The sequence below is a fragment of the Physella acuta genome, unplaced genomic scaffold (assembly GCF_028476545.2).
Source record: "Physella acuta isolate Inbredline_101_S28 unplaced genomic scaffold, ASM2847654v3 ptg000703l, whole genome shotgun sequence".
In the NCBI taxonomy this organism is placed as follows: Eukaryota; Metazoa; Mollusca; class Gastropoda; family Physidae; genus Physella; species Physella acuta.
The window spans coordinates 230,689-297,760 of record NW_026732222.1 but is presented as its reverse complement, the minus strand read 5'-3'; the positions used below and the strand labels follow the sequence as shown (position 1 = coordinate 297,760).

General features: G+C 33.2%; 3 protein-coding genes across 3 annotated transcripts; 2 read left to right on the top strand and 1 right to left on the bottom strand.

Moving 5' to 3' along the window:
• Positions 1–11,853: 11,853 nt before the first annotated feature.
• LOC131949591 (uncharacterized) lies at positions 11,854–18,555 on the top strand. The gene is made up of 5 exons (XM_059311435.1): positions 11,854–11,929; positions 12,729–12,806; positions 13,595–13,668; positions 14,475–14,712; positions 15,206–18,555. The coding sequence occupies exons 1-5, from the start codon at positions 11,854–11,856 to the stop codon at positions 17,077–17,079; spliced, it is 2,340 nt and encodes a 779-aa protein (XP_059167418.1). The 3' UTR covers positions 17,080–18,555.
• A 2,112-nt stretch (positions 18,556–20,667) lies between these two features.
• LOC131949598 (zinc finger MYND domain-containing protein 12) lies at positions 20,668–26,569 on the bottom strand. The gene is made up of 8 exons (XM_059311442.1): positions 26,300–26,569; positions 25,511–25,652; positions 24,411–24,582; positions 24,081–24,250; positions 23,708–23,830; positions 22,193–22,325; positions 21,451–21,596; positions 20,668–21,309 (listed from the first exon to the last, which is right to left on the bottom strand). Exons 1-8 carry the CDS (start codon positions 26,404–26,406, stop codon positions 21,196–21,198), a joined length of 1,107 nt encoding a protein of 368 aa, XP_059167425.1. The 5' UTR covers positions 26,407–26,569; the 3' UTR covers positions 20,668–21,195.
• Positions 26,570–27,580: 1,011 nt separating this feature from the next.
• On the top strand, positions 27,581–61,492 carry LOC131949590 (myosin-6). The gene is made up of 36 exons (XM_059311434.1): positions 27,581–28,210; positions 29,386–29,505; positions 29,869–30,061; positions 30,605–30,819; positions 31,363–31,515; positions 32,593–32,828; positions 33,358–33,575; positions 34,368–34,528; positions 34,963–35,082; positions 35,383–35,793; positions 36,154–36,339; positions 36,900–37,013; positions 37,407–37,444; positions 39,458–39,620; positions 40,150–40,326; positions 40,676–40,963; positions 41,469–41,636; positions 41,964–42,119; positions 42,729–42,821; positions 43,418–43,525; positions 44,347–44,483; positions 45,283–45,389; positions 46,477–46,712; positions 47,138–47,207; positions 47,663–47,808; positions 48,248–48,400; positions 48,579–48,716; positions 48,951–49,034; positions 49,441–49,548; positions 50,815–50,829; positions 51,770–51,927; positions 52,785–52,914; positions 55,039–55,214; positions 56,083–56,247; positions 60,106–60,262; positions 61,112–61,492. Exons 1-36 carry the CDS (start codon positions 28,181–28,183, stop codon positions 61,427–61,429), a joined length of 5,646 nt encoding a protein of 1,881 aa, XP_059167417.1. The 5' UTR covers positions 27,581–28,180; the 3' UTR covers positions 61,430–61,492.
• Positions 61,493–67,072: the final 5,580 nt, after the last annotated feature.

Genomic DNA, 67,072 nt, shown 5'->3' with positions numbered 1-67,072 from the left:
AAGCGCTCTGAACCCACATTATGTAGAGCACTACTGTCAAATTCTAGCCGTAACGTTAGAATCGGGTAAATAGCTCTTCCATAACCTCGTAAACAGCACAGCGGGGCGTTGTTTCACTCAGTACTAGCAACGATTCCCGGGGCAGTCACGAGCAAGCCGTAAACGGGTCTAGCCCGTAGTGTCGAAACGAAAGTACAAAAATTTTAGTATTGTCCGTACTGTCGAAATTATTTTTTGCTATTTAAAATATTAGATGTTGATTATAGTTATAAACGTTTTTGATTTCTTCAAAATATATCACAAATACAATATGTAATTTTGTGTATTAAAAAAAAAATAATCGCAACGTAAATCGGTGTTACAAAATAATCGTACGTGTTAATACTCGATTATTATAAGGGAAAAAAATGTCTAAAACAAGAACCAAAACAAAAAATTACTGAAACAAATAAAATTTTATATTCCTTCGTTTTTGAATTTACAAAAACTGAAATCGTCATTTAAAAACTCAGTTAATGGCATTTTACAAGCTTTTATTTAACTTAATTCCTCGTGCTATTTCTCTCATGTCTGAGTCAGAGTTTCTTTCAGGCATCTCTTCTGGGGGGGGGGGGGGGGGGGGTAATGGATTTTATATAAAAAAAAAACATTCTTTTAACAGTGTCCGCTTCCCCCCCCCCCCCCCGGTGAAAAAAAGTCAAATTCAAATTTATTCAAATTTATTCAAACAACGGTTACAATTGTAGGCACAAAGGCCTTTTTTCACATTGGCCGTTTAAACAAATAAAACAATTCAATAACACATAGAAACACTGGCCTGGGTGGAAAATTTACTAACAAAAAACAAAATTATACCCGAACCGATGGGGTTAAACTTGAATGTCACTTAGGTTAGATCTGATAATGCAATGTGCCACGAACTTTGACATAATTAGAGGTGTTTCGTTCCTTTTTAAAATTAATTAAATATTTCTATGGCCTATAGTGCACACTAACTTATAATTTAAGGCCGATCTATATATATATAATAAATATAAGCCTTTTTAAAAAAAAGAAAAACGTAAATAGTAACAAAATATATGCGTGCACTATAAAGATGTCCACCCAACTCTGATGGGTACCTAACTCACGTTAGGGAAAGTAAAGGCGGCTGGGCATAGTGCTGACCACACTATCTCTTCATATGCCGAGGTCACAGAAACAAGATAACTCTACTCAGTGGCGTAGCGAGGTCGGGTGTCACCCGGTGCGGCACTTAATGGTGTCACCCAACCAGAGGCGTTGAGACCCTTCCCGGGGACAAACTTTCAAGTTTTCGATTTGCACCCCCCCCCTCCCCCCCTCAAACTTTTGATGTGCACCCCCCCTCAAGTTTTTCTCTATATATTTTTCTATTTTTTGCCTTGGTGTTACCCCCCTAAATGGTCTCACCCGGTGCGGTCCACACCCCCGCCCCCCCCCCCCCCTCGCTACGCCCCTGACTCTACTTCACTTGCCCCATAGACCGTCAGAAATGAAAGGGAAACTTTACTTTACTTACTAAAAAGATGTAGATCTAGAATCTAGAACTAAAACATAATGACAAAAAATTATTAGCTTTAAACATAATATTGCACCATATTTACATAACTGTTCGTGACTATATATACACCCTTCTCCCCATGCATAATATACAGCGATCCATGCTCTATTTATATTATATATATTTGGTTTATATAAAATGTGGTGCATTAATTATTGTGTTTAGGCCTAAAGATTGTCATTTTATTTTATTCTTTTTTTAAGACAGTTGTTATATTTTTTATCAGTATTATTCAACAAATTTAATTTATATCAGTCTCATTTTGTTGCGACCGGGCACCCAAAAACATTTCAAAGTGCAATATTTAACTTTAATTGTGTTTTTCAAGGTTTCTAATTCTAATCTAAATTTAGATGGGTTAGCTGAGCCTAGTTTGAAGTCTTGAGTAGCCTATATGTTAAATGGCCCACTCTCCTGTCACCTGTCTATATAAAAAGGTTGGTTATTGGGCGTTTGACTGCTATCCGTAGGTCTTGAGTTTAGATCCCAGAATCAAGTACTTAGGACGTATCTGAGTTGACTCAGATCTGATGGGTACCTGACTATGTTTAATAAAGGTCATAGAACCGACCACATTATTATTATCACTTCTTATGGGTCTCCAATGGTCACGGAAACAGGAAAACTCTTCTTTGAAGTATGCCCTACTTACTGTAAGGTCCGAAATGGTATTTCCACGTGCTTTATTTTTCTGTAAAATGATTATTATTGTAGTTCAAATTGGATTTCTCCGACGAAGTTTAAACTTAGAAATCTTTTTATTTTTTAATAAGGGGTCATCCATAAATGACCTCACGCTTCCCCTACCCTCCGTCACACATCGTCACAAAAATCAAGACCCTCCCCCCTAAATGACGTCACAACATCAGTCTAAACCCCCCCCCCCCCTTAAAATTGCTGTAGAATTTTTCTTATAACATCGATATTTTTCCAAAATCTTGTCAGAACTACTAGATGTATGTCAACATAGAGTATTTTGATCAATTCTACCACAATTTATAAAAAATCGTTTTGCAAAACGCGAAATAATGGCTAAAACTCGTTTTCTAACATAGCTTTTTTATAATGCAAAAGTGTGACGTCACGCCATCTGAACACCCCTCCTCCCCCTCATCACACACCGTCACAAAATTACTGCCCCTCCCCCCTACGTGACGTCATTTATGTATGACCCCTAAAATATAATTAGTAAAAGAAAAAGAATGGAAATCTGTAAGTGATTCTAAGTGATGTCGCACTTCGAGCGTGAGGGGTGGGGAAATCCTAATTTGAAGTTAGGTGACGATTTGTAAAATATTACAGTTAAAATCTCTGTTGGTGTTGTGTTATGGTTAGGGTTCGCTTAGAGTTACAATTAATCTAATCGTGTGTTAGAGGCAGTCTATACATTACTATAGATTACATATTCTAATTTAATTCAGTTAAATATTAGTTCAGTTTAGTTAAGTTTAGTTAATTTTTATGTTTATATTAGATGGTGATGATGTATATTAGATCTATGTTTATTATAATCATACGCGTTGATATATTAGCTTTGAGTTGTGTTAGATTATGCTTTGGGTAAATTTAAAGTATGGGTTGGTTTTGCTTTCAACGTTGTATAAGGGGGGTCGTCCATAAATGACGTCACACTCGTATGGGGGAGGGGGCCGTAATTTTGTGATGAGGGGAGGGGGGGGGTCAGATTGTGACGTCACCTTTTTGCATTATTAAAAAAAGCAATTTTAGAAAACGAGTTTTAGCCCATATTTCGTATTTTAGAAAACTTTTAATAAATTGTAATAGGAATTGATCAAAATACTCTATGTTGACAGAGTTCTGACAAGAATTTGGAAAAATATCGATGTTTTACGAAAAATTCAACAGCAATCATGAAGGGGGTTGTAGGCTGAGGAGTGACGTCATTTTAGGGGGTTGGAGGTCTGGCTTTTTGTGACGACGTGTGGTGGATGGGGGTGGGGGGGGGGGGGTAAAAATCGTCATAAAAAAGCGTGACGTTATTTATGGATGACCCCTAAGTCGTTTAGTTTCTGTTAGTTTCAGAAAACGATTGAGATAATTTAATTAATTGTTGTTTTTTTTCACGTTTATGCATGATTTGGCTTAGGTCAATATTTGGTCACAAAAGTAAGTGAACAACAAAATGTCTGTGTGTGTGTGTGGGGGGGGGGGTCCTTTATGCATTATTACACCTTTCATCCGATCGACATGAAATGAAAAACTATGTGAATTTGGAGCATACTCAATGGCAAGTTTCCCCGAAGAGCTACAAATTTAATCGCCTGCGGATCTCGTTTACCTTTAGCTTAAAGAGCGGGAAAAAGACTTTTTGCCAGTTGGGGGGACGACTACATTTTTCGGAGGGGGGGGGGGCGGACACTGGTAAAAGTATGTTTTCTATATAAATTCCGTTTCATTCGGGGGGGGGGGGGGGGGGGGGTAAGCGGTAGACTTTCTTCGGGGGGGGGGGGGAGATGCCTGGAAGCAGTGTTTCTTCCAGACTTTTTTTCCCGGGGTGCACTTGAATTTCTTGGGGGGGGGGGGGGGGGGCGGACAACAATTTCCGGGGGGGGGGGGGGCGGACACTGTCGAAAGTATATATTTTCTATATAAATTCCATTTTGTTCGGGGGGGGGGGGGCGGTGAAAGAGATGCCTAGAAGAAACTCTGCCTGGAAGAAACTTTGTTCTTGTATTTGTTCTCTCTGAAATTGATTAAACCATCATAAAGAAGTCGCATCCCACCTTGCCGAGCTTTGACTTACGTTGGTATTGTTTTCTGTACTATTGTCATCGTGGATTTTGGGGCAAATCGCTTAAAGTTTGTCAATATTAGTGAATGAGGCTGACCAGGCGAAATTTTGTTTTTCTCTGGGTCACGAGTAACTTTTCTTCGTCAGATTCTTGTATCTTACCTTGCACCTGAGTGGATGTACTTGAGAAAGTTGGCATTGGAGTAACTCAGTCTTTTAGAGCGGCATATAGATTGCGGGGGTGAACATGTACAACACTATTTTAGTTAACGAGTAATATACTTGACGTGTAACTAACTAGTATCTACTTATAAAGTTCATGAAGTCTAGATCGGTGTTAGAGCCAGAAAGTATTTTATTACCGGTTTACTAACAAACATTAGGGTACTCGTGTAAATTCCCTAAATCTGACATCCTCACCTACTTCTGTAATAAAGGTGATCCACCTCCTCCAAGCAAAAGTTTGAAATTAATCTGATTAATCCTGTCATAAATGAAGCTCTCGTTGTTCATGAAGCGCCGTAACTATCACCCCTTTCTGATATTAGACACTTGCCCTAACCCCCCCCCCCCCCCCATAAACCTCTCGTACATAAAAACCACACTGGTATATTAATCCTTTGCTTTTTATTAAGCACCTGTCAGTGTCATCAAGCCATACATATCTTGCAACATATTACAGCTCAATTAGCTGTACAAATCCATGTAGTACTTTCAAGCCTATTTACTAGTGATTGAGACATTGTCGCCTGTGCTGGTATCCTACATTTTGAAAAGCTTGTCAGTGGGATATATATACACTTTGCTACAGAGGCGTAGCAGCGAGGGCGTGGAGTGCGAACTAGCGACGTCACTGCTTTGCTATACTTTAATGTATGTGTTAACTATATATATGAAGATTGATAATGTGCATAATTATTATTTTTTTTAACCTTCCAATACAGATGCATAAAAATATGCAATTCTCTTGAATTACTTTTACTAATACTAGTGTAAATCATAGTAAATGCTAGACATGTTTACTTCACTGTGAGATGAATGCCCTTCCCCCCTCCCACTACAAGAAAATTACAGGTACACAAACTGGCTACTTAAATTTATACTGTAACATGACATTGAACTACACAAAAAAAAAACAACAAGAAGCGATAGTTTACTTGTTTAAAATTTTTATTCACATTAAAAGAATACTTTTGATGCTACAATTAAGTAATAGATCATATAGGTAACAAGTGGACAAGTAAGTAGATAGATAATAAATCAATATTATCAGATTTCAGTATGCTCAATAACTAGACAAAATGGAATCAATACATACAACCTCCACGATAAATAAAAATTTGATGGCAACAGACTATCTCTAATCCACATATTAATCTAACAAGTTTTTAATATTATATGACTGTGTGTAACTAGACCTTAGTTTCACACACAAACATAAATATATGTATATATATATATATATATATATATATATATATATATACATACACATGTTTATAAACAAATACTGCGTAGCAGAATATCTCTACATGAAAGCCAACCTAGTGAAAAAATTGAATCTGCACATTCAATCGCTAAGAAATTCAGCAATATTATCCAACACCTCTACAAAGACTCCAACTGCTAGATTATCCACAAGTTAACCAGCCCTTTTTCAGTGAGTACAGAAATGTTATACGCTTTTCACGTATAAAGTACATCAGACCAAAAGGTTGAAATACAGTGGACCCTCACTTAGCTGGAGGTCTAGATATTGAGGATGCTATACTCTCACATTGACAACAACATGCCCAATCCACGCTAAGCAAACTATGATGAACCTTCTTAATATAGGCTTAATGATCAACTGGAAAAAACAGAAGAGATAAGAATCAACAACAAACAGGAGTTCCACTTAGGATACAAGAAATGACTATTTGAGCAAGATCACTTTACACATCTAGGATCTGTTGTAAGATGATGGGGGAGCAGATGAGGACATCAAAAGACATATCAGCAAAGTATCCAACATCCTCCGCACAATATGGATGTCAAGAGCTGTCTACAGTTTTCCAAATATGACTGTTGAACAGCAATGTAAAATTTGTTCTCCTCTATGGTTCTGAGACTTTCAATAATGAATGGCTGTGTAGCAAACTGAACATCAGGTGGCCTGAAAAAATAACCAACTGTGATGTTCTAACATCCATCTTGAAGAGACGCCTTAACCCTCAGGCTGGTAAATCCTGGGAAACAAAAAATACACATTTTGTAAAAAAATAAAGACAACTGTTTAATCTTTAAAGAGACGCCCTCCACCAGTTGCTGTTATGGTGACATATTAAAACTGGAATATCTTGAGTGTGGAAATTGTACTAAAATAAAGATTGTCTACAAAGGTCTACCCTTTTATTTCAAACATTTGTTTGACAATGTGGCTTTGGCAAACATGCTGACTGATATAGCACAAATTTTGAATTAACAGTAAGATATCTGAGTTTTTTACATTTAGAATCAATAGTGCCCACATATTAGTTCATGTATGAAAATATCTTTTTTAGTTTAGTTCAACTCATATATAGCCCTACTAAATATTAAAATAAAATAGCATCAAAAATTTTTTTTAGTTACCAGTTATACTATGATAGCACCTTCCAGCAAGATTTGACTGTTTTATTAATCCAGGTTCGCTGCAGACAAACAAAATGTTTTGGTTAACAAATTGAAAATATCTGTATCACATCACTTAAGTTTATTTAGCCTGCCGGTCCATGGGGCAAGTGCAATAGAGATAAGCTGTTTCTGTGACTTCAGCATATGAAGGGATAGTGTGGTCAGCACCATGCCCAGTCTCCTTTACTTTTCCTAACGTGAGTTAGGTACCTATCAGAGCAGCTGGGTGGACTCAGGGAAGTTCTGCTGACTTGAATCCAGATTCAAACTTGAGACTTTGGGTTATACAGTCTTGCTCCATAGCTAAGCCACACCATCACCTTACATAATTTGCTTTAAATCAAATGTTTGCACCCCACTTCTCATTGGGAAGTACATTGCAGTACAGTTGGTGCTTGTTTAGTGTAACCTTAAATTCACAATGATAAATAAACAAATGATTTATAAAATATAACTATATACAAATAATACAGTGTATGTGAGTAGCAGAACATTGGAAAACTAACCTGATAGTCTCAAGTTCTAATAATGGGCTCTAGTAACTGGTTGGGAAAATAAAGGTGGCTGAGCATTGTATTGAACTTGACTACACTATCCCTTCCTATGCCAAAGTCAGATCTCTCCATCTGTCCCATGGACCTGAAAGGAAGCTTACATGTACAAATAAAAAAAAATTAACAAAATACAATCACAACAGTTCAGCTCTACATAATGGTTTTTAATTTATCATTCAGCTTTATTATTCAGTGTTACATTTTTTACTGTTATAATGCAATTAGTTTACCAACAAAAATCTGTACAATAAATTTCACCTTTAATTAAATCAGATTGGAAATTCTTTCATATTTACAATCATACCTGGTTTGTTTCAACCTATCACAGCACTTGGTTTTATTTTTTACTGTAATCATAAACCCATAAGCACAAAACACCTGCAAAAAAAATGACAAGATCAGTTTACTTTATTATACTACAGTATAAATGGTACTTAAAAGTGATACTAATAATATTACTAATATCTTAATTTAGTTTACACTCTTAAATGGAATACTTAATATTAAGAATGTAGCATAGTCCTCCACCCCACAGAAGTCATATAAAGGGATCTGAACAATTAACTCTTAAAGTAACATACATGGTAGTACTCTAGCCACTTGAATACAGAGGGTTGTAAATCAGTTGATTGCAGTGTTCTAGAACATTGTTGGTATCTTTGTCCCTGTGTCTGTCTTATTCCTGTCTCCATGTTGAGAGAACCTGAAGATTAAAGTTTTGAAATTAGTAAAAATTTAAATAAAGTGCTTACGTCTAAGGCCCAATGGCATAGCTAGATCGGGCGTCACCCAAGTAACGAGGTTTATCTTTAGTCTGTTAATAATACAGTTGGAACTTTACGACATGGTATCACCCCCACCCTCTGGTAATAATTGTCAATTTGTACTTAAAAGACTATTTAACTTTAATTAATCATTAATGGGACTGGCAAAACATTTTTCTTCTGTATATTTTGCAATTTTTTGCCTTGATGTCACCCCCTTAATTAAAAGGCTTAAATTGATAAATAATAGTGTCATCTGGTGCAGTCTGCACCCTCAACCCGTGCTATGCCAGCTAAGGCAAGGGTTATCAATAAAATGTTATAAATAAAAAAAAAATATTAATAAATTAATAATAAGCCTAATTAGGTAATTATTAGTAATTAATTATTAATAATGTAATATTAATTTTATAATTATTAATTAATAATTAATAATAAAATACGCTCAACTGGAGGTGAACGTGAAACGGGGAATAAAATACGTTAAAATAGAGTTTTACCCCTTATAGATGTAGATCTAATTATTGTGTAATTCACTAATCAGTGCCAAGATCTATTTTATTTTCTACAAAAAGATCTTGATATATTATTTCCCACCAAATCGATTAATTATGTTTTCTGTTGGATCTTGTTTCGGTATCGTAAATTATTTAAGTAAAATAAACAACGATCTTAGCTGTTCGATTACTTTAAAATATTTCAGCGGGATTTTCGACAGTACGGCCAAGTTTAAAATATCTGTACTTTCGTTTCGACACTACGGGCTAATCCCGCCGTAAACACCGGCACAGCATAGTGATGCAGTCCAACCCCTGACTGCTGACAGTTGAAGGGGAAATAACTCCGGTTGAGAGCGCTGCAAAAACGTGACGAAGAAGCCTAAAACGCTGGGGACATTTACAAGAGTTAGGGAGTGAGATATCTCAGATCAGCAGACGTTATGAAAGATAGTCAAGTGGGGATGTTGAGGTTTGCACTACCATGTCTTCACAGGAGCTGAATTTGTCGTATCTTTATATCTGGTGGAAGCAGTATCGTGGCCATGGATGGAATGGGGACGTGTGGACAGTCGGCTCTTTGGGACAATAGATGAAAGTATATAAAAGTATATCATGAAGTCATGCCATTTTGCATTATATATATATATATACACACAAACACACACACACACACACACACACATATATATATATATATATATATATATATATATATATATATATATATATATATATATATATATATATATACATGGTCATTCTGTTTACATGCTTTCTATCGACTGGGTTGTCCTTTTATTCAACAAAGCATATATGGGCACACATATTAGCGTCAGGGGCTATTTTCTTATGGTGCTGAAACGGAAATGTAAAATAATATAATCCTTCCACCCATTCACCGTTTTACACATTTTGAATTTAATCCTGATTGGGGTATAGTTACATGCTTTCAACACTCCCCCCCCCCCAACAACATATTCACCTTCACCCTAAGGCGCCAGGCTTCGCCTCTACTTCGCTATGTCAATAAATATTTCGAATAAGCACAAAAAAACATTTGACACAATACATCGCTTAGAATAATTTTGTAACGTTAACTGCATCGAGTTTTAACACAAAACGGTGTTGTTTCAATTTTTAAAATCTCGGTTTCCGGTACACAATGAATATCCTATTGCACGTTTCAGAAAATAAACGTACTCTTAAAGAAGTGCTCTTAAAAGCAAATGCACTTACACATAAAAAAAGTTTGTGTGTGTGTGTGGGGGGGGGGGGATAAAGACATCTTCTTAAATCTATGGTTTTATGTTGGGGTGGGGGGTGGGGTGAAAAAAAGGAGTGAAAAATAACGAAACGGGTGAGGGGGGGGAGCTGGGTTTGAGTGTGGGTTATAAAGAAATGTATTTTTCTCCAATCGAATTTCGTCTGCCGTGAATGTTTTATCAGGCGTCTGCGTTTTACATTTGGTGTTTAGCGCTGTTTGCGTTATGCCGGATAGGGACAGACAATTCTGGCATTATTTTATATTACACGATTTTAAGCCGTCAGCGCACGGCTTTGCAGCTCAGTACAGTTTCAAAGCAAGCTTTTTACTTTCGCCCCTACAAAATGTTTTTTTTTTACTGCGGTTGGCAGTGTGCGGTGCCAGAAGTGCATTGAGTTTTTTTTTTTAAATAAATAAATACGATTTTTTTTTCGTTTCTTTCATTTTATATTTACATGTTTTTCATAACATGAATTAAATAAACGCCCTTTGCAAGTCGTTATTGCGGGCTCCATCTACTGAAGTACAGTAGTAATTATACTGCGGGCTCCCAATAGAATTGAAGGAAGTGCAGTAGTTATACCGAGGGCTCACATCAACAGAAGTACAGCAGTTGTTATAATTCGGGCTCCCATCAAGTGGAATAGGTATATTGCGGGCTACCAATAAAATTAAAGGAAGTGCAGTAGTTATATTGCGGGCTCTCATCAACAGAAGGACAGCAGTTATTATACTGCGGGCTCACAGAGTTTCATCCTGGCATTTTCCAGGCGGAGCCCCCCCCCCCTCGGAAAATGTTTTCCGCCCCCCACCCCTGCCCCCCCCCCCCCACCAAGTGAAATATTATTAGTTATACTGTGGGCCCCATTACAATTAAAGGAAGTACTGGGGGTCCACATCAACGAAATACTAGAAGTTGTACTACAGGCTCCCATGTTAACCAGTGTTTCTTCCAGACTTTTTTCTCCGGGGGGCACTTGAAATTTTCGGGGGGGGGGGGGGGTGGTAAACCTTCTTCGGGGGGGGGGGGGGCGGATACTGTTTAAAAGTATATATTTTCTATATAAATTATATAAATTTCATTTCGTTCGGGTTCGGGGGGCGGTAAAAATTTTTCGGGGGGGCTGGAAGAAACTCTGATGTTAACATCCTTTACAGTGCCAGAGCCCATAAACGCACAAACAAATCTAAGTGTGAGCAAGATTCGCGTGTGGCACCTCCCCTCCTGGGAGCAGGGATGCGTGCAATGTTTTTACGGCAGATAATTAACTTACCATTTTGTTACCGGTATCGAATCCCCATCTCCGGGAAGTCGATTCCCGTTGTTGTTGTCTTCGCCAGGGGACTTCACTCTCGGCGTAAATTCATAGTTGTACAAAACTACCGATGAAATACATTTTTAAAAAAAAGGTACCCCATGAGAAATATGCATTACTCGTTGTTGTTATCGCCGGAAACGCCCACACCATACAGACATATTTCACAATACGCACAAAGATTGTTAAGCGCCAAGTGATTCGTCATTTCGAAATAACATTCACCGGATCCGTATCTTTTACCTGTTGTAAATTGCACTATGACTAAGATATAGTAAAAATCGTTTTTTTATCGATTAGTCAAAGGGGTTGTTCATAAATAATGACGTCACATGAAGGGGGTGGGGGAACTTCGGGGGGGGGGGGGGGGATAGTGGGGCTTAATACAAGTTAATAAAAGTGAGGTGGCATACATGTTGTAGGCCATTTTTTCTTAAAATAAAAATGCGTTAAATAGCTATTAATTATGCCACAATTTAGTGATAGGCTTATTTTGGAAAAGAGGGCGTTTGATGTCATTTGTGGAAAAACTCCGTTCCAATGTAGGTTTAGTCGTGATGGCAATACTCTAATGCACTTTAAGTTTATATTTTTGGCTAAGTATGAGGATAAGGTATCCTATGGAAAATTATTCTTCGTCCAATATTAAATTGAAAATTCTCCTTCATCCAATATCAATATACTTTTACGACACTTGACTCCAATTAAATAAAATGTTTTTCATTATTTATATATGCATTGTGGGCTGTTATCGTAACATTTGTTAAACCAATGTTTTGTTTCAAAATGTGACATTTTCTTGCACATTATTGTTATTAATATGTTAGTTTAAATTTTGTTTTGGCTTAAAATCTATACGAAATCTGGCAATATCCACAATTGTGTTAATGTTAAGATTTCGGGCCTAATAGGGTATCTTAATTTTTAACACCACAATAGTGACAATAACTCAAGCAAAATCTTTCATGTGGTGCGCAGAGTTTTTTCCAGGCATCTCTTCGGGGGGGCTTTGCCCCCCCGAAAAAAATTTACCGCCCCCCCCCCCCCGAACGAAATGAAATTTATATAATTTATATAGAAAATATATACTTTTAACAGTGTCCGCCCCCCCCCCCCGAAGAAAGTCTACCGCCCCCCCCCCCCCCGAAAATTTCAAGTGCCCCCCCCCCCGGAGAAAAAGTCTGGAAGAAACACTGGTGGTGCGGGGGACTAAGTTTAGTAAATCAAACTTTAAACATTTCGATTCATCGAATACAAATTTGATGTTCCTGTTTAACCTTCATGGATGGTTTGGTTAAGCCTATATTTAAATATTAATATATCTTGTTTTATTTTTCAAAGGTCTAGACTCTGCGGGAAAAACAACCATTTTGTATCGATTGAAATTGGACGATCTTGTGACCACGATTCCTACCATAGGTCAGTTACAACATGCAACTCTATCAATATTTAATATTTTTTATGTAACACTTTCAAAATTACATTATTCTTTTATTTTACTTTTACCTTGATTCACTTAAACTAATGTAAATTGTATGGTTAGCTTAGAGGTCATCCATAAATGACGTCACGCTTTTAAAACTATTTTTTACATCCGCCTCCCCTCCGTCACATATCGTCACAAAAAGCCAGACCCCCCCTAAAATGACGTCACACCTCAGCCTACAACCCCCCACCCCCTCAAAATTGCAGTTGAATGTTTCTTAAAAAATTCAATATTTTTCCAAAAAACTCTGTCAACATAGAGAATTTTAATCAATATCTATTACAATTTATTAAAACCCTTTTCTAACATTTCTTTTTTATAACTCAAAAGTGTGACGTCACCCCATCTAAACCCCACCTCCCCTTCCACTAATCACACACCGTCACAAAATTACGGACCCCCCTCCCCCTACGAGTGTGACGTCATTTATGGACAGCCCCTTACTGTGTTAAGTATGAATGAAACAGAAAAGTTTTAAGAAAAAAATCGAATTGATGTTTTTAACGATTTTAAACTCAAAAACGTGTTAATTTATCTGGTCAGGGAAAAACTGCACAATTTAATTAATATTCCTCGTTTATTAATTACAATACTTTGAAACTTAAAAATACAACAACATTCAAATTTTGATAGCAGTGTATGCCTATTTTCAAGAATAAAAATAATTTATAATTTAAGATATGAGCAATTTAAATAGAAAGTTGATATATTTTACCCATAGGTTTCAATGTGGAAAGTATTCAGTATAAAGATCTTCACCTCACAGCATGGGACATTGGCAGTCGAGACAAAATTGTAAGTATTGTATAGCTGGTATGTAGATCTACACAGAATGCTAACACACAGTTGCAAAACCGAATTGATGTGATAGGGGGGTTAAAATGATAATCCAAAATGACAGCTTTCTCATATTAGCTACAGCAATCAGAGAAGCCATGCTCCAGTTGTTTTGACATTCTGTAAATCATTGTTATAGGCCAGGGGTCGGCAACCTTTTGAAGCGGAAGAGCCAAAAGTTACAATTTTCAAAATTTTCCTTGTTTTAAAGAGCCAGTACATTTATTTTATTTCAAATATTTTATTTTTTTATTAAGATTATTAGTATTTGTTCAAGGAGCTGGAGAGCTGCATCTTGATATCAAAAGAGCCACATGTGGCTCGTGAGCCGCAGGTTGCCGACCCCTGTTATAGGCATATATATATATATTTATGTATATATATATATATATATATATATATATATATATATATATATATATATATATATAGCCTATATATATATATATATATATATATATATATATATATATATATATATATATATATATATATATATATATATATATATATATATACTACAACGAAACCCTTCCAATGCCAGTGGTAACATAGATATTGATCTAGAATCTAGATGCATTACATACAAATGCTTCTTCGATGTAAGATTGTTTATGGAATAATAGGTTGCATTACAATTGTAAAAAAATACATGCTGATAAATAATTCAAGGTAAAAATACCTATACTTTATGTTTTTACTCTGAAACTTGAATATTGTAATATCGGAACCAATTGTAACAAAATGAATTATTTGACCAACAGCGCCCCCTGTTCAGACACTATTATAAAGGAGCCGATGCTGTCGTGTTTGTGATTGACAGCCATGATCCAGAAAGATTAGACGAGCTCAATTATGATGTCATCAAGCCAGCAGTGAATGCAGAAGAATTGACCAGCGCTGTGTTCCTGTTCCTGGCCAACAAAATTGACTTGCCAGACACAATGTCTGTGGATGAGATTTCAGACAAACTTGGGCTGAAATGTCTCAAACATCCATGGGGTATGTTGTGGTACCTTAGATAACTATTACAACAACAGTTATTAAGTTAATAAGAATAATTTGAACATTGATGAGTATTAGTAAATAACACAGTAAATTTGCTACAAAGTTTAGTATTTAAAATAATGCTTTTTAAAAATATAGTAATTTGATCTATGTTCTACCTCAAAAATGACTGTCGAAACTTTTGTTAATTTTATATTTGTTTTTTACATTATGATATAGGCCTATCTAGTTAAAAAATACCATAGATTATATTCTAGTAATTATATTAGCACATTTATAAAATTAAAGTAAAAACCAGCCACAATATAACTATGGTACAATATTTTATGACTAAAAAGAACAGCTTTTAAATCATAATTTACATGTACAAATGAGTACACAGCTTTTTTTTTTAATTTTTATTTTTTTCTTAACATGATTATATTACTACTATTTTAGTCAATTTTAATATGAATGTAAATAAAAATTAACAATTTTTTTCTGGCAGGAATTATCCCAGTCAGCGCTGTGAGTGGAGAGGGCCTGCAAGATGCTCTACAGTGGCTGGCCGTCAGGCTAGGCTCAGCACAGGTCAAGCCAAGAAACTTTGCTGCAGCCCAGCCTCAACCACAACCAAAGCCAAAGTCTATAAAAGACTGCCGCACACAATCCTCATTGTCATCTGCCTCGTCCTCGGCTACATCCAAAACAGACAATTCCAAAGCCGGTTCCAAAGTCACGGCATCCGGAGCAAGTCCTCAAAAACCTGTCATTTTTGTGAACTCTAAGCTCTACATGGATAACAGACCAACTCATTCACAGTCTTTGAGCTCCACCGATAACGCATCGACTCCAATTTCAGTACCTCATTCCTCGCTCTCATCTCCATGCAGTAACTACAAGTACGCAGCATTTACACCTAGAAAAACCCCAGGGAGTGTTATGAATTCTTTTTCTTCCTACTCAATAGCACAGTCTATGAGCCAGGATATGACCAGGAGAAAATATAATGCCATTTCTAACAGTGATATCCGCAGACTGAGCTGTGCATCGTTAAACGACTCTCCGGGTGCTAGAAAATTAAGCGCTGCATCGTTGCTAGACTGTCCTAGTGCTAGGAAGATGAGCTCCGTGTCGTTGATGGAGTCTCCCTACCGGAGAAAAATGAGTACATCTTTTGTGATTGACCCACCCAATTACAGGAAGTTCAGCTCCGTCTCGTTAATGGACACACCCTCAGGAAGAAAATTAAGCGTGGCTTCCCTTGGAGATCCAAGGCTTACTGATACGCCATACGGGAGAAAGGTTGGTGACTCGGCACCAGGGGAGCAGCTCCTGTCTGATAGAAAGTTGAGTGCTGTTTCTCTGGGAGATTTTCAGTACGGTAGGAAACTCAGCAATGCCTCGGTTTCAGATTCCAAAGATGAAATCGAAAAACCCAAAATGTCATATTTGACGACAGCTCCAACATCACTGTCTACTCCACCGACTGCTAAACGTCGATCCGAAGATCTGTCTTTGCAAGGCTTTGGCAACTTTACACCAATAATGGCGGATTACATCCACAATGACAGAAAAGACAGCGACACTTCAGCTGATTCTCTCAACATTGTCTCCCCTTCAGAACATATCCAACCACACTTACGTCCCCTTGGCTTAAAGAAATCTCCCTTTTTATCAAATTCAGCAAAATACGTTGTCAATTCCATTGAAGCTGAGAAGGAAACACATTACGAAGAAATCCTTCGCCTTCTACCTGAAAGATATACAAACTTAAATTCATTCCAAGACTCACTATTGGCTGCAAACAGTCACATAGATAACACTGAAAAAATGCTTAACGCCCTGGATCAGACGAATGGGAATATTTCTAATATACCTAATCAAAATGATGTTCAGTTTAATAAAAATAAACATAATAGAAAGAATAATAAACCTGCTAGGCAGTCGAGCCAAGAATCTGACAGCTCAAACTCCAGCAATGAAAAACGTTCTAACCTAGACTTGTTCTGCACTCCTAGCAGGCGCTGGAACCTCCAATCTCGAAGAGCTCGGAATCAGTCTAATGACAAAAATATGCCAGTAATGTCTACAACCATGCGCGGAGCTTACTGCTCTAGGGCCTACAGTGCAATCAAGTGTTTATTCTTCAGGCCAACCAAAGCAGAAATGCAGCAGGAAACTAATAGTATCAGCAGCGATGATGAACAGGAGCCATGCTTGGATAATAATCCAGGGGATATAACTGCAATGTCACAGGATAAAATCAAAGAAAATAGAGAACCAGAGTTAAACATTATAGTTACAGCGCCGCATGAGGTAACAGTGGATATGAAGTTCGACGAATTTGAAGAATGTGATATAAGCCTAGATGAAACATGATTTTTTTTTGTGTGAGTCCCAACAACTAATTTATAAAAAATATATACAATGTTGTATTAATGTTTAAAGATGTAATACTGTTTTTTACTTAAAATTCAAATTTTCTTACCCGAGATGTATATTTTATATTACATTACAAATACACTATACCCTACCATGCAGAATGTGTGTTTAAAACCTTGTTTACAACTCATGTAAAACAAAAATCTGTCCACCAACTACTACTGCTACTTATCTATTTGTATCATTGATGAAGTTATTGAAAAATTATAGTTTTTTCCTTGTAATTTTTTTTTAAAAACCATTTTCAAAAAAGATGGGTGAAAGCTATTGAAAACTAATTATAATAATTTTTTAATTAAATATTTGATGATAAATACTAGTCTTACAGATAGTTACATATACAAAATTGATTGCAAGTTTAAAATAATTTATTCTTGTGTTTTTAAAAACATTCACTTGTTTTCACTTGTTTATTATTTTATGATTTGTTGTAAAATATTTGTTCAAGTTGTTAACTGTATTTGTGTTTTTATATTTAATTTAACCACAATCATGGGCTGACAAGATCCTTTCCCCAGCTGTTGTTGTGATACATACCATAACTTTAGGGTACAATTTTCATTTTATTTTTAGGCAAACTCTTTTTATTTAATTGTTTAATTACAATATTTTACGAAAAAGAATTTTAAACAATTTTATGCAGTTGTGTTTATTAAGTCTTCAATTACAATAAATGCAAGTAGTTTTTTCTGTATTTTCTAAATACAATTTGGCTTATTCAAAAGTGGAAATTAAAAGCAGATGAAAAATAAATAATTTTACAATTACCTAAATGTTGTATTTTAATTCCAACTCTTATTATATTTGAACAACACTTTGATATAATTTACAAGTTGTCATTTGATAAAACACATTTAAAATTATTTTGTTGTTAAAAACTCCCTTGTATGTTCTTATAGTATCAGATAAGTAAGATTTTTAAAAATGTTTAGATGCATACTAATAGATAAAGCAATGATTTGCAGCAATTTATTTCAAGTTTATTTTTTTTATTTTTTAATTATTTATACTACTGTTGTGATTTAATTTTAAATCATGTATTTTGTTTATTGTAAATATCTTTTTATTGAATCAGTTTTAACTGAGCATATGAAACTGTACCTACATTTTAGATATATTAGAAACATTGATTTTAAAGCTTACTTTTAAAATATTTCAAGTTCATTAGGTTCTTTAAGCAAAAAAAATAAGATGGCTATCATATTGATATCATTTTTTAATTTTCACTCTGTACATTACTAAAATGTTATGATCTAATACTTACTTCTCTATAGCAAGCAGGTATTAATTTCATCAAGACAACAAATATAACCTAACTGTAATGGTAAACTACTGTTGGGCTTTAATAGTTCTTTAAAACTGTGCTTTACATTTCATGGATGTTAAAAATAATTTAAAACACCTGAATTCTTAATCTCATTTTAAAAGAAACTAAATTTTCTTTATAATTATTAGATTGATCTAAATTTGTTTTGAAAATTTGAATTACGGTGAGCTAAATTTCTTCAAATAAGTATGTTGAAATTTTACCAAAAAAATTACTTTGAAGAAAGTATGGGACTGCTGACTTTTCATTGATATATAAATTATGAAATTTGTGTTTTACATAGGTAGTTTTTACACTATGAAATTGATGAGTAAAAAACAATTCAAAACATAAAAAAATACCATGCAACCTGCAACATAATATTTCAATATGAGCTTGTATAAATATGAATTATGCATGAAGTTTAAGTTCACCAATTTGATTTTCTTTTGACATAATTTAGATAAATCATATAGTTACAGTAATTAACAAGGTTGAATTTAATAAGATTTGTGAAACAGTAGAAATATTGTTGACATATGTACATTTATTAGTTGGTTGAACTCTATGTGCAATAACTTATTTATATTATCACTATATCTACATGTAGAAATAAGAATATTTATGGTTCATTAAAATTATTTCAATGTATGTTTAAAAGAAAGTCTTTTTGAAGACTTTATGTTTATAATGTAAGTCTGTTGAAGTACCATACTGCCAGATGTTCAATTGTTCACAAATCAATTTGGTATATTTTTACATTTTTTTTGTAAATTCTCATCAGCAATATTGAGTTTGTTGTCATCAAATTTAAAAATGCATTTTTTTAAATTATGATAAAAACAAGTTTTTCACTCTTAAAATCCTTTGTAATAATTATTACACTAACATTCTCTGTTTACCTACCATTTAATGTAATGTTTTAATAACCTTGCTTATTTTCCACTAATGTATATATTTTAAAAATAAACAATGCAATTATCTGGGAGTAAAGAAAATTGTTCTCTGGCTTACTCCCCAGTTTTTTTAATTGCTAATCTACCTGCTCAAAACATACAAACTTAATGTTGTGTAAAAAAAAATGAACACTTATTAGTTAAATGTAACATACATAATGTAGCCTACTAATTTATTCACATTTCTCACTTTCTTCAAGGAATTTAATTAGAAATAGAAATATTTAGCTAGTCATTACTGTAAGAAAAAACATTTTTCATGTTAGTTGCTTGAGCTACATATAGTTTAAAATTACTTAGAATAGGTAATGGACCTACTATGTTCAAATAATAACTTGTTATGCAATTTAAAAAGTAGATTAGAATAAAAATATGTTGATGAAAATATAAAATTACATCCCTGTTTCGTTATGAAATCATATTTTCTGGTTGCTCACAATTATTAATGCACTCAGTTCTTGTGTTATGAATAATTTTGTATTTGATTTTCAACTATCCATGAAGAAAAAAAAGCAGCTTATCTATTACTTTTTAACAAATCAGGTGCATATTTTAGGTGTTTAAAGGTCTTCCTTGATCGATATATTGATACATATTTTCTTATCTTAAACGTTGATTTTTGTTTCGTTAAAGAAATATTAGTCACCTAATTAATATAATTTCAAATTTATTCATAAAATGAATTATTATGTTGTTTTTATTATCAATTTTTTCTTTATATTGGTGAAAGATCATTTTAAGATTGGTCAGAAGATTTATATTTTTTACACATTTTAAATACTAATTGTGTTGACTATACTTTTTTTTAAAAATTGTGCTATTGTCAATTTGTTTGTTACTAATCCAATCCAACTTAAGTTAATTGTCAATTTTTTTTTCTGAAAAAAAAATTGTCCTATGTCTTCACCTTTCCTAGCTGCACAAGAACAAGCCTAACCTGTGCCTGTTTGCCCCTCAAATCCACTAGCTGTGCCTATACAACTTTTTTATTGCCCCTTTATATTTTGTTGTGCCTGATATCTTTGTAAAAAGCCCAAAAGCGGTTGTATCATTGGTAAAATGATTAAGTTAGTTAATAATATATTTTTTAAAATCTCGTTCAGTCACTGTTTTACATTTTTTTAAAATTAAATAAAATTCTATACCTAACCTGTTCAAGAATCTAACTTTGTAAAAATTGTTTTTTAAACAGAGTTTTTTTTAGTATTCTATTTTTTTAAAATTCCGAAAACATCAATCAAGTTAAAACAAAAATCGAATTGCTAAAGTTGAACGCATTTTATTTTAAGACAATACTGTAAACTGCTTAACAATAGCAAGTGTTTTTGTTTTTAGAGAAGACATATCAGGTAGTTATTATGCATATACAGCTCCAAAATTAAAAAAAAAATGTGTAAATTGATCTATTAAACAAAATGCTAATAAAACATTATTGCAACTGTTTATGATGTTTTTGTTATTTGTTTGAAATTCTAAACATTATTTGTTAGTCTTTTCACTAGAAAAGCTATATATTTAAGTCAAGTTACTAAAATTAACAATTTAACATGAATATTTACAAAAACTTTTTTATAATATGTTTACAAAAGCTCCAACAAACTGATTTGCGAAACTTGAATAAAATATAAAGTGAAACTCTTCTACTTGGAAACAAAATATACTATTGTAATTGTAAATTCATGATCATATTTCATTTACACCCAAAGCACATTAAAATTTTGAAAAAAATGTTTTGTGTAAATTCAGAGTTATTAGAAAAAAAATGTATGTGATAACAATGCTTTATTGCTACTATAAAGTGCTTTGCTTTTCACAAAACTTCATGAATTCAACCAGCGATTTTGAGAAATTATCATCTTTGACTTGGTCACTGGCTACAATTGCTTTTCTTCCAAACTCTTTAGCCTAAAATAGATTAAAAATTAAAATAAATAATTACCAAAACAAGCAATAATATGCACTTAATTTTTTTCAATTTAAAAATGAAAACGCTGGAATTAAAATAATTTTAAAAGTAAAGTTGTCCACAAATAACATGTTCCTCACCTTTTTGATGTCACCTAACACAAAATACAACATGGCCAGGGCATGGCAAGTCTGAGCCAAGTCCTGGGCTTGCCTGTTGGTCTGGTGTTCTCTGATGTCATAGATAGAGGTCAAGATTTGCACAGCTTCAGCATCTTGAGCAGCATCTGTTCATTTAAAAATAATGTTTCAATGACTATTTTTTATTACGATTTATTGTTATTTTTTAGTAGACTAATATTTTTGTGAAGCTTATTTCTTTCTATTTATAAACAAAAACATTCATGTGAAAAAAATCATATCACCCTAAACACATTTGGATAGGGGGTAGGGAGAATAAAAGATCAAGATAGTAAATAAAATAAAATAAAAAATAATTATAATTTGATGTATATATTACGGTGTACAGTCTGCTTTGTTCACAGAAATAAATTTTTAAATAATAACCAAAATGGCAATGAGAAATTATTAAGCTGATTGTAGTGTAATCATGTATGGAGGTAGACTGCATGACTGCTAGCCCAAACATAAATATTGGATCCCAGGATCAAATCCATAGTACATCCCTAAGTCTACCCAGCATTGATTGGTACCTGACTTATGTTAGGGAAAGTAAAGGGGCTGGGAACAGAACTAACCAAACTATACTTTTATAGGCAGAGGTAAGAGAAACAGAAGAACTCTATTACATCTGCCCTATATATTGCTAAGTCCTAAAGAGTAACTAACTTATAAAAACATTATTCAAAAGGGTAAATAATACCTTGTCCACTTGATATTTCATCAAGAAGTCCCTTAGCTGGTCCAATCATTCTTGATTTGGATTTAGCTGTGGTTTCCATGGCTACCACTTGTGTCAGGATGTCAGACAAATGTTCATGCCAAATGTTGATTACCTGTAGAGTTCAATTTCAGTTACAGTTTTCAAATCTACAATAAAATTTAAAAAATAAACACTCACTAGCCAATAAAACTAAAACAAATGTGTTTTTTTTAAAAATAGTATCTTAAATTACAGGCCTATAATACATAATATAATTTAGATGATAAAGGAAATAAAAGCAAAATAAAAGCAGTGGAATGCTAGTAAGAACAGGTGAAATAGAAAAATTATATAACTGTATAGAATAATATATAAGGTAACTAGAGTGTCCCTCCCTGAGTGAAGAATGTGAAAGAAACTCTGAGTAAGATTTATAAAGACTATAGTCACTGAAATGTAATAATAAACCCTTCATACTTCATTAAAGCTTTTCTCTGACCCCAAAAAAAAATATTAAAAAATAAAAAATCAAATCTTTTTGCAATGGCGTAACACAATTTTTAACAAAACAAATGATAAAATGCAAAGTAAAAAACAAAACTAAATTGGCTTTAATAAGAAAGCCAAAATCTGTCACTATTACACTCACCAACTCAGTTTACAATATCTAAAATTCAAGCAACAAAAGAACTGTCATTATAAATAGAATAAAAGAGGTTTGTTAATAAAGCAAATTCTACAGCAAAAGCCTTTATAGTATTGTCTTGAGTTTTATAGTGGTCTCAAGACTAACAGCCTTTGTGATCATGATGTATCAAAATGTGTTTTAAGAGATTTAGTTTCCAAAGTTTCATTTCCATTTTTATTAAGCTGAGCAATACTTTTTAATTTGTTACACTTGTGAATAATTACTTAAAAATTGCAGTAAGCATGTTATTAAAAGCAAGTGTTGACAAAAACTAGCTGTGTTTAAAATAGGTCTATCTAGCCATTAGGGATTCTTCACAAATATGTTACACAATGGGAGAAATGGGGAGTTTATAATTTTGTTCTATGTGTTTTTATGGGGTAAAGGGCAATTTTTATTTTTATTCTCATTTTAGCTGAATTAATCCTTTTTGAAATGATGGTATAAGGGGTCATCCATTTATGACGTCCATACACGGGGGGGGGGGGGGGGTCCGAAAAAAAGTGACTTTTGTGGACGCATATAGACTTTTATAAGGAAAAAAAGTGGATTTTTGTGGACGGGGGGGGGGGGGGGTCCAAAATCCAAAAAAAAAATTGTGGACGTCATAAATGGATGACCCCTAATATGAAGGATGGTAGTCTATGAAATATTATATAGCATAATTTAGGGTTAAAGTGGGCTAAAAATGATAAATGTGTGTTACATAATAAGTGCCTAATCCCTTAATATTGTCCGTAAGTGGTCCAAAGAGAAAATAATAGTAAACATATGCTGCTGCTACAAACATTCATAAAAGGAAAGGGAATGTAGGATTATTTTTTTACCTGTCTGTACATAGAATCAGCAACATCCATTTTTCCTTGTCTAAAGAACACATTGGCCATGTGGAAATATCCACCTGATGTTCTGATATGGTCAGTTCCGAATTCTTCGGATGAATGGTAAATCTTTTATATAAAAAGATAAGAAAATGAGTACAATTAAAAATGCAACTGTTTTAATAAAAAATAAGATCCATTTTAAATAATAATTTCATTCATTCATTGGCTCTTTAAATACAATAGGATGATTGTACCATGGTGGGTATGTCATGCTTAATTTTCTAAATTATTCTTTTCTTCAGTTAAATTAACTATATATTCAATATTATGGCACTTGCACATTTATAAATAACCTATTTTTAAATTCAATATTTACATCATCAGCAAAATTCCTGAGTGATTCTTCAATATCGCCTTTGGCTGCATAAAGAAGACCAAGATTTCTGTAAAGTTTGGATTTGATTGCCCTGGAACTGTCCGGAGTTTTCAGGACAGTCCACTGAGCTTTAGCCAGGTAATCCTCTGCCTGAGTCAACTTGCCAAGACCTAAAAAATAAGATTACTTTATTTTTTAAAGAAACAAATATAATATGTAAAACTAGCTTATGAAAGTAGGTCCTCTTAAAAAGTTAAATACTAATTTGTTTTTCAACAGCAAGAAAATAATGAATACTAAACAATTCTAGACAAAATGATATTGACTAACCCACACTAGCTTCCCCTAAAAGAAGGTATGATGGAACAAGGTCAATGGTAGCCACTCCAAAAACATCTATGGCATATCTTAGTGACTGCATAGCTGCAGGGACAGACTCCTCATGTTTCCCTTCAAACAACATTTTCTGAGCTAAAGTCCGAGACATTTCAATAAGATCTATCTGTTTAAAAAAACAAAGAAAAAAAAGTCTTTTAGTTGAATTGCTTTCAGTTAACTGCAATACCCTATGATTTATTTGATATGCCTCTTATATACATGATTTTAAACTATACCAGAGCAACTACAACTAAAGTATATATTCTAAATGAGAAAATGGGTAAAAAAATTGTTTCATCTTTATGGTTATAGATACAGATATTGGCAAGTGTACCCATACCATTGTCTTACTATTGGGTTGTTTTACACTTGCCACTGCTAGCCCTACCTCTCCAATAATTGTAAATGAAGTGCAGTAATTAAAGTAAGGTGTGTATGCTTTGCATGAACAATTGTCTGAAGTCTAATAGCTTATGTGAGTAATTATTATGAGTTAATGTTTTCATTATAGCTATTATCAATCATTGTAACACCAAGTAATAAATAATTTTTAATCATTGCTAGACATAAGATATTTTTGTATTTATTAGTACTATTTAAATACCATAAGTATATATAAGAAACATCTGAAAATTGTTTTTCTTTCCTTCAAGTTTTAAATATTTTTGTTCCATTTAGTGCATGAATGGGATGTGATGGTTGGACGATAGAGTGTATGACTGCTAATCAGCAAATCTCGAGTTTGGATCCTGAGCTTGAGTAAGTAAGACATCCATAAGTTCACCCAGCTCTTATGGGTACCTGACTAACATTAGGGAAAGTAAAGGTTGGTAGGAAATAGTGCTGACTTAACTACCTCTTTATATGCAATTTGACTGTCTGGTATAAAGGGAAACTTTACTATACTTAGGACTTAGTGCACATTAAATGATTTTCCATAATAAGTCAAAGGGCAATCATGTTTTGTAGAACACCTTATAGAACAAATTCACAAGTGGAATAAATGTACCATAATAGGCTTTCTTCCTTTATTTGTACTATCTTTATTTTACCTTCATTAATTTTACTTGCATTTGTCTTTTCTCGCGTTCCTCTTTGGATGGCATAAAAGGTGTGGGTTGTCTAAGGAAAGCAAGCTTTTCACAAATTTTTTCATGAATACCAACCCAGTCAGCTTTTTGGTGTTCAACCGAGCTGAAAATAAAATAAAAATGTGAGAAAGAAGCATTTATAATAATTATAAAAGAGTCTAAAAAATCCGAATTATTATTACTCATTAACAATAATTAATTTATGCACAAGCTAAGAATCTAAGATAAATAAAAAATAAAACGAAATGAAAGATTTCTGAGGCCAGAACTGTTATTTGGTATAGGCTAATAGTTGACATTCAGATTGATTTACATATATGTTCAATCTGTAGGCACATTTTTAGTAAAAGAATAAAATCTTAAATACTAAAAATATGCCAGTAGGTCTATAGTTTATCATGGTAGGCTTATATGTCTAAATAAAATAACAATATGAGAGTATGACAGTCAGTGAGTCCAGTTCCAGTTACAAATAACTGTTGGAAAAGATGAAACTATTAGGATAATCTCATAATTAATAATTTATATGGAAAGCTGATGTTATAAGTTCTTCTAAATGTTTAATGTGATGTCCTGTTCCTTAGGTCCATCAGAATCAGATCATCAGCTGTGTGAAGAGGAGGGGCCTGATACCTAAGCTAAGCAACATCTGGCCCCTCCCATCTTACTGCCCAGGCATATTATTTTAATGTTATAACAAAAACAGCAAAAATCTCTATTAGATGTAGCTCTAAATGTACTTTTTTTTACCAGTAATAGGTCAATTTGCATGCTTTGCACTGAAGAAAAGCTGGCATCTGACAAATCTCACACACCAGTTTTGACCCTTTTGGGTTTGCTAAGGGATTTATATCCATGGTGAAAAAGATTTGAAAACACTAATTTAGTGCTCTGTCTGTACACATTTATTTTTCAATTTAAGATTAAAGGGAATTTATTTGTGTATTAAAAATCCTTCAATTTTCATTTAGATCTAAGTCGGTATCTACAAGTCGGCCATGATAGTTTACATCGTTGCTAATGTATTATAATTGTCGAGTGCTATCAACACTGTTCAACATGAATTCAAAAGTGACAGACACAAATTATTTGGGGATGAGCGGAACATTTATATTTGCATATTATGTTATGAGATAAATTAATATTTTGTTTAATATTTATGATATCAAACTATTGAGAATATATTTATTAATCAGCAACATTATTATATAGGCCTATCGATTGCCGTGCAGAGACGAAATCTTGATTCTCAATAGGCCCAACATATTAATTAAAAGTGAGCAGTTTTCTTTCTTTCCCTCTCCCCTCCGTCACACATCGTCACAAAAAGCCAGACCCCCCTAAAATGACGTTACACCTCAGCTTACAACCTCCCTCAAAATTGCAGTTGAATTTTTCAAAACATTGATATTTTTCCAAAATCTTGTCTGAACTCTGTCAAAATAGAGTATTTTAATCAATTCCTATTACAACTTATTAGAATCGTTTTTTTTAAATATGCAAAAGTGTGACGTCGCACCATCGGACCCCTCCCCCCCCCCTCCCCCTCATCACACATCGTCACAAAATTACGCCCCCCCCCTTACGAGTGTGACGTCATTTATGGACGACCCCCTTGGCCTATTTTAAATTTTGAAAAAGCTTTAAATATAGGCCTAGATTCTAGATGTATATTATTATGGGCCTGTTTCTAAGACTTCGGCATATGATTATGAAGGGATAGTGTGCTCAAAAGCATGCCCATCCGCCAGAAACAGTTGAGCTCAACTTTACTTTCCCCGCCCATGGGGCATGGACCGTCATGTTCGAAATGGAACTTTACTTTTTATTTTTATGGAAGAACGTGATAAGAAAGAAAAAATAAATAATACAAAATTGCTGCTAAAATAAAATTGACAACATGTAGTCGTACTCTATTTTTAATTTTGGCTGTTTACAACTTTATATGTACAAATATTTAAATGAATTTAAAATCGGTGCGTAGACTAGATTAACCAAATTAAAGCGAGTCAAAACATGTCTCAGTATAAACAATTTTTAAGAAACGAACCATGCTATTGTTTAATATAATAATAATAATATTGTTAAATTATAGAAATATTAGTGTTTAATTTTAAAATTTAGTTTCTAAAATTATTGCATAAGCGTTATAAAAAATAATAAATTAATGAGATGTTTAATACTTTGAAGTGAGCCGTCACATAGCAGTTTTAAACGCCGTTGATATGCAAAATTCATCATTTGTTTAAAAATGGCTACCGCCCGTAAATTAAAAAAGACAAGAGCTTGAAAAACACAACTTTCTGACAACAATATCATGACTATAACTTAAGAGTTTCAAAAAAGGTTGCTTGGCCATAGGATATATCTGCTTGAATTATGTTTTGGAAAGATGTTACATAGTCATAGATCTAGTTTATTAGTTTATTATTAGTAGGAGTAGGTAGGGCCCTAGCTAAAAACTAAATGCCAAATGCCAGTCAGAGACTCACAAATTAGTATGAATTACGATCTATGGTACTAGATCTAGATCTAGAATCTAGATTAGATCTAACAACTAAGTTGCTGGTGCTAGTTATGCTACTACATAGACCTAAATAAAAATATTATTTATTCTATAACATTGGAAACATGTCACAGAACCTAAACAAAGTTTCACAAGTAAGTGTAATTAATACTAATATAAAACAATAGAATGAATGAAAAATGGACAGTATGTACTATGTGGCTTGTGACAGCTGACAGGATCATAACTGAGAGGGATATGATGGAAAATTAATTACTAATTGTTATGTTTGTTAGTAATCATCAATTAGTAGGCTTACAATTAAAGCTCAGTTTTTTTTAAAGGGTAACAAAATGTTTACATGCCAGGGTGTTTTTGGTGGGGTTTTAAATTACACCACATTGAATCAAATTGGGCACTTATGATAATGCCCCAATAGTCACTTGACAGGGAGTGCCCCAAGCTCCCCCATGAGCACTATGGCAACTACATTTGTTTTAAAGAGCTCCCTTTATAGGGGGTTAGGGGTACTACTTGATTCCACCTTAAAACAGCACCAGATGCATCACAGTGGCCTGGTGACCCTATGAGTTCGATGGCACCTGTGTTCATTTTAAAGGGTGCAATACACTGTGGAAACCATGGACTGCTATAATTGTTGATTAAATCAAATCAGGCACTTTTGCTGGTTGTGTGATTGGGAGTGCCCCAGGCTCCCTGAGGAGCACTATGGCATTTACATTCACTTTAAAGAGCACCCTACACTACTGACACAGTGGGCCATTGCATTCAATGACCAAACTGAAGTATATATTTAGATGTGATAGTGTACTGCCCCTGCTTCTATTCACTGGCAAGCAGAAAGAAAATTCTGAAGTTTAATCTTAATCAATTTATGAATAGCTTATCCAAATTATATTGTGGGAAAGAGTTATTCAAACAAAAAATTGCACACATCTTTAGATTAACAGCACAACTGTTTGATAAAGATTGACTGTTTACAAATTCACTCTTATCAGATCTTACCATATTAAATTCCTTGACTAATCTTGACTATGCCTGCCTTGCATACAAGATGTATTTAGGCCTGATTGTATTTCCTTTTTTTTGTAAAGATAAGCTTAGCTGATTTCATTTTAGATATTTCTAACTTAGTTTTTATCTATATATAGGCAAACCAAGTAAAATCAATTATTGTTTTAAAGCTATATCATTTTAAAATATGCTTGTAAATATTTTTTTATTTTGTAAATGTGTCCCCCACCACTGCTTAATAGCAGAAGTGAAAATGTGTGCAATTATATTTACTGTTTATTTATTTTCTAATCAGGAGAACGCCATGGACCTTCACAGTCAAATAACACACAAGCTGACAGAAGATGGCTTGAGTCCTGTGTCCAGTGATGTTGAAAAACTTCTCTTTCTCTGGAAACTTTACATCCATACTCAAGTAAGTATAGCATTTACCTACTCATTAGTAGCATTTAATGTCTTTAGTAGACAACCTTAAAAAACAGATTTTCTTGAAATTTATACCTTTAATTTTTATCTAAAAAGTATTAAGTTTAACAGTTGAAAACATTGTTGAAATGGTTTTTTTTTTGTTTTTAATTTTAAAATAAAGTAATACAAATTAAAATCATGTAAACGGTAAAAAAAAAATAGACGAGTAATCAAATAAAAACTGCCTTTAAAAGAAAACATCCATTTTCTATGTTTTCTAAAATCAAAAGTCTACAACAAATTTTTTTTTCTGTTTTGGTGATATTCTCTTCTTCTTTTATCCCTTTTGTTTTGTTGATATTGCTCCTAGGATGAACTTGAGAAAGCACGTCAGGCTGAAATTAGCCTGAAAGAATCTCAGGCAGCAGAGATGAAAGAAGTGGAAAGTTATGTTGAGAACATACGCCAGCTGTCAGATGAAAGAGAGGCCCTGATACAAGAGCTGGAAGTAGAGAATGAATCTCTGAAGAGACGTGTAAAGAGACTGGAAGAAGAGACTAGCAGTAAGTGAACCTGAAACTGTTTTACTTGTTGTTCTAGGTCTATGTTTCAATTTATAATAAATTACTAGAACATTTGAGGGACGGTGTGGTTGAGTGGTATGGCACTCTACTGCTAACCCGGAAGTTTCCAATTGGAATCTCAGTCCTGGCTAATGATTTTAAGATGTCCCTGAGTCCACCCATCTCTGATGGGTACCTGACTCATTCTTAGACATGTAAAGGTGGCTGGGCATAGTCCTCACCACATTATCCCTTCATTTGCAGATGTCTAATGTATCTGCCCTACAGATTGTTATGTCTGAAAGGAGAACATTATCTTTTACTTTCCAAAATGTTTGTGTGTTTTATTTTTGTGCAGCTGTTTCAATGAACCCAAAATAAATTTCTTCACATGTTGTACCCTACAGAAGAAGCTAGAGCAGAGATTGTGAAATCTAATATATCTGTCCTACAGGTTGTTAGGTCTGAATGTTTGTGTGTTTTATTTTTGTGCAGTTGTTTCTATGAATCCAAAACAATTTCTTTACATTTTGTACCCTACAGAAGAAGCCAGAGCAGAGATAGTTGAGATGTTGACTCAACAGGGCCTGGCTGAGATCACAAGCACTAGTTCAGGGGAACAAATTGCTTACCTCCTTGTTGAGAGAGCTCAGCTGTTGGAGAGACTGGAGGAGAAACGCCACACCCCTGGTCCCACTAGCCCTGAAACTGAAGATGGTCGGAGCTCGGAAACAGAGCTTAAACGGATACTTGAAAGGGTTCATAATATTTATTTAAAAAATAAAATGAAAAGTTACTTAAACTACTAACGCTTCAGGTCAATACCTTTACTTTGCCATCGCAAGAGAAATAACTATCTGTGAATAATTACAAGCTTTTTCAAATATGAACATATTTTATCTAATCTATAATTTAATAATTATTTTTTAAAATAATGATGGTCTATTCCTAAGTTTTAACTCAAATTTTCTTGAAATTTATTTCAATAAATTTTCAGAAAAAAAATTCACATAAACATGATAACATGTAATTACAATGTGCAATGGTATTATTTATTATTATGCTATTGTATAAATTATTAATTTGATAGATCAGAGGACTTAGCATTTTTTTTCCTGTAAACAGCTCAAGTATTTGTGTAGCGTCCTAATTAAATTAATTCTGAATAGTGCTTTAATTTCACATAAACCCTAAACCAACACATGAATTTGGTAACATTTTTAAGAGTGTTTTATTTTCTAGTAACTTATCTCCTTTTGAAGAGAGCTTATTCACATCTTTTTATTTTTATTTTTCACCAGGAAAGAAGTGATTTGGAAGAAGAATTGAGCAAACAGCGTGAAAGTGCTAAAATACTTAGCCAACAGCTACAGAAAGAACATGAAGAAGAAATCAGTGCCTTGATAGAAGAAAACAGCAAACTGGAGGAAGATTTGCAGAATGCTGAAATGATGGTAATAGATTGCATGAACATTTTTAAAGAATTTATCCACTTCCAGCTCTCCATTGTAAAACATACCAGTGTGAAAGAATGTCTTGAAATAAGTTGATATTTATCTTAAGTGCAATAAATCTTTTTCTTTTATAAATTGCAGTAGGCCATAGCTAATTTACATATTTGCATTTTTCTTGGACATTTACTCTCAACGTTGATGGTTAGGATTAGAATAGCAATACTAGTGGATTAGAATAGCAATACTAGTAAAATCATTACTTTTTTACTCTAAGTAAAGTTACTCTTTTAAACCTGGCTGTCTCTTGGGCAGATGAAGTATAGTTCACTTATTTCTGTAACCTCTGCAAATAAAGGGATATTGTGGTCAGCAATATGTCCAGCATTTCCTTTAAGTGATTAATTTACCCACCACAGCTTCCTTCCTCTTCCTTCCTTATACGGAAACCGGCTCAGAAGGTTGACTTCCATTAGCCAGGCAGGCCTCAGTGTAGCAAACTCCGACCACAAGAGTTCCCCACACATCGGTCGCTACTTCCGTCGGCTCTCACCGGGCTTTCTTTCCCCACCCACCAGACGCGGGACGTCGTCCTACCGACTGGTACCCAGCTTGATCGTGGGGGGCGTTCGGCCATTCTTTGAACCTAGCGCATACTGCAGTTCTACTCGGCCAGATCAAAAACCTCTAGCTGCTGTTGGCTACCACTAGCCATTCCGCACCCATTAGGTCCGACTAGTGGCACTCTTCCGAAGCCACGTGAAGGCCGCAGCTTAAAGTCAAGATGTCTGGTTAGGGTCGAGAGCAAACTCTTCTTGGTTCCCGGCAGTCTTGCACCTCTCCTCCCCCAACGCTATTATGTAGGGGACTTGGGAGTCCGACGTACCAGATCTACAAATTTGAGCTCAGGATCTGAACTCCATTCTTTTCTGGGTTAACTGTCTTCTGCTTTATAAGTACCCAGATCCGAATCAATACATTAGTATCAGTTGTGTTGTGTAATAAATAATTTAATATTTAAAATCATGTCTTGTTTTTATGGCTGAGTTTAATTTTTTTTCCCACAATGCAACACTGAAGATTTCCCAACTGAAAGCAGAACTGAGTGGGTACACAGAAGGGGATGACATGGAGAGTTCTATGAATGAAGTCTCACTGAAGCAGGGGAAGAAGAAGCTGGAGGAGGAGAGAAACCAGCTGAACCAGGAGAGGGAGGAGATAGAGAAAGAGATGGAAGAAATTGAGAATGATCGAGCTGATTTTAAGAAAGAGAAGGACGTGTTCAACAAGGAGAAGATGGAGTTGGAGAAAGAAAAGTAAACTTGTTTTTAAATATTTTTTTAATTACAGGACATTTAGCAGACTTAGTCTAATGATTTTTAAAATTAATTAGTTTTGGGAATATTTTTAATTACAGGACATTTAGCTGACTTAGTCTAATGACTATTAGTTTATTTAATTAAAAAGGCTAGCTTAAGAGATCTACACTAATGTTGCTCCAAGAGTGGGATTAAATATTAGGAAAAACTATCTGCTTAACAAAACACTACTTTAAATTTTTAAGTAATAAGTTTTTGAGATTTTTATTTTGAGGCAATTCCTTTTTTAGTTTCTTTTAAATTTGTTTTTTTTTGGCTACTCAAATGAGAAATCAAATTAGTAATACAGTTTTAATAAAATTATTCGTAAAAGAATATGTTTATGTAATGCATATAAACCTACAGTACCAGGTCTCCATAATTAATTGCATAGTTTTATTAAGCCCAACATGTTTGTAATAGTTTTGATTTTTAAAAATCCATTTGGAAATATACCAGAATTATTTTATTGTTTTTACTTTATTAGATCAAATTTACAAAAAGAATGGAGCAAATTAAATCAAGTTAAAGCAGAGATTACAGAAGAAAAAGAAGACTTAGCAATAAGGAGGGAAGAGCTAGAGAAGAAAAAGCAACAGTTAGATAAAAAGGAAGAAGAATTAGATAGAAAGAGAACTGAACTGGAGCAGGCAAACAAAACTGTTCGGAGGGAAAGCATAGAGCAAGATGATGAAGAGAAAGACAGTAGGTTTTTTTTAAAATTATTTTTCTTTACTCAAGTTGATTCATATTTTTTATATGTTGAAACTTAGGTTAGTACATTAACTTGCAAATTCTGATATTTTGTAAACAAATGCACTGTTTGTCTATTAAATCATAGTGATTTTCTATAATCACTGTAAAAGTGAGAATGAAATAAATTGTTACAAATAATTAATAATTATTATAGTATTTTATTATAATGGATATATAATAAATAATAATTTTGTCAAAATCATGTATGCTCTATCACCTTTTTTCTGTCTGAATAGACACATTGTAAGAATTATAAGCAGCGGAAGTAGTAGTACACTTCTATTATATTTAGTTTTTAGTTAGTTGTTATGGACTAGAATTACAGGTTTGGTTATAGAATATTTTTATGTAACCTGCCTTTGATTTTCTTTTTCTTAGATTTACTGGATTTCTACATGGTTCAATATAGTAATTTGACTCAGCTGACTTGCACTTTCATTATCTAAACACAATTAATGGTTTTAAAGCTCTTTAAAATGAAAAGTAGCTAGTAATTTTCTCTAAGATGATGAGATTCCCATATTGAAACAAAATTAAAAAAGTAACAGTTTGAAACTGTTTTATGATTAGTTGTGTTTGGATTTTAAGTTTTGTAAGGGTGGTGGCAAAAAAAAATAATCATTTTGTGTGTGCTGAAGATAATGAGCACTTAGAGTAACCACAATATTTAAGAATGCGATTAAAATTGTATACTAATTTTTAAAACTAAATTTAAAAATAAAAAAAAAAATTCTTTGAAAGGTCCGAAGTCTAAGGCTTTGAAAGGTGGCAGCCCTTCCCGCTCTAGCGACATGACTCTGAGAAAAATCATTGAGGACAAGACAAAGATAGAGGGGGAGCTTGTGCAGCTCAAAGCTCAGATGAGGGAGATGCAGAGAGAAAAGGATGCACACGATGATGTGGTCAGTCAAATAGTTTTGTTGCTTTTTTAAAGTTTAATTTTTTAATAGTTTTTATTATATAATATTCATACATTGCTACATTAAAAACTGAAGTTTTATTAGGTCATATACTTACATTTGAAATGGTTATTTTGATTGTGAAAATGAAAGAAATTAATATTTCTATAAAATTCACATTTTAGTGGTGATGAAATTATTTATACTTTTATCAATTTATGTTTTGAAGTTACATTTTAAAGTTTACATTTTTGAAAAGTCAAATAATTCATTCATATTTTTTAGAAGTTTTTTTATTTTAAGATTTTCATATTTGGTTGAATTTGTTGTTTCATAAAGTAACCTTTCTATTTATCAGTTTTTAAAAGCATATAGAACAATTGCAGCAAAATAAATCTTAATCTCTGTAAAAATTTTGATATTGTCTTGAAATCAAGGTAAAATCATTAAAGAGTGACCTTGAAAAATCCCACATAGTCCAACAACAGATGCAAGCTAAACTAAGGAAAATAAATGAAGAGCTAGATGATGCTGAATCTCAGCTAGATGACGTTGAGGTAAAATAACATAACCACTCATTGTATAACACGAATATAACCACTCATTGTATAACACGAATATAATACATGCATTGTTTTTAGTAATGATTTAAATAAATGGGCAGCCCTATTTCAAACAGTTTAAATATATGTTTAAAAAATTTAAAAACGAGGTCCGAATTAAGTTGAAATTTTAATTACTTATGTACATTTTTAAATTTATCATCTGTAAAATAAAAATAAATGTACAACTTCATATTAGAAATCTTGTTTCAAATTTTATATTTTAAAATTGCATTCAAACATTTATATTTCCAGACAAATTTGGAGTTGGTGACAAAAGAAAAAGAATCCATCTCAGAGAAATTTGAAGCTCTAAGCACTGAAGTGAAAACATTAAGGGCTGATGCAATGAAATCTTCCACACTTCAGGACATTGTTGAAATATTGAACAATGATAAAAAGCAACTAACAGCATCACTGGAGAACATGAAAACAAAGCTTGAGCAAACAGCCAATGAGAAAGAAGAGCTGGCCAATCAGACAAAGAGATGGACAAAAGAAGAACAAGATTTAACCAATCAGCTGCAAGTTGTTAAACATGAGCTAGACAAAGTGACAAAAGAGAGAGAAGAGTTGATCAAGGAAAGGGATAAGCTCTTATCAGTCAAAGCTCAACAAGAACAGATAGAAAAAAATTTGAAGAATGAATTAGAAGACCTTAATAAGGTAGCATACTTTTTTAATATTTCAGATGATATGATCTTCAAGTAATTTTAAACTGACAAGTCATTTTCCAAAATTTAATTATATTTTTCAAGCTCTGAAATGTTTTTTTTAAGTTATAAATAAACTATAACATCAAATTAAACTTTATAAATTTATTGCATTCATGTTATTTACATGTTATGTATAATTTAATTTTGCATGTATTTGTTGGTTACGAGCTCAATTTATGGGCATTTGATAAGGGCAGCTCTTTTTTTTTGTTTTTTTTAACACTTAACAGGTTTTGGAAAATGAATCTTTTAAATCTTTAAAGAAGTAGTTTGATAAAACTTTTTGTTATAAAATGTCGTTCTTGTAAAGACAAACGAGAAACTGGAATACCAGCTGTCACAACTGAAAACAGAGAATCAGGCATTGGAGACAAAACTGGCAAAAGCTCAAGAAAGTGTGGCGTCTGCTAAATCTCAAATTGCCGAGGTAACTCAACGGTTACAGGAGCAAGAGAAGGATTGCCAGGTGCAAGTTGAAGAAGTAGCCAAAAAGCAGGTCAGTCAAAATTGCTTAACATCATTGTCAACATGGATTTTTTTTTGGATCTCTTAAGTATATTATTTCATTTAGGCTTTTTCTCTGGGAGGTGGTGGCGGGTGGGGGGGGGGGGCACTTGATATATTCGGGGTGCGGACACTGGTAAAGTATGTTTTCTATATAAATTCCATTCCGTTCAGGGGATGGTAGACTTTATTTTGGGGGGAGGGGCACCAAGAGATGCCTGGAAGAAATTTTGGTAAAGTAACTTTTTAAATGCTACAGGACAATGGACAGGTGAAATAAATTTCTGTTTCTATGATCTCAGAATATGAATGGATAGTGTGGTCAGCACTATGCCCAGCTACCCTTTTTATCAATAACTTGAGTCAGAGCTAAGTAAATTCAGGGACATGCTAAGGACTTGAGCCTGCAATCTGAACTCGAGACTTTTGGGTTAGCAGCTGATTGCTCTACCATCCACCCTGTCAGCTCACTGTGGATTCCTTACATACTTTTATGTGCTCATTTTTTAGCTTTGAATGAACTCACAAATGTTCATTTTCCCACTGTTACAGTTCGACATTGACCGCTTAAAGGAAGAACATTTTAACATCCAAAGTGAGCTCACAGCTTTACAGAATGAATTGGTCAAGTCTAAAGAAAAAGAAACATTGCTCATTACCAACCAGGCAAGTATAGGAAATGTTATATGTTATATTTATATGAAAATAAAAGGTGCATATTTTATTTGATTTCAAGATGTGAATGAAATAAATAACATTTATTCTTGGAATCTTTAGTTTTTGCAGTAAAAAAAAAACAAAAAAAAATAAATCAAGCCACATCATTTATTTTATTGAGTTTTAAATTTTAAAAATATTTACATTGTCGTGATACAGTTTTCTACAAGTTGCATTATATGTTTCTTCCACTGCATGTTTGTTTATGAATATAAAATTATTTTTTTTAAGATTACACAAATACTGAGATTACTGAATTATAAAGTGATGTTGCAAAATTTAAACAAATTAAGTTGTAGCATTAAGCAAAATTTGATTGAAAATATTAAACCTATTTTACAGCATTTGCTTCAAAGAAATCATGGGGATACAGAAAAAAGGTACAAGTGGCTTTTAGCATCTTGCATTATCATAAGTTTTAACATTTTCCTTATATACATGTACTGAAGTAATAATGATATGAATATTCTTTTGTGAAAATGTATGATTAATGTTTTTAGTAAGTAAACTCACCCTACTTGTCTGTTAACTTGCATTTAACCTACACTCAATTCAAACCTACTTTTACAAAATTGATTATAATATTAAAAAAACTAAATTAACATTTAATTTAAATGATGTTTATTTACACTGTCTTACTAAATCTAAAGTTTAATAGGTTATGAATTAGCATTTGAATGATTCTGAGATTTCAACAAAATCCAACATTTGAAAATCAAATCTTATTTATTTTTGAAAAAAATTGAAAAACTATTAAAATGTTATTAAAACAGTGATTTTTAAGATTTCTGAAGAACTTCTTGCCTTGATCATAGCCGATGTCCATTAAAATATCATTTTATAAAAGAAATATTGGTTGAATATACATGTGTTTGAGGTTGTTTAATAAATAAATGGTAGATACAACACTATATTGTTACTCATTTCTTGTATTTGTTATTTGCATCTTTTTTTTATGGAAGTTTGGAAGAGTAAGTTCTATCTTATGCTTTATATTATAGTTTAGTTTTTTTTATTCAGATTTCTATTGTAAGCTACATTTTTTGTTTACATTAATTCAGTTTTTTTCCTGAGTATTACTACAAAATCAAAAAAACTTATTATCTTTCTTAAGATTTTCTTATTTGTTTTTAAAGTATTTGAAAATATTCATTTAAATTTCATTTGATGCTTTAATTTTGGCTTTTTAATCTGGAGCACCCAGTAAGCTTATATATTTGTGATATTTTTAAACTAGTTATAGTTGGCACAACTGTTAAAACAATTACATTACCTTTCTTTATTTAATTTTTATGGTTGTTTAAAGTTGATGTCTCTCCACAAAGACTCTTTTTTCTAAGTGACTTTGAAAAAAATTCATATTTTAAAAAGTTTGTGTTTAATCTTAACATCCTTCTATCAGTTTGTTCTGTAACCATTTCTAAATGTGGCTTTTACTTTATGTATTATTATGTCTTATACGTACTGAGATTTTTAGCATACAAAATTGCATATAAAAATACATATAAACTCAACTTTTTGGGGTTCAACATTTGTTCTCAACATGTTTGAGATATGTTATCTTTAAAACATATCAATATCTTTGTTTTAGCTATGTAGACAATGTTCAATTGCTAATCTTTAATAAAATAAAAATTAAGTACCGGTCCCCCCTTAAATTATGTATTTCTTATGTATGAGATTTAGCTCTGGTTTTATTTGTCTTTTTCAAGTAATTTCAACTTGAAGGTAATTTTTATCATGCTAGAAGTTTTGTTCAATTTATGAAAAAAAAATTACATTTATGTTCTATAGTTATAGGTATTTTTTTTTTAAACATTCACTTTTTGCATTTTTAAAATGTGATTTTGTGTTTTAAAATTCTTGTTTTTTAGTTTTAAATTTTTTTTGTTTAAAATATAGACATTCACTGTTTCATATTTCTGATTGTATTTAAATATAGAAGTCAGCATGCATTGGTATCACAAAATGTCTGACTCTCACCTATTCTTCATCATTAAAGCTAATATTTCAAACCTTGTATGTTTTTAAAAAAAATTAGCAATTCTAAATTTATTGTAAGCGATTTTTTTAAAAACTGTAGCAAATCTTAATTTATTGTAAGCTATTTTTATATTAATAGTTTCATAATAACATTTTCTTTTACGCCTTCTATAAAATATTCAAAATTAGTTATTCTTTTTAAAGTTTGTAATAAAGAATTGTTTGCTTTATAAAGAACTTGAGCAAAATCTATTTAAAAGCATACAAAATTGTTTAAAAACAAATCGACTTAAACATTTCTTTCACAAAATTAAAAAAAATTATAACTATTTTTCAACTCAGCAAACCGATTGAGTTTTATGGCTGTGATATGGAATTTTCCAGAATTTTCAAGTCTTGTGATCTTTCAGATTGACCCACGAGGTGGCAGATCTTAGACAGAAGCTGGAGCTGACACTGCAGGAGCTAGCCAGAAGCAAAGTGTACTCTGAGAGTCTGGAGCGAGAAAAAACAGATTTAAAAGAGACCCTGCTAGACACAGAGAAACTTTTAGATCAAAGTTCAGAGGTCAAGGTAATGTATATAGGTTATATATTATATTATATATCATGTATTTCAAAATCTAGACCTAGAAAAACTTTAGATCAATGTTTAGAAGGTTTCATGTGATTGTGATTATTTTAAACAGTGATCATAAAAAATTAATTGTATTAAAAAAAAACAGTTTTTGCTCCAAACCTTTTTTTATAAAGAATACTGGAAGCCATCTATACATTCTACTTTTTAAATTGATCTTTATTTTGTTAGTTAGTAAAATGATTAAATTATTATAAAAGTCATTGAGGCCGATGAAGTGGAGTTTATGTGTTTATTGGATCTCACTCAGCATCTATTTGGATTTTGTAGTAAACTCCATGCTCAGTCATCTTCGGTTTTACTGTCAGGTACCAATCATAGTTGGTGGGATTACGGATTGCCAGAAGAACTTAAGCCCAGAAGCCAAACTAAAAATTTTTGGTTCTGAATGATGAAGTATAGTTTTTGTTTTCTTAGAATATAACTATGTATCTAATTCTATAATGATTCGAATTTAAATTTTCAGAATGTTTTGGAGGAGGAAAGGCGTGAGAAGAACAAAATGAAAGTAGAAATAAACCGTTTGGAGCTAAGTCTTCAAGAGAAGACAACTCTTGCTGATAAATATGAAGAAGAAAGGAAAGAAAAATTAAATTTAGAATCACAGCTTGTCTCACTGCAAAATTTAAATGAGAAATATAAAGTAAGGAATCAACATCATGGATTTTTAGGACTAAATGTTGAATAAAAAAACCTTGCACCTCTGTATTCAAGAAAAATAGTTTGAAGTGTGAACATTCATTAGATGTTGCTAATCAGTTAGTAACATTTGAAGTTTCAATTTTTAAAGAGAAATGTATATCATACAGAGTAAAAATAAATAAATAGGTTATTGAGAACATTTTATTTCGTGCAATTACATTTTACAAAAGTGTTTTGTAACTGGAATTTGTATTTCAACTAAATAGATGAATTATAACTAGGATTAGTTTTTTAAATTAATTTGACAAATTTAAACATAAACCATTATTTTTTTTTTTGTTTTATCTAAGGTTTTGAATGAAGAGCTGAATAATGAAGTTCTGCAAAAAAAATCTCTGGAAAAACAAATGGATGAGCTAAAACAGAATTTGGCATCTAAAGTTAGTAAGGATGAACTTGTGAAGGCTGAAGATGAATTGAAGAAGGAAAGAGAACTTTGTTTACAGCTTGAAGTACGAGTTAAGGAACTTGAACACAATCTTAAAGATGTTGAGATTAGTAAAGAATCAGCTACTGAATTGTTACAGAATGAACGCCAAATGAGGATGAGTTTAGAAAAAAATGTTAAAGATTTGCAGGTAAAGTTAATATAACATTTTCTTAATTTTTGTCAATAATTTCATTATTTTTTACTTTGTTTATAGAATGTGTTTAAGTGTTGTCCTTAATTAATGTGTTACATGAGTTGGATGCTCAGACTTTAAAAACAATGTATTACATTTGAAAGAGAGGGGGATGGTTAGGAAAATGTGATGTAGGATACATATAGCATTTCTTACAAACACAAATGATGAAAATTATGTTGACTAGTTAGAATTGTAGTCGTTTTATGAAGTTCGGAGGATGAAATTAGGGGCACAAATATGAAAGGAGGTTTTTGTGTCGTAACTATAGAGTTGCAAGGAAAAAGAAGGCTAAAACCTGGATAACATCATCTATGGTTGACAGATAATTGACATATTTTTAAAAAAAATTTACTCTTATGCATACATTGTAAAACATCATTTGTGTAAATAGAAAATTTTAATGTGCATAAATTTAAAAAAAATGTATCAGTGAATGAACTTGTGATGACCATTCTAGGTTTCATTGTTGCACCAAGACACAGCGGAGGAGTTAACTCGCTTGAGAGAAGAGCTGAATAAACACAAGGTCGCTGTCAAAGCTCTTGAAGAATCTGAGGCTGATGTGCAGATACTTTGTCAAGAGCTAGAAAAGGAGAGGGCGTTAACTGCAGAATTGAATAAAAAGGTTGGGTGTTGTTGTTTGTTTCTCACATTAGGGTTACTGGTTAATCTTGGCTGTACTGGTGGATAATTATTTAACTTAATAATGTATCAATTTTAAAAATAAGTGGATATTTTTCAAAATTCTAACCATTCTTTTTCTTTAAATAGATGTAGGCATATTTTTACATGTAATTATGTTGATTCTTTTAATAATTTTGGTTAAATACAATTTCTCTTTTAAAAAATTGACATTCTTTCTAAACAATTTAAATTTATTATTTTATTTCAACTAGTACATTTTAAAATAATGAATCGAAAAAAAATTGATGTTTTAAAATTGTGTTGGCAGATCATTGAGATGGAGGAGGCGTCAGACTTTGAGGAAGAGCTGAAGCTAGAACAAAGAATTAGAGCTGAGTGCGAAATGAAGGTCAAGGAATTAGAGCAAGCACTTGATGACCTGAGGGTGGACAGTGACAACATGAGGCACAGCTTGAATGGAAAGGTGAGCTTGGCTGTTGCTAGACAAGTTAAGTAGTAATAACAGGCCAATAGATGACGATTACATACTGGTAGCTGTTGCTAGACAAGTTAAATAGTAATAACAGGCCTATAGATGACGATTACATACTGGTAGCAGTTGCTAGTCAAGATAAATAGTAATAACAGGCCAATAGATGACAATTACATACTGGTAGCTGTTGCTAGACAAGATAAATAGTAATAACAGGCCAATAGATGACAATTACATACTGGTAGCTGTTGCTAGACAAGTTAAATAGTAATAACAGGCCAATAGATGACGATTACATACTGGTAGCAGTTGCTAGTCAAGATAAATAGTAATAACAGGCCAATAGATGACAATTACATACTGGTAGCTGTTGCTAGACAAGATAAATAGTAATAACAGGCCAATAGATGACAATTACATACTGGTAGCAGTTGCTAGACATGTTAAATAGTAATAACAGGCAAATAGATGATGATTATATACTGGTAGCAGTTGCTAGACAAGTTAAATAGTAATAACAGGCGAATAGATGATGATTATGATTGTACTGTTAGCAGTTGTCTATGTTCTTTGTTTTTAAAGTTATCTCATGTTCCACAGATTAAGTCTTTAGAGAAAAGAGTCCAGGTGCTACAAGATGATCTGTTTACTGCCCAGGATGAGTACCAAGCTCTGCAAGACAAACATAATGAGGTACTTTTATTGGAATTTAATGTTTGCTAAGATTGGCACATTTTCAAAAATGTGATAGTCATCTATAAGTGACAGAGTACACAATTTGAATAGAATTTTATTGTTTTTAAAGTGTGAATTATGGCGTCTAGTCACATTGATTTTCAAATGTTTTTGTAGTCATTGATTACACAAATGTTTTCAAATAATTAGTGGAAAACTAATTTAGGATCTTAATAAACATATTCTTATACCTGATATAATGAATAATGTCTCTTTTACCCCAAGTTTGTTCATTTTAAAATATTTAGGATTAGGATTACATGTTGGCTTAATTCCAGTGTTACTAGAACCATTAGCTTTTTAAATGGTTAGGTATTGCCAAACTTAAATGTGCCATTTTTTTATGCTGCTGCTAAAATAAATGTTACCAGGTTTTTAAACAGTTGACATGTTGTTGCCAGGTTTTTTAAACAGTTGACATGTTGTTGCCAGGTTTTTAAACAGTTGACATGTTGTTGCCAGGTTTTTAAACAGTTGATATGTTGTTGCCAGGTTTTTTAAACAGTTGACATGTTGTTGCCAGGTTTTTTAAACAGTTGACATGTTGTTGCCAGGTTGTGAAAGAAGCAGAAGTAGCCAGAGCTGAACTGATAACTCAGCAGGTTCACCATTCCCGGCAGACATATGTATCCCTTGGGTCCAGTGACCATTCTAAAAAAGAGGTAACTAGCCCAGTCCCCATAATTGTGACCTTTACCCTCACTATAGAAATAACTTAGTAGAGCAGTCTAGTTGTATTTTACCCCTTAATGAGGAGAAGAATGCTTCCCATGGTGACCACATTTTTAATTTGGTCATTTCTTGATCCCTGATTTACTATACAACTGCTTAATGGTAAATGTTAAACTTCTTTCATATTGGCTGTTATAGGTGGTTATGTTTTTAATGTATACATTTTAAGGCCTATATTGATTTAGTAATTTTAGAATGGTCATTAGTTTCAGTATGGTTTTGGTTTTTCGAAAAGTAAAAATTATTGTGAGCCATTGGCTAACAAAGCTCTATAGCATTTTTTGTGAGTGAATTTTTTGGTAGCTTTACAATAAGCCTAATTTGTCTATTTTACTAATTTCTAGAATTTTTATACTGATAAAAAAATAATCTTTTAGCATAAAACTACCTCACACAGGAAAATATTGTGAAGTTCACCATTTTCTTTGGTCCTGACATGAAAGGGTATTGCTTGGATAGGGAACAGCATAGTTAACTAATTACCCTGACTCACCTATTATCATGTATAACAGATATTCTCAAGTGGTGGAGGTTATTACCATTTGGGGGTAGGGGGGACTGGGTGGGGGTAAATTTGCTGCCACCCCTATGCCAAATATCCAGACGGGCTTGTCTCACTCAACAGATTGCTTTACAAAAAGAAATTTTTTTTTAACATTTTCATATTAAGGGCTCTAATACACTCTACCACTCAACCAAATTCCCCCATTCCCCCATCAGCTATAACCTGAAATGTATTTTGTTCACCTAGGACACAGACTCACTAGATGGCGCCCCCATAACCCCTTCCGTCCATGGTCTGATGAACGAGATCAACACCACTAAGACCAACCTGTTTCAAGCACAGGAGGAGCTGGAGACAACAAAGATAGATCTGGAATCCTGCAGGTTGCTTAATCTCAAGGCTCTTTGACTTAGATTTTATCTTGTACATCCCAGCTTGCTGATGTCTTAAGGTGGGACGGTTTGGTTTGGTGGTAGAGCATTTGATTGCTAACCTGAGTGTCTAGTTCAGAACTTGGATGTAAGTCTGTAGGACATCCCTGAGTCCACCCAGCTATGTCGGGTCCCTGAATGTTAGATTAGGCAAAAGTGTTTGGTTTGGTGGTAGAGCATTTGATTGCTAACCTGAGTGTCTAGTTCAGAACTTGGATGTAATTCTGTAGGACATCCCTGAGTCCACCCAGCTATGTCGGGTCCCTGAATGTTAGATTAGGCAAAAGTGTTTGGTTTGGTGGTAGAGCATTTGATTTCTAACCTGAGTGTCTAGTTCAGATCTTGGACGTAAGTTTGTAGGACATCCCTGAGTCCACCCAGCTATGATGGTTCCTGAGTTGGCTAAATTGGCTTGGCATACTACTGACCACATCATCCTTTTATATACAATGTCTAGAAACAAAGGAACTCTACTGTATTTGACCTAGGGATCTTGAGGTCCAAAGTGGGGAAGTTTACTATTTTTTCAATGTCTTAAAACCCTAAAAATGTCATCTTCACAATGCTAAGCCTGTTGATGTTTTAAAACTCTAATGATGTCTAATTATAAAGCATTTTACTTAATATTTTACTCACATAGGTGCAAAAATCATTGGCCCCTAAAATACTATATTTAACAGTCACTGTGGACACAGCAACTGATTGGGGGCAATGACAGGTAAAATATTCAAATCTTTTTTTTCCTCACCAGGCAGGAGCTGAGCCTGTTGCAGAACTCAGTGGACAGGGCCAATCAGCTGTTGGAGAAATCTGAAAGTGAGGCTAGGGCACTGAGGAGAGAATTGGCGGAAACACAAGGTACAACAGCTTACAGGACAGCTGTTTATCACAGCTGTCTCACATAATGGCTTACATGGCAGCTGTCATTGATAACAGCTGTCTTCCATAACAGCATATATTATAGATGTCTTACATAGCAGCTTACATTACAGCTGTCTTACATAACATTACATTACATCTGCCATTGGTAACAGCTGACATAACAGTTGTCTTTAATAAGGCTTACATTACAGCTACCTTACATAAATACCTTATAATAATTATTTATCTGTAATAATCAGCTTAATTTATGGGACAGAGTGATCTAGCGGTATAGGGCTGGACTGCTAACCCATAGGTCTCGAGTTCAAATCCGGGTTCAAGTCAGTAGACCGTCCCTGAGTCCACCTAACTCTGATGCGTACCTAACTCACGTTGGGGAAGACAATGGCAGCTGGGCATAGTGCTGACCACATTGTTTCTTCATATGCCGGGGTCACAGAAACAACTCTACTTCACTTGCCCCATAGACCATAGTGTTTGAAAGGGAAACTTTAATCAGCTTAATTTATTGGTATCTTCTACAACTAATGCAACAGATTTGTTTATTTAATTTAATTTTTTTAATTTATGTTTTTATACATTTCAAATATATTTTGTAAGTATCTCAGGCCTAACTCACATAAAAATTATTTTAAAAACCAAATTGTTAAATTTTTGTTATTTATGATTAGATTTATCTCATGTTGGTAAAAAAAAAAAAAACATCAGGATCTGTTAATTCCCAAAGATGTATTAGAATCACATTATTATACCACTAGCATATAAACAATTATCTTAGTTAAAGATAATTACAGTTAGCTTAAAAATCTTACATAGCAAAATCTTATATATCTGACACAATAGCTGTCTTAGATAGTAGCTGTTTTATGTAGCAAAAGTCTTACTTAACAACTAAATGATTCATTGAATATGTTTAAATTTTTCTGTATGGAATCCATAGCTCCTTCACTATATTTTTCTATTCTAAGAGTTATCTCCCTGTTTGAGAATATTTTATTCTCTGTTCACCGGGCACCTTAGAGTTATCTCCCTGTTTGATACTATTTTTGTCTCCATTCACCAGGCACCTTAGAGTTTACACAGAACCAGCTGAAAAACAAACTGACAAAGTTGGAATCCCTGGCCAGGGACAGGGACTACCTGCAGAAGGAGCTGGACTCTATCAGTGACGCCCAGCAGGAAAACCTCAGCACCCAGCCGTTCTTTGAGAAGGAGCGCCAGCAGCACATTGATAGGATCACAACCTTGGAAAACTTGGCTGAGCAGCTGGAGTTGGACAACAGGGAGCTGGCACGCAAGGTACTGGAACTTTGAGACTTCTATGATTCTGTTCTAAACATCTAATTTAAATCATCATCTTTTTCCATTCGTGCCCAATACACATGGAGCAGATGAAGAGAATTCATGTTTCAATAGACCTTAGCACACAAAGGGATAATGTGGTCAGCACTATACCCAGCTACCTTTGTTTCCCTAACGAGAGTCATGTACCCATCAGAGCTGGATGGACTCAGGTACATCCTACAGACTGAGATCCAAACTCTATACTTTCTGGTTAACAGTCTAGCATCTTCAACATTGCTATGTTAAAATTAAAAATTTTTTTTTGCTCACATTGTTTTGAGTCTGATAGAAAAGCATTTAAAATTAGTTTTAAGTTAAACATGCCTTATTTTTATATTCTTATACATTAATTAATTCATTAATAATCATTTGTTTTACAGCTGTCTGCAGCTGTGGCTAAAAGTGAAGGGCTTGAGGAATTTCTTGGCAGGGAGAAGATGAGAAACTCAGGTAAGTAGACAGGTGAAAGAGGTGAAATATTGCAGTCAATACAAAACTGTCTACAGTGGAGGTTTATTTAGAACTCATCAGACTATGAAAACCATTCACTCCTACACATAATGCTGATCACTTTCTGCAATTCATAGATTGAAATACAATGGTTTAGAGTGAAATTACCTAAAAAAGGACTGTGGGTACACCAGAAAGATGGAATTTTGTGGGTGGTTGTAGACACTAGCAGAACTGAGATGCCTGGAAATCTCATTTCTATGGCCAATAAGAGATAAAGAAATTCAATTTCTATTGTATCTAGCTTACATATCAGCTCATATTACATTTACTTCAATTAAACAAAAGCTGAAAATTCAGCGCAATTTTATCAACTTTATAAGTATAAAGGATTACATTCATTATTCAGCAGTTGTATGTTTTCACGTTTCTAAAAATATTTTTCTTGTCATCAGACAAGTATCAGCAGAACAGGCGCTACACTGATCAGCTAGAACAAGATATTGCTGCAGCCAACAGCCATATACGACAGTTGAGAGAAGAGGTTCAGAAAAGCCAAACCAAAGTCTTCAAAGTTGAGTCAGATAGCTTGGGACTCTCTGTAAGTTGTGTATCACACTTTAAGGCTATAGAACTACTCTAGAATTTTTCCTTTCTGAATAGATTTCTAGCATTTTTCTGTCCTTACTGGACTTTGCAGGAACAAAACATCAAGTAATAAATCTCATTAAGTGAAAGTTCATTTCGAACCTGATGGTCAATATAACAGGTGAAGTAGAGTTCACCTGTTTTAGTGACCTCTGCATATGAATAGAATAGTGTGGTCAGCACCATGCCCAGCCACCTTTACTTTCCCTAATGTTGTACTCAGGTAACCATCAGACCTGCATGGACTGTGGGATGTTTTACTAATATGAACCTGGGGATTTGAACTTGAGACTTTTGGGTTAGCAGCCATATGCTCTACCATTCCACCACACCATCGATCAAAGCTCATCAAACTACTACAAAAATGTTGAACTAAAATACTTATTCCCCAGGCCAAACATGAAAGCACCATTGCTCGCTTGGAGCAAGACTACAAAGAGTTAAAACAAAGACATAGATATGAGTTAGACATAGCTCATGACAGACTAGAAGCATCAACTTCAGAAATTAGGGATTTGAAATTACAAAAACTAGGAATAGAAGAGGTAATGAATATTTTCTTAAAATAACCAATCAAACTTAAAATTTAAAATAATTTTTTTAATGTAGAAAAAAATTCTATTTTTTGTCATATTGAGAGTTTAAATAGCTTTTTGCTAAATTGTCTAGCTCTATAATTTAAAAAAAAAATCTTTAATTCCCTTTCTGTGCTGGTGCCAACAGGAACTGACCCAGCTGAAGAATGAAGTGTCCTTAATCCAGTCCCAGAATGAAAAATTAGAAAAACATCTTCAGGTGGAGATCAAACAGAAACAGGAGGTGACCAGTAGAAATCGTGTGATAGATAGCGAGCTGACTAAGGTAAAGATTTTACCTTCTTAGTCTGTCTTAGAATATTTAAAACAAGCAAAACTGAAATTAAATCTTATGTTTTAGAAATAATATCTAATTCAACATTAAGTTTATAAGGAGATAAAATAGAATAATGACTTTAAAAATGTAATAAAGTGAGAAAAATGAATTAATAAAAATATTTTTTTTAAATGTTGCTTTAGAAAGATTGTAACAATGCTCTTTTGTTGAATAATTCATCAGTCATGGAGTCAAGTTCGAAGTCTAATGGAGAAAAATACAAGTTTAGAATCAGCCAATCATTCACAGGAACAAGAAATCATCAAGGTAAAAACCATATACTTGATTTTTTTTTTTACTGGCTACTGCGTGATCAAATGTGTTTAAATACCTCATAAATTAATACCTCATAATTCAATTTTTTTTATCAGATTAATGAAGGGAGGTAATCCATGAAGTTAAACACTTCTGAAATGTACATAATATAGTTGCCATGTAGATATATTTTTTTTCCAGGCAATGGACCAGTACATCTGTGTAGTCCATAGATTCTATGTAATTTGTCTTAACAGTAATAATGGTTCTAGATTTTAGATTGTTTCTCACCAAGAGTATTTATGTATAGACAGATTGATCTAATGAATTACAGCTGGTTTTAAAAAATAAAGGGAAATAGCTTTTCTCTGATCATTTTCTGTTTTATTAAACTGTTAATGACTAACCCTACCCACAGCACCTGGCCACCATACGTCAATATGAAAGCAGCCTGTCTCAAAAAGAAACCACATATGAAGTATCAACTAAAGCTATTGTAGCTAGGGCCGAAGCTTCAGAACGGAAGGTAAGAAATAATTACATTGTTTTCAAATTTTATTAAATGTTGGTTATTTTTTTAATTTACTAGACATCACTAGTTGATAGAAGATAAAAAATAGGTTTTAGGATTTGATTCAGAGATATATTTTATAATCACTGTTTTTTATAGTTCATTTTAGTTCATTTTCTAGTCTATATAAAAGATCTCCTTTTGTGACAAATTCTAGTGGCAACTGATATGCAAATGTGTTGGTAGATGAAACATGCAATGTTAAAAAAATGATTCTTAGCACTAAAAAGTACTGCAGAAATTTTTAGAAGGAGAGATATTTGAAATTTTTCTCTTTACATATAAAGCTGTTAACACTTACGCTGTAGCCAATATGAAAAAAATTCCATAAATAGTTGGTGAGTTAGTGTTGCCATGACGGCAGCTGTGTAGTGAACATTCTTGGCATTTTATACATCGTGATCTGCAGCTATAATTATTTTTATTTTATTTTATTTTGCTGAAGAAAAAAGGGATAAGATTTTCTTGAATTTATATTACTTTTGGCCTACAATTCCCTGACACTGCTGATGATATGTACTTAAATTGAATAATTCAAAGTGCCTATATTTGACAGGTTGACTTATACTCAAACATTACCTACAAAATGTCAAATCAATAAGTGTACACATTTTGTTATTTCATGCGCTTGATGTTAGAACCACCTACCACAGCTAAAGGGTTAAATCAAAATTATAAAATGAATAAAACTGTTTCTCAGCATGTGTTACTAAAGATGTAGGCCCTATTAACAGTTTCTACACTTCATACATTCTTGTACATTTTCTTGTCATCACCATGTACTTTTAACTCTTTGTTCTGTCTTCAAACCTCTTGTGTTCTACCAACTCTGCAGCCAGCACATACAAACTAGCTTCACAACATGGTAATAAATAATGAAAGAATAGAATTGTTTTAGTTAATTGAAACTATTGCATATGCAGTAGAGAGCTACAATGCTAACCTAAAGTCTCGAGTTCAAATCTGGGTTCAAATCAGTAGAATGTTCCTAATGGGTACCTAATTCACGTTAGGGAAACAAAGGCGGGTGGGCATAGTGCAGACCACATTATCCACTTGTATACCCAGGTCATTGAAACAGATAAACTCTACTAAATCTGCCCCATGTCTTTGGTATAAAAGGTAAAAGATGATGGTATATGCTCCAAAAAATTAAAATTCAAAATAAAATCGACTCATGCTTTTATCTTGCTGAGATTGTTATCTATTTTTCTGATCTAGAATACTTTTGGACTTGTAAGTTTCAAACTGAAGTGGTTGTTTTTTTAACATTTGTGGCTTTAGACATGTTTTGTTTTGTATTAAAAAATCTAAATTTTTTCTGTTGTGACAATTAAGAAATCATAAGGTCAAGTATAGGGTGTAGCTCTTTATGTTTTGTTTATTGTTGAAGTATTTAAAATTGTTGACTTTTTTTGGTCATAGTTCCTTAATACAATTTTGGTTGTAATATGGTTTTTAAAATTAAAAGTGTAATTGTATATTTTGATTCCCAAACTAATAATAAAACGTGTGTTGAATTGTTATATTCTGTTCTGATATGATTGAATAAGTTTGATTTTATATAACATTGATAATATTTGTTCTCTTGCATGGCTCTCTGAATGATCTAACAAAGGTTAAACACATTAACAGAATTTAGCTGTAGCCTCAAAATCATACTGCTATTTACTCTTTTAACTTGTTAGGCTTACAACACATGATAGGCTAGGTTAAGGATAGTGGGTCTGTATCAGATTTGAAGCATTGTGAAGCCAATCATTTTTAGAAGTACTATTTGTTATTGAAGGTACAACATGAATGAACCAAATGTTTAAGTAAACAGCTGTATCTACTTACCAGTAAAGAATATTAATCACATAGCCACACATTAAATGTTTGCCAACAAAACACTAGTATTGAATGTACATAATTCATTTGATATTTCCACAATTAAACCATATATGATAGGAAGTTGGCTATTTAGCAGCTAACAGGCACATTTTATGTAATCTATGTCTTATGTAAATAAAAAGTTCACATGAAATAAGTTGGAAGCTATAATAAAATTATGACTTTTTCATCTACTTATAAACTTATACATTTATAAACAACTTCCAAAAGCTATTTAATAAAGGATACTATATGTAGAATTTGTGTTTATTATTATGGTTAATCAGTGCTCTGTTTACATTAGGTAAAGGATCTACAAAGGGAACTAGAGGCTGCCACACAGAAGATGATTTACTTAGAAAAACAGCTGTCAACAGCAGAGGCTGGACAATCTGGGTTCGAGGATACACAAGATAGATTAGTTACCACCAAACACCAGCTGGAAAGGGAGAAACTACAGAGGTAAACAATTTTAGACTGCTGGGTGTTTTATACTGTATAGTAAACCATTTTAAACTGCTAATGCTTTATACCATTTTGTTAACAATTTTAAACTGCTGATTCTTTACATTATTAAGTAAACAATTTTAAATTGCTGATGCTTTATACAATTTTGTAATCATGTTCAAACTTATGATTCTTTATACTTTTAATAAACAATTTTAAACTATTTAGTAAACTCTTTTGAACTGCCTATAGTTTATACTATTTAGTAAACTATTTTGAACTGCTGATACTTATACTATTTAGTAACTATTTTGAACTGCTGATACTTATACTATTTAGTAAACTATTTTAAACTGCTGATACTTATACTATTTAATAAACCATTTTGAACTGCTGATACTTTATACTATTTAGTAAACTATTTTGAACTGCTGATACTTATACTATTTAGTAAACTATTTTGAACTGCTGATACTTTATACTATTTAGTAAACTATTTTGTACTGCTGATACTTTACACTATTTAGTAAACTATTTTGAACTGCTGATACTTTACACTATTTAGTAAACCATTTTGAACTGCTGATACTTTATACTATTTAGTAAACTATTTTGAACTGCTGATACTTTATACTATTTAGTAAACTATTTTGTACTGCTGATACTTATACTATTTAGTAAACTATTTTGAACTGCTAATACTTATACTATTTAATAAACGATTTTGAACTGCTGATACTTATACTATTTAGTAAACTATTTTAAACTGCTAGATGTTTTCTACTATTTAGTAAACTATTTTGAAAGCTCTACCTTTCAACCAGGCTGAAACTTATCCTTCTCTCAAATCTTATCCCCCCTCCCCCCATCAGGACCCTGCTTGACCAGACAGTCAGTGAGCTCAAGCACCAGGTTGTCCTCCTAAAGCAGAGGGAGGCCAAGCTCCAGCACACTGTCCTTGACCTCGAGTCTCAGCTCTCCCGTGTACAGAACGTTTCTTCTGTGAGTGGGTCTTTGTTGAAATTTGGAGGGAGCTTAACAGTGAACTCAGTTGGGAACTAAACTGTGAACTCAGTAGGGAGCTTAGCTATAAACTCAGTAGGGAGCTTAACTGTGAACTCAGTAGGGAGCTTAGCTATAAACTCAGTAGGGAGCTTAACTGTGAACTCAGTAGGGAGCTTAGCTATAAACTCAGTAGGGAGCTTAACTGTGAACTCAGTAGGGAGCTTAGCTATAAACTCAGTAGGGAGCTTAACTGTGAACTCAGTAGTGAGCTTAGCTATAAACTCAGTAGGGAGCTTAACTGTGAACTCAGTAGGGAGCTTAGCTATAAACTCATTAGGGAGCTTAACTGTGAACTCAGTAGGGAGCTTAGCTATAAACTCATTAGGGAGCTTAACTGTGAACTCAGTAGGGAGCTTAGCTATAAACTCAGTAGGGAGCTTAACTGTGAATTTACAGATATACTCATGAGTGAGTCTGTTATAGTAAAGCTGTAGCTTTTTAAAAAGTACTGAAAATTTTGAAATGGCAGATGTTTTTTCCGGTTTTTATGACAACTGAAATATTTTTTAGACCCGTTTTTGCTGTTTAATACTTACTTTCATGTGCCAAACACGGTAAAAGTACTCTAAAAGCTTTAGATCTTAAATTTGACAAAATAGAAAAAAACAACTAGCATATTCCCTTAAGTGATTTATTTGAATTTTAAACATAAGGACGTGATCATTAAACTAAAAAGATACTAGTACAGATGCAAATATGATGCTACATCATATTTATGCATAATTATTTTTTTCTGTTGTAAGTTCATGTGAAATTCAAATGACTAGATCATTCATGCTAAAATAAAAAACAACAAATTGTATGTTCTTATTAAAGATTGTATACATATTTGCAAACCATTAAATAATACTTTAAAATATATTGATCATATTATTTAAAAATGTTATAAATATTTCGAATAGGCATGAAAAGCTTAGGTAATTATACTGAATTTTTGAAAAAAACTTTTAAACTTATGGCAAATGATAAAATTATAGTTACATTTGTAAAAATTAAAGTTGTTTGGGAACCATCAATTACACTCATTTTTATATTTTTGTATCGAACATAAGCCGTTCAAAAGCAGTTTAGAATTATTTTATCAATTCAAATATTTTCAAAAACTGCCCTCAACCTCTCCTTGAAATGTCAAACGGAATATAACATCACCAATCACCACAACACCCTGACTCTACTAATCCAAATTAAAAATGAAAGTGTTTTCTAAATTTTTATACTAGTATAATTAAATGTACTAGTAATTTTGTACTAATTACACAAATGTTAAAAAATATTCAATTTTGGTTGAAGAATATGCTTTCTGGCAACAAAAATTTGGAACCACTTGGAACCAACTTTTCAAATCTGTTGTTTAATATTTAAAATTAATATGTGCCTTATCCTATTTATACATTTAATTACACTAAGGGAGACAACCTAGAACTTTGTTTTCTAGTTATTGTTAATAATACTTAGAAATTCAATAATAATAAAATAGCAATAATTTATAGCATCACTAAGCATGAATATTTAAATAATTGTATCACTATGTGTCAAATCTTTATATTAATTTATTTTAGAATTATAATTTATCTCTAGTTAAAATAGAAAACTGCTAGTTTCTGTACATCAGGAATTGGTAGACAACTGAAAGTGAAATTACTTCATAATTCGTTATAATTTACTGACTCTCATGTGACCTGTTACATTCTTGAGACATAAATAAAACTTCCCTTGGTAATGTTATTAGATCAGCGTTCTGCAATCTGCTTCTCATCAGGTCCATAATACTTATATTATTTTTTCAAAACTAAATAAAAATATTATACTGTAAAAACAAAAACAACTTTAAAAAAAATTTAAAAAATGAGAATAGGTGAAGTAGAGCGTAAAAATGTTAGTGTGGCTCATTAAAATTTGGAAATTTTGTAGATTGTAGCTTTTGGCTCTTCTGTCTCAAAAGGTTGCCGACCCCTGTATTAGATGCAACTACCCTGTGTAATGGCATTAATTTGTAACTGGCCTGTGTAATGTGTGTAATGTAACAAGATGTAACTAGCCTGTGTAATGTTTTGGTGACAGGCTCAGCATAAGTCTGAGGGAGGTCAGAGGTCACTGATGGAGCAGATAGCCAAGCTACAGCAGGAGGTGAAGGACCTGCAGTATGAGCTGTACAGTGTCAGTGAGAGGAGGGATGTGGACATGAAGAAGTATGAGGAGAGGAAGCTCAGGACCAAATCTAAGCTCATTAAAGCCAGGTTAGTAGCTGTAGTAGTGGCAATGTCAGGGTTTTGTCAAGGTTAAGTCAGGGTTTGGTCAGGGTTTGGTCAGGGTTTGGTGTGGACATGAAGAAGTATGAGGAGAGGAAGCTCAGGACCAAATCTAAGCTCATTAAAGCCAGGTTAGTAGCTGTGTTAGTGGCAGTGTCAGGGTTTGGTCAGGGTTTAGTCAGTAGTTGGTCAGTATTTAGTCTGTGTTTGTTCAGTTGTTGGTCAGCAATTGGTCAATAGTTGACCAGTTTTTGGTCAATAATTGTTAAGGAGTTGGCCACTAGTGGCCAGGAGTTGGTCAGTGTTTGGTCAATAGTTTTTCAGTAACTGGTCAATAATTGACCAGTAATTTGTCAGTAGCTGATCAGTAAGTGACCACTAATTTCCTGTGCAGCAAGAAATTCTTCTGCACTTAACACAATTTTTTCTACACTTTTTTTTTATATAACACAAACAGCAAACTAATAAAGATGCTAAATATGAATTCCAAATAAGCAAGGTTTTAATGTGCTTCCTTTCTCTGTTATGGCTAAGAGATGTATAATACTTTATGTAAGATGCTGAGTAACTATAAAGTTCCTTTTCAAACTTGACGATCTATGGTGCAAGTAAAGTAGAGTTCAACTGTTTCTGTGACCTCGGCATATGAAAGGATAGTGTGGTCAGCACTATGCCCAGCTGCCTTTACTTACCCTATCATGAGTTAGGTACCCATAAGAGCTGGGTGGACTCTGTGACGTTCTACGCACTTGAACCTGGATTCAAACTTGAGTCTTTAAAGTAGCAGTCATATGCTCTACCATCGAACCACTCCATCCTATTAAGTAAATATAATAAGCTTTTGAAATGTTTCCAGAGAGTTCTACACCAATGAAAGGAGTAAATACCAGGAAGCCATGAAACACCTGGACGATGACCTCCGACTGACCCAAGCCACATTGAGCAAAGAGTTGGAGTGGAAAGAAAGAATGGACGTCAACTACAAGCAGATGGTGCGAGAAAAAAGGGAGCTAATCACTCAGTACGTATTTGACATACTCTATTTGATTAAGTTTTTTAAAATTAATTTTCGTTACTAACATAAGTCTTTGTAAAACTTTAAAAGATAAGCAAAAATTTGTAGGCTTTATATTAAATTATCTTTTATTGTGATTGAAATATTGTCAGTTCACATTTATGAAATAACAATTTATTCAATAGTAACAATTATAAACAGTATTAGGTTTAGGGTTAAGATTAGGTTTATGGTAAGTGTTAAAGTTACGGTTAGGGCTAGGATTGTGGTAAGGGTTAACAATAGGGCTAGGGTTAAAGGTAGGGTTAGGTTTAGGATAGGTTTAGAGTTGTGGTTTAGGTTTAGCTTCAGGTCAAAGTTAAGAGAAAAAAGAAACATTGTCAGTCTAGTTTTTTTTAAGGGAGATGCTGTTATAAAATTGTGAATTCGTTTGGAACACACTGCTTTATAATGTCTGTATTTTAATCAATTAACACTCATAGTAAACTACACATTTGCACTGTATAAGAAATGAGAATGTTTTAAAATTAAAAAAATTCTCTTCACCTATTTTTTTTATTAAAGTCATAACAATTATGTTTTTTATTTTATTCCAATCCCTCATATCTTCTGTGTTCCATATTTCTCATTTCTATGAGAATCTCCTCCTAAGGTAAGACACCGTAGATTTTACGCTTCAGCTTTTAATTCTCTCCCTGTGTGTTGCCTTGGTGATATGGAGCATTTTCCTGCTGCTGTGTTTTGGATTTTTGTGAAGTAGAAACCTCAAAATTCACTAAGCTTTATTTCATTACAATTTTTCTTTTAATCATTGAAGCTTTACTTTCATAGTTGCAATTATCCTTAACTAATTATGTTAAGTATAAACACAGTTTATGGTGTTTTAAATACGTTTTATAGGAGGATCAAGGTCACATGTTACTCTTCCTTTGTAGAATCATTTAATTTGTTGATCATGTAGTCCCATATCACTGCTTCTTACATCATAAAAGTTGGAGTAAAAAATTATTTAAAAAACTGCAAACATGAAATATTTCCACTATATATTAACTCTTTCTTTACATTTTTGTATTACTTGAGACTACTAAGTATAATAGCAATAATTATTCCCAATCAGAAGACTTGGATAGTTAACCTGCTAGTTTATGTACTCATATTGTCTTAAGACTCTATAAGTCCTAATTAAGACCTAATTACATTAGTATAAAGTAAGAAATCCTCTTTAGACCTAGTGATCCATTGAGCAGATGAAGTAGAGTTCATATGTTTCTTGACCTCGGAAGGGAAGGTATAGTCATCACTTTGCCTAGCCGCCTTTACGTTCCCTAACATGTGTTAGGTGCTCATCAGAACTGAGTGGACTCAGGGACATTCTACTGACTTGGACCCCGGATTCGAACTTGAGACTTTCTGGTTAGCAAACTTGCGCTCTACCGTTTACACCATGTCATCCCATTAGTATTTTACTTAAAAACTAATTTTTTTGCAATATAAAAAAACCCACCTGTGAAACAGAAGGTTTATGTTGTCATTACAGTGCTGCACTAGAATTATTTTTTACTGTTAAAACTGTAATGATATAAGTGTAAACAAAATTATATAATGAAGATAGAAAAAAAAATTGAAATAAGCATATTCGTATTTATTTTAACTCTAACACTGAGTCCATTGTTTCATTTTTAGACTTATATTGTTTTTAGCATTCTTTGCATTATCCTGCACCTGTTGTTTAAGCACAATTTTTTTCATCCTAAATTTACACAGCTGACTAGACAAAGTAACACCTTCTTTAATAAAATCAACACTCGTAGTTAAGTCTATTACTTTTTTATGTTTTCTTTACAAGCATCAAATATAATTTCTGCAAGATTGAAAATATTTACCACCTGGGATTTACAGGCAGAGGTCTTTTGCACTAACTTTGTGATAATTTTCCTAAAATGTTTTTACAGTCAGAGAACATGTGATGTTTTATTTTTACATTACATGTTAATTTGCCATTTATTTTCTTTATATTGTAAGTTACATTCCAGATAATATAACAGCAATAATGTGTATAAATTAAAGAAATGTATTGTGTATCTAAAGCTTAAGTGTTTCAATAGTAAAAGCTTTTATTTAAACTTGTTGTTGTGTAAATAGTGGGATATATTTTAGTTATCAACTCTCTAGAGACAACTCACAATCTGTGTATGATTAGTCCTTATGAAGATATAGCAAATTAGACAGTTTATAGCTGAGTGTATTGCTGTAGTAGGACTACTTGTGGTAGTTGTAGGGCAAAAATGAACTTAAGATGTAGAATAGTATGAAGTTATTATTTAGTTGGGTTTGTTTTTTTGGGCTAAAACATGTGTAATGTAACTTGTAAAATATAAGCAACTTCAATTTGAAACTTTAGAAAGCATAATCATTGTTTAAAAGAGAGAAATTTTTAAAAATAAAAAAAATACTATCATATATGGGTTTATCTAGGGGTGACATAATTTTTCTTCCTGCTTGCTCCAGAATTGCTCTTTATAATTTATGGGGGGAAAAAATCATGGTACACTTTCTGTTGCCTCTTGTCCTTTCAATTCAATTTTTCTTCTGTCACTACTTCTCTCCTTTTGACTCAACCTTTACTTCTCTCCCTTTATTTCATCCCCTACTTCTCTCCCTTTATTTCAGCCTCTACTTCTCTCCCTTTGTCTCACCATCTACTTCTCTCCCTTTATTTGAGCCCCTTCTCTCCCTTTAGTTCAGCCTCTACTTCTCTCCCTTTATTTCAGCCCCTACTTCTCTCCCTTTATTTCAGACCCTACTTCTGTCCCTTTAGTTCAGTCTCTACTTCCCTCCCTTTGTCTAACTTTATTTCAGCCCCTACTTCTCTCCCTTTATTTCAGCCCCTACTTCTGTCCCTTTAGTTCAGCCTCTACTTCCCTCCCTTTGTCTAACTTTATTTCAGCCCCTACTTCTCTCCCTTTATTTCAGCCCCTACTTCTCTCCATTTATTTCAGCACTTTCTCTCCCTTTATTTCAGCCCCTACTTCTCTCCCTTTATTTCAGCCCTTTCTCTCCCTTTATTTCAGCCCCTACTTCTCTCCCTTTATTTCAGCCCTTTCTCTCCCTTTAGTTCAGCCTCTACTTCTCTCCCTTTATTTCAGACCCTACTTCTCTCCCTTTATTTCAGCCCCTACTTCTCTCCCTTTATTTCAGCCCCTACTTCTCTCCCTTTATTTCAGCCCTTTCTCTCCCTTTAGTTCAGCCTCTACTTCTCTCCCTTTATTTCAGCCCCTACTTCTCTCCCTTTATTTCAGCCCCTACTTCTCTCCCTTTATTTCAGCCCCTACTTCTCTCCCTTTATTTCAGCCCCTACTTCTGTCCATTTGTTTCAGCCCCTACTTCTCTACCTTCATTTCAGCCCTTTCTCTCCCTTTATTTCAGTCCCTACTTCTCTCCCTTTATTTCAGCCTCTACTTCTCTCCCTTTAGTTCAGCCCCTACTTCTCTCCCTTTATTTCAGCCCCTACTTCTCTCCCTTTATTTCAGCCCCTACTTCTCTCCCTTTATTTCAGCCCCTACTTCTCTCCCTTTATTTCAGCCCCTACTTCTCTCCCTTTATTTCAGCCCCTACTTCTGTCCCTTTGTTTCAGCCCCTACTTCTGTCCCTTTATTTCAGCCCCTACTTCTGTCCCTTTGTTTCAGCCCCTACTTCTCTCCCTTTATTTCAGCCCCTACTTCTCTCCCTTTATTTCAGCCCCTACTTCTGTCCCTTTGTTTCAGCCCCTACTTCTGTCCCTTTGTTTCACCATCTACTTCTCTCCCTTTGTTTCAGCCCCTACTTCTGTCCCTTTGTTTCAGCTCCCCATGGGATGTGTTTCAGGTTGTCAGAGATGGAGGAGAGACTGAAGGACAAGACACGGATGGTGTCTGTCTTGCAGACGCGGGTCGAGTATTTGGAAGAAGAAAACTCTCGCGTTCTGGATCAGTTGGAAAATATTACTCAGCAAAAATTTCTTTTGGATAAGTTGTTGAAGGAGGTGAGTGCCACCTTCTCCCCTTCTCTCCTTTCCCCATTTCCTCCCAAATGATAAACATTTGTTAAGGGATGAATGTCCTTCTTAAATAGCAAATCTACTGTGTTGTGCAACTGCCTATGGAAGCTTTCCTTAAAAGTAGCCCTAAACATAGACCTACTTTTAGTCCCTAACAAAACTTAAAACATGTGACATGTAATAGCTGAATAAATGGTTAGAAGAAGGTGATGACTCTTCATTGTATGAAAAAAACATTACTTTTTTCATTTTTTGATTAATTTATGTTTAAATTGAAACTAAGAACTTCACTATATTCAATTATATATTGTCATTCAACTTTTAGATATAATGATGAATGATACAAATATAACAAACTAATCCTGGAGCTTACTGTATGCTGCTTAAGGTTTAACATAGCTTATCATGGTGGCTAATCAAATGTGGGACTTAATATAATTTCATCAAGGTTTTTTATTTTTGGCTCTAATTATATTTTATTAGAAAATTTTAACAAACATTCAAAACCAATTTGTTTCACAGTGAAATAATCTTAAATAAATGAATTATTACATCTTCCAAAACTTAACTTAAAAATTAAATAAATGTATAAACAAATGTTCAAACCCAATTTGTTTCATCTACAGTGAAATATTTTTTAATAAATGAATATAATTTCTAAAACTTAATTTAAAAACATAAATTGTATCAAGATTTTAAACAAATTTCAAGCCTCATTGTCTTTACTTCATAATCATAAATTGAAATAAAAAATAAAAGTCTTCCAAAACTTGACTTTAAAAACAAAAATAAATATATAAACAAATGTTCCAGCCCTATTTCTTTCATCCACAGAGAAACAACTCCATATCCTCAGAGGATCCTCTCATGGGTTCAGGTGGTCTGAAGCCAGACACAAGTTGGGACACGTATGACCGTCCCAGCCACCATTTCTCTCTCACCGTTGAGCCTCCTGTAAATTTTAGAAGAACTGACACCAGCGGGGAACACACGATCCAGTTCACGCAGGGAAGCGGTAGAGTAACGCGGGCCGGCGGCCATGACAGGGGCGGCATCACCTTCCTGTCGCAGGATAAATCTGACTTTGATATTTACGATGACTTCAAACTCAGCAGAGATGACTTCGGTGATGGGGATGAGTTTGAGGCATAGTAGGTCATATTTTTTACTGTCAGACACTGACTTATTAATAAAATGTTCAGTTATTTTTAAAAAGAAGAAAACTAGTAATTATATAAAAGAAGAAAATTACTTTTAAATACATTTTATTCCAATTTGTAAAATTTTATTTGAATTCAATTTACTAAGCTTTTTTAATTAACCTTAAACTGTTCTTATTTTTAAATATTTTTTATAATATCCAGTCTTATTTTAAAATGTATGGTATTTTATTTCATTTTAAAATCTCTTTACTCTATAAATAAAGACATGCTGCCTAATCGTAATTTTGTTTATTTTCTCAACATAAAGTTTACAAATAACTTGTAATATAGCTATCATTTGTGAATTGCTACTATTCTTTTAAGTATTTTTTTTTAAAATATACATAAAAAGAAAATATGTTGCAGATATCTTTCAATAGTTTACAGATTAATTTCACTTTTTTATGACATAAAATTTTAAGTTTGATGTTAACTTTGAATCTAAGTCACTGCACATTTACTCAATACTTTTTTTATTGTAATTTTTCTAAAAGTGCTATTAATTTTAATTAATGTATGGTTTGATATAAAATGATCTTAGAATTCTTTATTGCCTGTTGCGAAGATTTATTTTCCCTCTATTCTTTTAGTTCTTGTTTTGTTTGTATTGCAAACAGAACCAGTTTCAGTTAGATAAATAGCTTGCTTGTCTGGCTTTAGATTGTAAAAGAATTTAGAAATAAAGCCTTATAGATCTTAGAGTTCTTGTAAAATAAAAATCATTTTCAGTTGATTAAATTTCCATGTAATTGTTTGAAATATCATTTGGAATATTGTAGTGAAACAGTTTTGTTTAGGTTGACATTGATGTTTCATAGAATTTTTATTCCTGCTTCTCTACTGCTAGATCTCATTCATGGTTGGATCAAATTTTGTCTTCTGGTCCATTTTTATCACATGCTTTGTTTTCATCACTTGGTCAGTTTTGGTCAACTGGTCAGTTTACTGGTCTGTTTTTGTCACTTTTTGTTTCTAGGTCTGTTTGTGTCAAGTGGTCAGTTTGTGTGACTAGGTCTGTTTTCATCAGATGCTCAGTTGTTTTCATCTGGCCAGTTGTTTTCACCTAGTTTAGCACTTGTCGTCCAAGTTGTTGTCTTTAGATCCTGGTGGTATTTTGATCTTTAGATCCTGGTGGTATTTTGATCTTTAGATCCTGGTGGTATTTTGATGCTGATCTTGGTGGTATTTTGATAGTTAGATCCTGGTGGTATTTTGCTGCTGATCCTGGTGGTATTTTGATCTTTAGATCCTGGTGGTATTTTGCTGCTGATGTAGATGCTGGACCATAAATTGCCTTAGGGCCTTACTTTATAAAGTATGTTTATCTACTCCATTGTAAAATGGTATAAAATTTATTTTATATCACTTTATTTTTGTAAATGATATATTCTTCAGCAAATGAGGGTCCTTTTTATTAATGAGCAGTATTTTTGGTTTATTTATTCTGTAGGTGTTAGTCATGTTTACTTTAACAGTAATTATATAATCAAATAGTTTTACAAATATAAATGGTTTTGGGCAAAATATTATATAACCATACTCACTTATTCCATCCATTGTATTATTTTTAATTTAAGACTTAACAATTCTGTGATATATTTATTGTTTAATTTTTTTATATAAAATTATTTTTAATGATCTAAAAATAAAATAATAAATATTAACTTGATCTGTCAATATAAATGGTATTTAGAAATTCTATGATGTTTTTTTTTTTAAATATTTTCTTTAGGAGTATTACTAGAAATGTTGCTACACCACAACTCTTTAAACTACAAAGTTTACTGACTCTTCTTTAAAATGTTTACTTATGTGATACTTTACACTTGGAGGTTTTTTTTTATGAGGCACCATTTTATTATTAAATTAAAAAACCTATTTCTGATTCTAATGCCTTTGATATTCATCTGCCAAATTTAATATTTTTCTTTTGATAGAAAAATAATTGCCTTAGAAATATTATTACATTAAATGACATTCCGTATATATTTGTTGAAAAAGGTTTCTTTCTTTTACTGACATTTAAATATACAATTTTTTGAGTACATTACTCTGTTCCATTATTTTTGTTATATTAATTGTATAACAGTATTGATTTTTCTCTATACAGGTGAAGTTGTGGTTAATTTTGATTAATAATTTGAAGGAACCTGTCAGCCATGCTGGAAAATAAATGTTATTGTATGTCACATTGAAATTTTTAAACTGCTGCGCTGTTGTAGACTTGTTTATGAATATTTATAGCCAAACAGCTTGTCTGTGATTTACCTCTATATGTGCCTGTTTGTACAGGTATATTATGAAGCTACAACAATTTTTTTTAAAATGTCTACTCAGAAGCCTTTTATTTTTGTCTTATTATATAAGAGTAACAAATGTTTCTTTATTTTCCATGAACATTTTCTACTACTATTATTCAAAATTTGCTACCTAATTATTTTTCAATATTTTTCAATATTTTTTTCTCATGTGTGTGTTGTGATAGCAGTGGTCCTCAACTATTTTTATATCCAGGGTTGCCACAGTGTGCCACATAAATCCTTACAAGAAAAAAAATTGTTTTTATCTAACATTTTATGAACATGTATATTAGACCAGGCAATTGATGAATATCAGCTCATTATAATTAGTGTGAAAAATTGACCATGACACATTCTTTCATATGTTGGACCGAAACAACTACCAACATTTCCTTCTCAACATTAATATATTTCGCATCATACTTTGTATCCAATAATCAATCAAACTACTCCACTTTAAAACCGTAAAGGAATATACAACATGATATTGCTACTATCATTGAAAACTACTGTGAAGCTAGGATTTTATAATCCTGACAGCTGCGTATGTACGAACACAAAGTACTGAGAAGGGAAATTAGTGGGAGATGTAGGCCTAGTCAATTATTGATAGCCTAGAGGATGTATTAAGAAGTTTTTTCATCTATATCTGCTGACTTACTTTAGTAGTATTAATAAATCTTCTATATCACATATGTAAATAAAAAAGATAGAAACTGCAGAGTTTTTGAAAGTACATTTAAAAATCTGCTACCCCATGCAGCACACATTGAGAACCACTGCTTGTAATATGTACACATATAATAGGTAAAGATTCCAATTGCAATGTACTACTAATGTTCTATTTTTGTGCAGTACTTGAAGACAAAATGTAATAATCAGTGATTTTTTTTTTTATTGTTTCCGTTGTCCTGTTCCTCTTTAACTAAAGATGTAAAGATATATTTTTTTTGTGTTGCCTCATTTACATTAAACAAATTGTATGTACATTTTTTAATTACTGCTCTTTGTTCACTTTTTTAAAACGGACATTTCAAGAAGTTAATTAGTACTTTTTTATTTGGCACTATTATTTGCTGACAAGATATTTTTTTCAACATAACATAGAGCAGGGAGTCAAATCTCCCGACCAAACTACCCCCATATCTCCAAATCCCTCGACCCAACATGTACGTAGTCGTATACTGACATCCAGCCAATGACTTTCGTACGTTAGGTTTAAATCTTTCACATTAACCCGGATCAATTTTGTACATACATCTTTCAGCTCTGTAATACAATACAGAGTCTATAATACCATGAACTTAATTTACAACCTTTTAACTTATCTAGTAATGAAAACATAATCCATTAGTGTACAACGACAAGAACTACAACTACCGTAAACATTTAGAAAATTATATTTATCCAGTTATGTCCCTTTAGATAAACATTTTCGTTCAGTGCATAAATTACACTTGGCCTCAACAATTCAGATTCTACCCTGATATGGTAAAAATCGTAGTTGTCTTCGCAATTTTCTTTTCACATGAGATACTTCACACAGCCTTGCTACCTGCTGACATAGGCTACATTCAAGGCATTGTCAGGAAAAGGTGGGTCTGTCAGTGCTGCGACCCGGTAAAAGCTTTTAGTTATTTTTAATAAGCTGTTCGTCATTGAGTTAAAGCAAGATTAAAGTGTACTGCTTCGCATATGATATGCCTCAATTCATGTCTAAATCAGGTTCAAGAGGGAAAGCACTCCGGGCTATCCAGGAGACAAATGTTGATGCAGTCAAAGGCTAATGAAAGCTGCATGGGTTGTCGGCCTTAGCTGCCGGTGGAGCGCGTTTAGTGCACAAATTTAGTTAAAGCAGCACTTAAACAGTAACTAGCATTGTTTCTTCCAGACTTGTTTCTCCGGGGGGGGGGGGGGGGGGCTGACACTGTTAAAAGTATATATTTTCTACATACATTTAATTTCGTTCTGGGGGGGGGGGGGGTAGACTTTCTTCGGGGCGATAGTGAAATTCAAATAATCGGAGTACCTACGAGACAAGGAAAAGCGCTTAAATGTTTTGCCTAGGTTCTATCCTCCGCAGTAGAAGAGGACTCACTGTACGCACTATCGTGACATTCTTTGTGATTCTAACGAGGTGCGGCCCAAGAATGCTAGACTTTTAAACTCATTACCCGCGAGTAACAAGAACGATAATTTAAGTTAACTCTAATCTCGTTTGTTTTTCTGGGACTGGCGTCAAGGGTTTTCACGACACGGGGAGTGGACGCTCCCCTGGCTACACTCCCCCCCCTGACCGGGGCTACCATCCCCTGCCCAGCGCATCCATAGCTGGTTGGATCATGGGACTTCCATTAACCCTACTAGGCAGGTACATGGCCGGGTAGGGTTAACATGGAAAGCTGTGAATAAAAAATAAACAGCTGCGAACCAAACTGGTACATGTTGTCATTCCGGGAGTAGGGACTTTAAATGTTTGCAAATCATGAAGGGTCATTATTCTATACATTTATGCATTGGAGCAAAACTTAAGATCATTAGTATAATTACTTTGTATTTGCGCATTTTTCGTTTGCGCATTTTGTAGTTGTGCAGTTTTCCTTTTACGCATTTCTCTGTATCACAGGTATCACCCCAATTTATCATAGAAAACGCTTTTAAAAAAACAATATATATATATATATATATATATATATATATATATATATATATATATATATATATATATATATATATTCAACGAAAATTATGAACCTTTTGTGAGCATTTTCTAGCAATAATGTTTTTAAGATGTTTATTAAAAGTAGGAAGATTACGCGATAGTTAATTTTAAATTAATTAATAGCTCTCGTACTAATTATTTACTAATAACTATACTCGGACAAAGACTTTGGTTTTAATAAATTAATATTACTGCACGAACGGGAAAAAGAAGACAGAAAGATCTGAGTTAACACTGAGCGGAGTGGGAGGCCAGAGGCGTAGAGACTCGTTTCGGCGAACTATCAATGGTGTGCCCCATCCCATTTATATTTTATTTATTTTTGTTAGTCAACCCCCCCCCCCCCCCCAGTTGAAAGGTTGATGGCGCTTTTGACCAGTCACAAGTTTTTGCTTTGGCACCACACTGTATATAATTCAATATCTCAGCTTATAAAGAGCTTCATTTTTTTTTCTACCCCTTTTGGCGCTCCCTTAGGTTCGGCGCCCTGGGTAGCCGCCGCACCAGACCTCCCCTAGCTACGCCACAGAGGGAGACTAAGTTAACATTTATTGCATTTTTGCCATCTTTC

Coding starts and splice junctions, on each gene's coding strand:
- LOC131949591 (XM_059311435.1), top strand. CDS start 11,854: ATGCCACAATTTAGTGATAGGCTTATTTTGGAAAAGAGGGCGTTTGAT. Junction 13,669..14,474: donor TTGGCAGTCGAGACAAAATT/GTAAGTATTGTA, acceptor TTTGACCAACAG/CGCCCCCTGTTCAGACACTA. Junction 14,713..15,205: donor ATGTCTCAAACATCCATGGG/GTATGTTGTGGT, acceptor TTTTTCTGGCAG/GAATTATCCCAGTCAGCGCT.
- LOC131949598 (XM_059311442.1), bottom strand. CDS start 26,406: ATGGATATAAATCCCTTAGCAAACCCAAAAGGGTCAAAACTGGTGTGT. Junction 24,583..25,510: donor TGCAAGTAAAATTAATGAAG/GTAAAATAAAGA, acceptor TTTTTTAAACAG/ATAGATCTTATTGAAATGTC. Junction 23,831..24,080: donor TCAGGAATTTTGCTGATGAT/GTAAATATTGAA, acceptor TTTATATAAAAG/ATTTACCATTCATCCGAAGA.
- LOC131949590 (XM_059311434.1), top strand. CDS start 28,181: ATGTCACAGAACCTAAACAAAGTTTCACAA. Junction 40,327..40,675: donor ATTTAAATGAGAAATATAAA/GTAAGGAATCAA, acceptor GTTTTATCTAAG/GTTTTGAATGAAGAGCTGAA. Junction 55,215..56,082: donor TCTAAGCTCATTAAAGCCAG/GTTAGTAGCTGT, acceptor AAATGTTTCCAG/AGAGTTCTACACCAATGAAA.